Source organism: Pelophylax lessonae (genome assembly GCF_965119305.1).
Source record: "Pelophylax lessonae genome assembly, chromosome: 2".
Lineage (NCBI taxonomy): Eukaryota > Metazoa > Chordata > Amphibia > Anura > Ranidae > Pelophylax > Pelophylax lessonae.
This window is the reverse complement of record NC_138769.1, coordinates 328,133,438-328,205,526: the sequence shown is the minus strand read 5'-3', so window position 1 is coordinate 328,205,526 and position 72,089 is coordinate 328,133,438. Positions and strand designations below refer to the sequence as shown.

General features: G+C 43.9%; 1 protein-coding gene across 1 annotated transcript; it reads left to right on the top strand.

Moving 5' to 3' along the window:
* The first annotated feature begins 27,047 nt into the window (after positions 1-27,047).
* On the top strand, positions 27,048-67,161 carry SMPDL3B (sphingomyelin phosphodiesterase acid like 3B). The gene is made up of 8 exons (XM_082244383.1): positions 27,048-27,149; positions 27,272-27,485; positions 44,168-44,265; positions 48,056-48,199; positions 48,314-48,486; positions 49,936-50,116; positions 51,805-51,938; positions 66,772-67,161. The coding sequence occupies exons 1-8, from the start codon at positions 27,089-27,091 to the stop codon at positions 67,135-67,137; spliced, it is 1,371 nt and encodes a 456-aa protein (XP_082100509.1). The 5' UTR covers positions 27,048-27,088; the 3' UTR covers positions 67,138-67,161.
* The last annotated feature ends 4,928 nt before the right edge of the window (positions 67,162-72,089 follow it).

The window sequence follows — 72,089 nt, the reverse complement described above, 5'->3', positions numbered from 1 at the left end:
TGATCCTGACTAACCTGCTTATCTCCCTTCCCAATTTGCAGCTCATATTAGACCGACTTTCAGCCTTCTTTGGTTTTCAAATCAACCCCTTTAAAACCACGGCGCTGAACATCATCCTCCCTGCCGATGTAGTGGAGCGTCTTCAGGAGCATTTTCCATGCTGTTGGGCATCTCAATCGATTGAATAATCAGGCATCAAACTAAAGCCAACTACTACCCCTTGCTGCAAACATTGACCTCCCTCAGGCATTCCTGGCAATTTTCCACTCTTTCGTGGATAGCAAGGATCTCTGCAGTCAAAATGACGATCCTATCTAAAGCTCTCTATTACTTTCGCTGCCAGTTAGAGTACCCACTTTCTTTCTTCGGCTTCTGCAAAATCAGATTCTCTGATTTATCTGGGCACAGACATGTCCTAGAGTACATAGATCTATTCTTTAAACCCATAGGCTGCAAGTAGGTCTGGGGGTCCAAAAGGTACTTTGCAACGGCGCAGATCTCCCTGTTGACTATGCTTCATGTGGCTATGGATGCCCTCCTTTGGGTGTTACTTGAAATTGCCCAACTGGGACTCATCCTCACTACAAGCCCTGCTCTGGCTCCCTCGTAAATTACGTCCCCCTTCCCTGAGCCCCGTGCTGTTGCATGGCCTGTGGATGTGGATATGGGATTCAGTTTACTATTCTGGGAATCTGATGTCCTCCTTTTTGCCACTATTTCCTATCACTCACAATCCTCTTTTTCCCCCAGGCCTTGAGGAGCCTCAGGCATTCTCTTAGTGTCTCTCTCACGGCTATACATGGGTTCAAAACTTCCTTTCATTCCATTCTTTTCTATTCTGGAAGGCCAACCGGGAAACACACAATGCGCCTCTCAGGGAGCACTACTGCTTCCTTCAATTGAAACACTGGATTGTTGCCCTATGCCGCACGTCCGCTTACCCATTTCAAAAGACTTTAGTTGCACATGTATGTCAGCATGCCCCCAGGGCCCCCAGCCTCATTTCGGCTATTTATGCATCCTTGAATGGATGCTCCACATCAGCATCCCTCTCTTACATGGCCAAATGGGAAAGAGACTAGCGATGATCGAACTTTCGAAAAGTTTGGTTCAACCAGAACACCCGAACTTCCCAAAAGTTCGGCCCGGATTTCTGAACCCCATTGAAATCAATGGGACCCGAACTTCGGTAATCAAAAAACACAATTTTGAAGCCCTAAAACCCAATAAATGCCCCTAAAAAGTGCCTAGGGTACTGGGTCATGCCCCAGGGACTATTAATCACACAAAAAAAGTTCTTAAAAATTGTAATTTTTGATAAAGAGCCAATTATTGAAAAAATAAAAAAATAAAAAAAAAGAGGCAAAACATCTGAACTTCTGTATAGGGGTATATATACATACACACTTATATGTTTATATACCCATACACATATATAGGTGTGAAAGTAGCAGAACACTACTTGCGCTAATGAAATAATTAACACCAATATGGTTACGCTCCTATCACACCTATATATGTGTATGTGTAAAATACATATAAGTGTGTGTGTGTATATATACCCCTATACAGAAGTTCAGATGTTTTGCCTACCTCCAAAGACCCCCAAAAAATTCCCAAAAAAACGCCTGCTGCAAAAACACACCTGGGCATTTTTTTTTTGGCGCTGGCGTTTTTTTGGAGCATTTTTTGGGTTCTTTGGAGGCAGGCAAACATCTGAACTTCTGTATAGGGGTATATATATACACACACGTATATGTATTTTACACATACACATATATAGGTGTGATAGGAGCGTAACCATATTGGTGTTTATTATTTAATTAGCGCAAGTATAGTTTTCTGCTCCTTTCACACCTATATATGTGCAGGTGTATATATACAGACATGTGTGTGTATATATACCCCAATACACAAGTTTAGATGTCATGCCTGACTCCAAACTTGTCCTCAAAAAATCCCTATAAACGCCTGCAGCCAAAAAGCAGGCTGACCGGCGAGATGCCATATTAGTGCACTGAATGTGACCTAAGAGAAACAATGTTTTCTCTATAGCGGTCACCCTGATATGGAAGGGTTTGGTCACCCTGCCATAGCAGTCAGTGTCAGTTCACCCTACACTACATTACGGTCACCCTGGCACTTAACACTTTCCCTACAGAAACTAAATTTTTGCATCTAACTAAAGTGGAAAATAGCACCCTAACTACACTAGATATCCCTTTCCTCACACTAATAAATGCTAAATTACACTTTTAAAGTAAAATTAACAGAACTGCTTCAGCTCTCTTCCATGTCCCTGTATTACAATGCTAGGAATTTGGCGGGGGCTATCTTAATTTCAATATCTCTTTATTTTAATTTTTCACATAACAAAATAATATACAAACCACAAAAAAATAGTACAAAATCCAGTAGCAAAAACAAGAACAACATTGTTGCAGTAAATTTGTCAGTTATAACATTATACTACCAGAGGAAAAAGAAGAGAAAAAAAGAAAAAAAAAAGAAAAAAAGAAACAACCACTCCTCCCCTTCCTTCCAGTATAGTTTTGACCCCCACTAAGGGGGTTACCATATTTAGAATACCATTATTTCAAATCTCTCTCATTTAACATTAATTTTTATGGAGGGAGGTAAAGCAAGTCTAAAACTGCCTAACGATATTTATATTATCCCAGCTGCTTTAATCCTATTCCAATGTTACTATGCATCTTCTATTATTTAACCATGATTTCCAACTAACTTCAAACATTTTCTTTGTTGCACTTAAGATAGCCACAATTTTTTCCATCTGACATTGTTGATTTAATAATTCAACCGCGTCGGATGGAGTTGGTACCTCCTGAGAGTTCCATCTTCTAGTGATTAAAAGCTTTGCCGCTAATAAGAGATGCATAACTACTACTCGGAACTCCAGGGGAATCTCGTATATATTTAAGTGAAGGATCGCCATTTCAGAGTTTGGGACTATATTTTTTCCCACCAATACCAGGGAGAATATTCTGTACCAAAATTCTCTAATCGATCTGCAGTCCCAAATTATATGAAATAACGATCCTTGCTCACCGCATTCTCTCCAACATAATGCTGATGTTGAGGAATAGAATCTCGACAATTTCATAGGAGTTAAATACCAAAAATTCAAGATTTTTTGGTATAACTCCCAATGGTTGATACATTTGGATGAGATGTATGTAATATCAAAGGCTTTCAACCAGCTTATTTCGGGAAAAACTTTCCCCAATATTCTCTCCCATTTCAAAACAGTAGTGGATTTAGAGTAAATATTATGTTTATTCAATATATCGTAGATAATTGAAATACCATTAGAGGTAGTCATTGGTTCTTGATACAATTTATACATAGTAGTTGGTAATTTAAGATATAAAGTGAGATTGTTCTTCTGTAAAAACGAACGTATTTGATAATAGCTCATTAATGCTGATGGTGATATTTTGTACCGATCTGTCAAACTCTCAAATGAATAGATACCTGTGTCGCTATACAAATCTTTCAAACTATCAACACCACTTCTTAACCATAGGTTTATATCAAGGTTAGGGATAAAGCACGAAAGAACTGCCAGTGGAGTGGGGAATTCGCACATCATCCCATGTTCTAGTAGCTTTCCTACAATTTCTGCCCAGACTGTTAGGGCTGTTTTAACCACTATAGATTGTATAACAGGGACCTCGGCTCCTAATATTACAGCCAACATTGTGATTCTAAGGTTCTCCTGTTTACAGTCGTTCATCTCTATTCTCAGTCATCTTTTATGCTGCTCAGGAGACCACCAATACTTCAGTTGGTCAAGGACAGATGCTCTATAATATGCGAGAACTGAAGGGACCCCCATCCCTCCGTGCCTCCTATGTCTCCTCATAATAAGGGATGAGCATCGAGGTGGTTTCCCTTGCCATATAATTTGGTTAAATTGCTTTTGAACCGAAGTGCAATATTGAGATGGAAGGGTAATTGGCAATGTACGGAACAAGTAAAGTAATTTAGGCAAAATAATCATTTTTAACGTAGCCACTCTTCCTGCTATGGTCAAGTCTTGTATTTTTAAATCCCTAGCTTGTAATAATAGGTTATCCAAAAACGGTTTATAATTATGATCGTAAAGCTGGGAAGTATGTGGGGTTAGGATAATCCCCAAGAAAGGTATACATGGAGACCATGCGAATGAAAATTTCGCTTTTATCCGTTTTTGTGCCAAAGTGGTGATATTAATGCCCATAATTTGTGATTTTGTAATATTTAATTTATAAAATGACATTGCGCTAAATTCATTTATCATTCTCTCAACCTCTATCAAGGAAGAGAGTGGGTTTGTGATGATTAACATAACGTCATCAGCAAACAAGCTGATCTTATGTTCTATTTCAGCGACCCTCCAGCCAGTTATCCCCGCATTGTCCCTAATGCTCTGAGCAAAAGGCTCCATAAGCAACGCAAAGACAACTGGTGAGAGGGGACATCCCTGCCTCGTCCCATTGGTTATCCCAATGGTTTTAGATAACAATCCAGATAATGATACATTCGCTGTTGGCGCAGAATAAAGAGCCATTATATTCTTTTTCAGCCATCCCTCTATCCCAAACTTACCCAAAACTGCTTCTAAGTAGCCCCAATGGATCCTGTCGAACGCCTTCTCCTCATCCAAAGATAGGAGCAGTTAAGGCGTCCGACAGGATCCCATCCGCGCCAGCAGATTTACAATTCTTCTAGTTCCATCGGGGGCCTGTCTCCCTGGCACAAACCACACTTGGTCCGCGTGCACCAAGTGAGGTAAAAACTCCTGTAGTCTATTCGCGACCAATTTTGCAAAAATCTTTATGTCTGTATTTAGTAAGGCAATGGGTAGTTAAACTTGCGGCGCTTACATTAAAACAGCTCCTCTGCAACATAAATCATCTCCGCTCTTCCCCTGTCACTTCCCTCATCTCCGGTAATAAATATAAAAGCGGATCACGGCGCCGCGATCGCCGTCACATTTACATCTCATACACCCGCCGCCGCTTTTATATTTATTACCGGAGATGAGGGAAGTTACATCGATAGCAGAGGAGATGATTTATGTTGCAGCCGAAGTGTTTTTATGTACCCGCCGCAAGTATAACATTAGACACAGTGCCGTGATAATTTCATGCCCACCGAGCATGCGCACTTGTCAAATTCTTTCATGTTCATTTACGTATCCGGGGCTCTGAGCATGCGCACTGCTGCGCTGCTCAGCTGTTTCAGACCGGAAATGACGAGGGTATGGTTTCTTCACGGGATATGGTTTTTTAACGTTACACCGGCATTTTCTGCATCTTCTGTCCCCGCCCACCTCCTATCAGAACTGTAGTTAATGGTCTAGGGAAGTGCTGTACGTGGTGGGTGGGCCAGTGGGCGGGGATAGAAGCCGGCAGAAGATGAAGAAAATGTCGGGACTACATCCCTGGCACGCAGAGCTAAGAATACTAAAGCAATTCAGGTGGTGGGCGGGCTGACAGACGGGGACAGAAGCAGACAGAAGATGCCCAGATTAAACCCAAGAACACTGATGAATTATTACAGGTACAATGCAGTGATCTACTAATATTAAGAAGCCATGTTTCACTTAGGCACCGCATATCTTGTCTTCCAAAATTGTGCTGAAATGTATGAATTATACTATAGTGACATGGACTTTTAAATAATAGCAATCCTTATAAATAATTATTAAAGTGCATAAATGTAAAAAATTAATAAAATATACATAAAGTGCTCTGTGACATTCATGTAAACATCCGTACCCAAAAGAATATAACTGTGTGTATATAACACTGCAATCAATTAAAGTGATTAGTGCTCATGAAATACCCAATTAAATACAATTATATATATATACATATATAACACTTCAAACAAATAAAAGTGCTTTTGTGCTCAGTGCTACTATAATTTGATCACTCAAAGTTCAGTGCAAAAAAATTGTCCAATATTCTCCCAGTGAAGTATTCGCGGCCATGCAGGGGAACAGTGGTGGTGGGTATCTCCTATTCACCCGTGCAGTATTATCTGGGGTGTGCGCTTACCAGAGGGATATGATCCCTGTTATCTTATGGCAACCAGGATCCGCCTCACTGCAGAGTTTAGCTGAAACACACGCCGGATACCGGACTAGTAGCCGGGAAGGAGCGACGTGATTTGCACCTGAGGGCTTGCTATTCTCCGTGATCCGGTAATTAGTATATACAGCTATTCAGCATAATGCTACATAGGCATTAATTGATTTTATATTTTGTATGAGTTTTAACGAACCCGTAATAAAGGATACGATTATTGAACATACTACACCATGAGAAGTCCCTTGTCTCTCTCCTATTACTTACCCTGATCCCAAACACAGGAAAAGTGGACGAGAGGACCATTCAACGGCTAAATATTAGCTAAAAAGCGTTCAGGATCCTGGTTGCCATAAGATAACAGGGATCATATCCCTCTGGTAAGCGCACACCCCAGATAATACTGCACGGGTGAATAGGAGATACCCACCACCACTGATCCCCTGCATGGTCGCGAATACTTCACTGGGAGAATATTGGACAATTTTTTTGCACTGAACTTTGAGTGATCAAATTATAGTAGCACTGAGCACAAAAGCACTTTTATTTGTTTGAAGTGTTATATATATATGTATATATATATATAATTGTATTTAATTGGGTATTTCATGAGCACTAAGCGCTTTAATTGATTGCAGTGTTATATACACACAGTTATATTATTTTGGGTACGGATGTTTACATGAATGTCACAGAGCACTTTATGTATATTTTATTAATTTTTGACATTTATGCACTTTAATAATTATTTATAAGGATTGGTATTATTTAAAAGTCCATGTCACTATAGTATAATACATACATTTCAGCACAATTTTGGAAGACAAGATATGCGCTGCCTAATTGAAGCATGGCTTCTTAATATTAGTAGAGTACTCTTTCCCTATTGGTGATTGTAAGGTAGCTGCAGTCTTGTTCACCGCTATATATAATTTAATTAATTTAGTAATCATTTGGCGTGAATATCTATAGCACTTGCACAATGCAGTGATATTCTGCTCTTTTCAGCTGAGCACTGTGGATATGATTGATAAATAGGGGAGTACTCAGCAGAAATATTTTTTAAAGTGACTTTGTGCTATTACAGTAAAATATGTTGGAGGCACCTTGCTGTATGTATTTTCCTTTTAGGTGACTATTATATCAGGTTCACACTAATGCGTTTTCTGTGACTCACATTTGCGCAGGCACAGCAGCCGATTCATTTAAATGGGCTACTGTACCTGCAGGAAACACAGGAAAAAGGCCCCTGCACCTTTATGAAAACGCAGCCGCAGCAAAATCGCATGGTGCAAAAGTACCATGTAATTTCCTGCACCAAAAAATGTGCTGCATTTTCAGATGCGCGGGAGTGCCAAAAGGAATAAATGGCAGCCTTGCGCATCTGTAAAAGAGCAGGGAATTTTTCCTGCAGGTGGTTGTGGGAATAGATGCCATTTACACGCTGTCCCGCACATGCAACCACCTGTAACAGTGTGAACCTAGCCATGGGCTCATTTACACTTGCGGTTGGCGGGCAATAAAACATGTTGCTGAGCCTCATTTTACAGCTCCCTATCACTCCCGCCGTTTAAGCTGCAGAGGCAGCAGCTAGAGGTTTACAGATGCCACTGCTGCAAGGTGGGGGGGGGCAGTATAGGTGTCAGTGAAGGGGTCAGTGTAGGGGGGTCAGTGTAGGTGTCAGTGAAGGGGTCAGTGTAGGGGGGGTCAGTGTAGGTGTCAGTGAAGGGGACAGTGTAGGGGGGTCAGTCTAGGTGTCAGTGAAGGGGTCAATGTAGGGGGGTCAGTGTAAGGGTTCAGTGAAGGGAAGTGTCAGTGTAGGGGGGGTCAGTCTTTCCCTCTTTCTTTCCACCCCACCTACTTGCTCTCTCTCTCTCTCCTTCCCTCTTTCTTTCCACCCCTCTCTATCTCTCTCTCTCTCGCTCCCTGCCTCTCCTTCCCTCTTTATTTCACTCCTCCTTCTCTCTCTCTCACTGAATGAATTACAAGGCTGTAGAGAACAGTGCACCATTGCAAACTTATATTCAGAGGTTTTAATTACATTATTTTAATATAGGGAGTCGTGAACTAAAGTGGGCCAGTCTAAGGCATGAAACTCCAGGAAAATGAGTCCCACTCCGGCCCTGATGGCATCCCACTTGAGATAAGTGCAACTTGGGTCTTGTATAGATTTGAGGGGGGGGGGGGGGGTTCAATACATTTTGCAGTGCTAAAATTGACTCTGAGCATAAGTCACATGTCACAAGTCAGATCAGTTAAGATGCTGATCTGACTTGGATACGACTTCAATGATAGTCAATGGGCTGAAATCAGACCAAAGTAGTGCAGGAACCTTTTCCAAAGACAGACCGACACAAGTCGTACCAGTTAAGACGGCTCTCAAAGGGAATCATTGATTTTTACACATCATGCAACGTGCTCTTAGGCTAGATTCACACTGAATTCAGATAGGTTCACAGCAGAGGGTCCGGTACGTCACCGTGCACCGTTTCAGATCCGAATAAGGTCCGAATTTTTGACTGAATTCAGACTTGAAACAGACCAGAAGACGTACAGGACTTTTCTGCAAGCCGCTCCACAGCCGACATGGAGCTGTGTGAACCGGCACCATTGAGAGCTGAGTACAGTCTCCTGTCATGCGAATTGGATCCAGGGAAACCCGCATCCAATTCGCACTAGTGTAAACTCAGCCTAAAAGTCGGAGTGTATATCGCACCAGTGTGAACCGGGCCTTAACATGTGTTGTCAAGCTCACATGAACTACATGAAAACTAAGCCTTGCAGAAGTAGTAAAATGTAACCCTGGACCCTAGTTTACCTACTGCTGTTTGGTATCTGATTACGTTACCCCCTTAGCCTTATATCAAGCAGAGGTTCTGCAATGTAAAATGGTTTATATTTCTGTGTGTTGTAAACCGTAAATCAAGATACTGATGCAGTTGTTACATCTATAGCCATGTACTTAAATGAGCCCAGTTGCTTCATCTCATCACAGAGCTGAAATGCTGTGAATAGATCATGACTTCTGTTGATCTCCGGCCACCTGTTGTTTTCCTTCAGCTATCATTGACAATCCATAGCTCTGCTCCCAGACAGTGATTATACAGGGATCATCAAGTTAGTGAAGTCTATGCCATAGTGTTTATGCAAATCTGTGAACCCTGCTCCTGCAATCACGAGCAGACAACTGTGAAAGGTTTGCACAGGTCTGTGACAGAACTAGCTCTGTAGATGAAATAGATTTTCACTTAACCACTTCAGCCCCGGGAGGTTTTACCCTCTAATGACCAGGCCATTTTTTGCAATACGGCTCTACGTTACTTTAACTGACAATTGCATGGAAGTCAGGCACCCCAACCTACAAAAAAGAATTTCAGGTAGGTGGCAAACTCATTTCAGGGAGGTGGCACTACGTGCCGCTAACGCCACCGCCCCCCCCCCCCACAAACCACTGCGCTCTTTCCGTGCCGCCGCGCCCCCCCCCCCCCCCCGCACTAATTTAGCTCAACTAGAGGATGGTCGAATGAAATGGAATCAGTATACAGAGGTTTACCCCTTCTGTGAGATATTAAAGGAACACAAGAGATTGGTTTGACAAGAACGCCCATTTGTAAACCCGTGCTGATTACTGATAATGATGTTGTTGTCTTTAGCAAACTCTACGATATAGTCCCTTATCATCCCCTCCAGAAGTTTACATACTATCGATGTCAGACTGACAGGCCTATAATTTCCCGGGACATGCCTCTGCCCTTTTTTGAATATCGGTATCACGTTAGCTTTCCTCCAATCCCCAGGTACATTTCCTGTCATAATACTGTCAGCAAAGATCAGGAACAGTGATCTAGATATAGTTTTACTAAGTTCTTTGAGTATTCTCGGATGTACGCCATCCGGGCCTGGTGATTTATTTGTGTTAATTTTATCCAGCCTTTCCCTGATTTCACCCTCTGTTAGCCATAGCAGCAAGTCCTGTGTATTACTACTAACCATACAGTCATGGTCAGTGTACCCCTCCCTTTCCTGTGTAAAGACTGAGGAGAAAAAAGCTTTCAGCACGGGTGCTTTTTCAGTGTCCATCTGTAACCATCCTCCCATCATCGTTAATTATGTGTGCAATATGCTCTGCCCTTGTTTTTTTGCTGTTGATATATTTAAAGAATTTCTTTGGGTTCTTTTTTACTATCCTCCGCTATTTGTCTCTCAAAGTTGACTTTAGCTATTTTGATTTCGTATTTACTTTTCTTATTTGCCTCCTTGTATTGCTCGAAAGCCAATACTGTGCCCTCTGATTTATATTTCTTGAAGGCCATTTTTTTTACCCCTAATACGTTTTTTAACATTACGGTTTAGCCAGCCAGGTTTGGCTTTGTCTCTTCTAAATTTATTTCCCATAGGAATCCACTGCGAGATGCATTTGTTTAATATGTTCCTAAAGCATTCCCAGTTTTCCTCCGTGGTCAGTGTTCCTAGGGTTTGGTCCCAGTTTACCCTTTCCATCATTGAGCACAATTTGGGAAAGTTTGCACTTCTGAAGTTTAGGGATCTCATGTTCCCCTCTTGCCTTGTAATATTGTTATTTACTCTAAATGTGATCATCCTGTGATCACTAGAGCCCAGGTTGTCCTGGACTCCTACCTCCGAGATTAGGTCTGGGTCATTAGTGATCAATAGATCCAGCACTGCATTTTCTCTAGTAGGAGAATCCACCAACTGAGACATGTAGTTGTCCTGCAAGGTTTCCATGAAGAGACGGGCCTTCTGTGAGTGTGTAGTCCCCTCTTCCCAGTCAATGTCAGGATAATTGAAGTCCCCTAATATGATGACTGATCCCAGTTTTGCCACTTTACCCAACAGTGATATAAATTCCAGCTCTACCTCCTCCCTTTGGTTGGATGGCCTATAGCAAACCCCCACAATTACTTTTCCCTTTACTTCTTCCCTATGGAGTTCTACCCACACGGATTCTAACTCCATACTCATCCCTTCCATAATATCACTCCTTTCTATTACCCTTACATTATTCTTGACATAGAGACATACAGTGGGTACGGAAAGTATTCAGATGAGATGTATAAACTCCGCGCAAGAGGACTCTAATAGGATATGCCCAAAAAATTGTGCAAAGAAAATATGTCCCAGTGACAAGTGTGTGGAGTAAATACAATATATAGATAGTGTGTGTGAGTGTAGGCTGCAGCCTCCCTGAATATTAGTCCGGGGACTAAATATAAAATGAATAAAAGATAGGGTGTTGGCGCTGCCTATTTAAAAAACAATAAAAACGTACAAACTGTAAATACTATAAAGTGACAGTGACAAATAATTTAGCGTAAATATTGCATGCTAAAACATAACTCAATACAAATGAGTGCTAATCAAAATAAAAGTGCTTAGCAGATAAAGTGCTTATCAAATAAAGTGTTGTAGTGCACGTGCAAAGAATTCCCAACTGTATCATACAGTATATGGAAAGTGCTGTAAAGAGCTGGGGAAAGAACTAGTATACAAAGGATAAATATACAAATACCAGAAAAATGTAATAAAATGAAAACACAATCAGAATAGTGTTGGTGTACAAATAGAATATACTAAAAGGAAACACAATCCAAATAGTGCTGGTGTGCAACCAATCTGTGAATAGTCCCAACACAATCCAAATAGTGCTGGTGTGCAACCAATCTGTGAATAGTCCCAATGATGGAATTTTTGTAGTCCAGTGACTGAGTATATTGTGCAGGAAAAAATATATATATGAGTGGTAGGTGACAATCACTGTATTCAAAAGGGTGACCCCGTGCCGTGTGGTAGGGTGCTGCGTGGTCCTTTCTGGTGAAAAAGGCTCGCTTACCAGAAGCACCCACCCCACACAGGGGTATAAGGCGGGTGTATAAGAATCAAGGGTCTCGGTGTCTCCCCTCCTCCTGGGTCGATGGGTCCCTGAAGTGGTCCCTGAGGTCCTAACTGGAGGTATCCCTGGGGTATTAGTGGATCCTACTATTCTCCTATAGGCTGGGGATGATCCGAGAGGTCCGCCAGATATAGCTCATAGCCGTATACCAAGGGATGATAGATAGACAAGGCACATAGCGTAATACTGTCTAGGAGGTTTATTCAATATAAAACAGAGAGGTACTCACAATCAGAAGTAAGTAAACAAGCACAGGTACGAGTGTGGAGCGCGATGTGGTCCAAGCCTCGTTCTCTGTGTGCGGGAACCGGAAGTGACGCGACACGCCGTACGCGTTTCGTAATCCTCAGGCTGCTGAGGACGTATTGATTACGAAACGCGTACGGCGTGTCGCGTCACTTCCGGTTCCCGCACACAGAGAACGAGGCTTGGACCACATCGCGCTCCACACTCGTACCTGTGCTTGTTTACTTACTTCTGATTGTGAGTACCTCTCTGTTTTATATTGAATAAACCTCCTAGACAGTATTACGCTATGTGCCTTGTCTATCTATCATCCCTTGGTATACGGCTATGAGCTATATCTGGCGGACCTCTCGGATCATCCCCAGCCTATAGGAGAATAGTAGGATCCACTAATACCCCAGGGATACCTCCAGTTAGGACCTCAGGGACCACTTCAGGGACCCATCGACCCAGGAGGAGGGGAGACACCGAGACCCTTGATTCTTATACACCCGCCTTATACCCCTGTGTGGGGTGGGTGCTTCTGGTAAGCGAGCCTTTTTCACCAGAAAGGACCACGCAGCACCCTACCACACGGCACGGGGTCACCCTTTTGAATACAGTGATTGTCACCTACCACTCATATATATATTTTTTCCTGCACAATATACTCAGTCACTGGACTACAAAAATTCCATCATTGGGACTATTCACAGATTGGTTGCACACCAGCACTATTTGGATTGTGTTGGGACTATTCACAGATTGGTTGCACACCAGCACTATTTGGATTGTGTTTCCTTTTAGTATATTCTATTTGTACACCAACACTATTCTGATTGTGTTTTCATTTTATTACATTTTTCTGGTATTTGTATATTTATCCTTTGTATACTAGTTCTTTCCCCAGCTCTTTACAGCACTTTCCATATACTGTATGATACAGTTGGGAATTCTTTGCACGTGCACTACAACACTTTATTTGATAAGCACTTTATCTGCTAAGCACTTTTATTTTGATTAGCACTCATTTGTATTGAGTTATGTTTTAGCATGCAATATTTACGCTAAATTATTTGTCACTGTCACTTTATAGTATTTACAGTTTGTACGTTTTTATTGTTTTTTAAATAGGCAGCGCCAACACCCTATCTTTTATTCACGGAAAGTATTCAGACCCCCTTAAATTTTTCACTCTTTGTTATATTGCAGCCATTTGCTAAAATCATTTAAGTTCATTCTTCTTCCTCATGAATGTACACATAGCACACCATACTGACAGAAAAACACAGAATTGTTGACATTGTTGCAGATTTATTAAAAAAGAAAAACTGAAATATCACATGGTCCTAAGTATTCAGACCCTTTGCTGTGACACTCATATATTTAACTCAGGTGCTTTCCATTTCTTCTGATCATCCTTGAGATGGTTCTACACCTTCATTTGAGTCCAGCTGTGTTTGATTATACTGATTGGACTTGATTAGGAAAGCCACACACCTGTCTATATAAGACCTTCCAGATCACAATGCATGTCAGAGCAAATGAGAATCATGAGGTCAAAGGAACTGCCTGAAGAGCTCAGAGACAGAATTGTGGCAAGGCACAGATCTGGCCAAGGTTACAAAAAGATTTCTGCTGGGGGCGGAGCCGGCAGCCGGAGCGGATGGACGTGTAACACCGCCGCTCTGTACCAACGGGTCTTCCTAAGCCTTACACAGCCTTCACACAGCTCTTCCAACTGGCCGCTAGCCGCTTCTACACACCGGACCTCATGATGTCTGGCGCCGGGAAGCGAAAGCAGAGAGACCGGCCGAAGAAATTGAAGGAATTCTTCTCCTCTATACCGAGCCGCACTGTCCAAGATGGCGCCGGCGCCAGGTCCCGCTCTGCTGCCTCACAGAAACCTGCTCAGGATCAGCCAGCAATGGCACTAAGTGAGGTAGGAGACTCTCATAATGACCCATATCCCCAGTTAGCATTGCCATTTACCAGCCCAGTGAAACAGAAAAGAAGGCTGACATTGGACACAGAGGACAGGGAGCTGGATGACTCCGTTCATGAGGAGGGGGAGGAAATGGATCAGACTGTTACTTATGGTCAGCAGCTAGATGCATACCCCACTACTGGACAGCCGATTACTGACACGGCTATGAAAGATATGATGAGAACATTGAGGGGTGCTCTTCAGCAAGATATGTCTGCATTTATGAGATCCACAAACAGGAAAATTGCCACGCTGGGGGAGAGAGTGGATTATGCTGAGAATAAAATGGGAGAATTCACAGGGGCTCATAATGATTTGGTGGATGCTCATTTTGAACTTGAGGAAGAAGTAAAGCAACTCAGATTGAAAGTGGCAGACCTTGAGGACAGATCACGGAGGAACAATGTTAAATTTAGAGGGATCCCGGAATCGGTGAAGCCTGCGGATCTGTCCTCATACCTGCAGCAACTCATGCAAACGGTTCTCCCTACACTGACACCGACAGATCTCCTCATTGATAGAGCCCACAGGCTACCAAAGCCACAACATATACCTGAAGCAGTTCCTAGAGATGTCATCGCCCGCATACATTTCTTCCATGTGAAGGACCAACTCATGCGGTTTTCTAGACAACATCCAGCTCTCCCGGACACATATGCGGGTATATCTCTATTCACTGATCTCTCGCAAGCCACCCTAGCTGCCAGGCATAACTTGGTGCCCATAACCAAGATTCTCAGGAATCATAAGATCCTGTATAAATGGGGCTTTCCAGCCAAAATTACAGTGACAGTCAACAACACCTCTCACTCAATTTCCTCCCTGGCTAAAGGCCTAGAACTCCTCCGGCAGTGGGGTTATCTCCCTCATGATGAAGACCCGAGAGCTCGAGCCCACCAAGGCCCCGTGGGCCGGAATACCAACTCCCATGCTCCTGCTAAAGGATAGCTCCTCTTGGTCACTCTATACTCGGGGGTTCCTTTTGTTTCCCCTTGCTTCTCTAAAGTATGTACAAAATATTTAAGAGGCAAACCGGTCTCACTTTCCCTCAGTTACTCGCACCTAGGCTGGGGTGCAGCACACCCGTTGTGCGGTTCACATGACTTTGTTTCCCCCTACGATGCCTTGCGGGATGTCCTGCATCCTTTTTGGAACGTTTTTTTTTTCTTTTTTATATATTTTCCCGCTGACTTTGTTTTTTCTTCCAGGCATTTTTGGCCACTGCAGGCACACCTGCGGGTTAGTGCGCTGCATAGGGCCCAGTTCTGAAGTACCAGTCCTCAAGGTTTACTACACCCACCTCCCCCACCTTCCCTCTCACCACCAGGAACTATCCCGGCATATACCTCCACCGCCATGCCAATTATACTGATGTCCCTCAACGTTAGAGGCCTCAACAGCCCTTTTAAAAGAAGGAACCTTTGGAAAACTGCGATTGAACTTAAGAGCGACGTTGTCTGCGTCCAGGAAACGCACTTTGCGGGTACAAAAGCTCCATCTTGCACCCACAGGAAATTTCCACATGTTTTTACAGCCAGTCACACTGCCAAGAAGAATGGTGTTCTTATAGCTGTCAAAGACTCAGTGACTTTTAAGCTGTTAAGTAGGGCAGAGGAAGCTCTTGGTAGAGTACTTTTATTGATAGCAGAGATCAATGGTACCGTATATACTATTGTGAATATCTATGCTCCCAACAGACATCCTTTGAAGTTTCTGAGGAAATATATAGTATGGGCTAAGCGTCAAGCTAAGGGGCAATTGTTACTATGTGGGGATTTCAACGCGGTAATGAATGCTGATCTGGACTGCTCCTCGGTGGGGCGGAGACGTAGACCCTCTGTGTTGCGGAGGGCTTGTTTGACCCATGGCGATGTCTCCGAACCACCGAAAGGGACTATTCCTTCTTCTCGGCAGTTCATGGTAGCTACTCCAGGATAGACCTCTTCCTAACAGATAGATATCTGCTACAGAAGGTTCACAGGGCACACATCCACTCCATCACGTGGTCGGATCATGCTCCTATCACAATTGATGTTGTGGATGGCTTTAGTAGGCAGCACGCGCCGATCTGGCGTAACGACACATATGTACTAGCTCATCCGGAATACAGTGTGGAACTTAAGCGTAAGGTAGAGGAATACTTCGATATAAACTCGGGTGGCTCGACCGCACCTGCTACTGTTTGGTGCGCTCACAAGGCCGTGGCTAGAGGTTTGTTGATTCAGCAAACGGCTAGAGATCGGAGGAAAAAAGCGGCACATTTAACCCATCTTCAAACTCAAATAGCGCAATTGGAACAACAACATAAGACAGGAGGCCCCTTCTCGACGGATATACTGAGACAGCTTACTGACTTGAGGAATGACCTAAAGACTACTCTCCTAAGAGATTATGACACTTATTTTAAAAGACTGAAGGTGTCCTGGTACTCCCAAAGCAACAGAGCAGGTAAACTTTTAGCTTCCCAACTGAAACAAAAACGGCTAAAAGCCCATATCCCTTTCATTAAACATCACCGCACGGGTGAAGTTTTCAAAAACCCCAAAGATGTAGCCAACGTATTCAAAGATTATTACAGTTCTTTGTACAATTTGAAAGATGATCCCGCCACGTACACCCCGTCGGAGTCGGACATTGATAAATTCCTTCATTCGGTTAATCTACCTTCCCTAGATGAGGATTCCCTACAAAAATTGAACGAACCAATTTCCGTTGAGGAAGTTCTAGCAGTGATTAAAGCCCTCCCCCTAAATAAATCTCCAGGGACAGATGGGTTCTCTGCGGAATACTATAAATTAATGGCCCCCGTTATAACCCCTCATCTGGTCACAATATTCAACGCAGCACCTGCAATTAGCAAATTCCCACGCGAAATGCTTCAGGCTATGGTGGTGACCATACCCAAATCTGGTAAGTCAACTGATTCCCCTTTAAACTTTAGGCCTATCTCCCTACCAAACGTGGATCTGAAAATTTATGCTAAGGTCTTAGCTAATAGACTTCTTTATTGCACTTCCTTCCTCATAGGGCTGGATCAAGTCGGATTTGTAAAAGGCAGACAAGCCCCAGACGGCACTCGTCGCATGATTAACCTCTTGAAATTCGTCGAACATGCTCCGGCCCCTTCGGTCTTTTTGGCACTAGATGCCGAAAAGGCCTTTGATAGGGTGCATTGGGGGTATCTATCCAAGACTCTCCTAAAATTTGGTTTTAGCGGATTTATCCACTCCGCAATTATGGCCCTCTATTCTAACCCCTCAGCGAAAGTTCTTACCGACGGAATTTTGTCTGACACCTTTGATTTGACTAACGGAACTCGTCAGGGATGCCCTTTATCGCCAATAATCTTCTCTTTAGCAATTGAACCATTAGCAGAGGCTGTTAGATCTAATGGCGTCATTAAAAGGTATACAGACAGGTCACCTGGAACACAAACTAGGACTCTTTGCGGATGATATAATTTTGACGCTAACTGACCCACACTCATCTCTATGTGAGCTCCAATCCCTTATTCGCATATTCGGCCGTGTGTCATACTATAAAGTTAATACGAGTAAATGCTTTGCTCTTCCGATCTCTGTCCCGGCAGCTGAAGTGATTAAACTTAAATCCACTTTCCCTTGTAATTGGGAAGCCCCTTCAATCACTTACTTGGGTATTCAACTCACCTCCCGGTCTCTAAATTGTATCAGTGCAACATGGTACCTCTACTGACCAACATTGAGGAAGAATTTTCCCAAATAAGGAAAGTTCATCTCTCTTGGCTGGGAAGGATCGCTGCGTATAGAATGCAAATTCTCCCGAAACTTTTGTATTATTTCAGGACTCTACCAATTCCGATCCCACAAATATTTTTCAACAAGCTTGCTTGCCAGTTACGGAGGTTCATCTGGGATGGGAAGCCTCCTAGAATAGCGCTTTCCACACTGTATAAACCCTATAACTTGGGAGGGGTAGGCCTCCCGAATGCACAAGCCTATTACCGTGCAGCTATTTTATCTCAGGCCCGATATTGGTTTGTTGCTCAGGGAGATAATTTATGGAACCAGATTGAAAAGCAAGTCACCCCTGGTCAAGATATGTATGCTTTAACTTGTGCCGCTGCATTGCTGCATAACATCAAAGTCCCTGACTTCCCCACCATTCAGGCTACCCTCCAAGCTTGGACCTATCTTCTCCACACTAACTATCTAGAGGAGGAATGTGTAAGCCTCGCTACCCCCTTGGCGGCGTATGACATCCTGATTCCTGGGGTGTCGACCCGGCAGTGGGGGAGGCGGGGCTTCAACTTCTCCAGGAGCTCTGTCCATCTTGTATCTGCCCTTGATTTATTAACCAAGTACCAGATTGATGCCTTTGAACAAGCTAACAAACCCATAATCCCCCCTGTACCAAAGAAACTTTGGAATTTCCTTATAGATAAACAGGATCATCACGCCAGAGGCATTTCACTTTGTTATAGTTTTTGTAACTACCATCCACCACTACGTAAATCTCAGACAATTCTCAAATGGGAAGGCGAATTGCAACAGTCCTTCTCCATTTCTCAGTGGACTAACGCTTTCCAGGTAAATCGCTCTTCATCAGCTTGTGTGGATCATTGGGACAATTTCCAGAAAATTTTCCATAGATACTATATGACGCCTGTAAGGCTCCATTCTATAGACCCCAAATGTTCCCCATCATGCTGGCGTGAATGCCAAAGCACAGGTAATCTGTTACATGTCTTTTGGGGATGCCCAGTGATCCAGTCACTCTGGGGTGAGGTTTTTGACTGGATGTCTCAACGGGTGGCGGTGAGATGTGTGCCCTCGCCAGCCTTGGCCCTACTGAGCCTAGGATTGGAAGCTTACCCATCTGGAGTCAGGAGGGTGATTGCACATATCTTATTTGCTACCAGAATGGCGATTGCAGCTAACTGGCGTTCTTCGGTACCCCCGACGCTAACTGCTATTAAACATAGAGTAGCTAACCAATGTGAAATGGAAAAGCTCCTCGCTTTCGCCAAAAGGACAGTGGCTTCTTTCCAGTTTCATTGGCAGATTTGGTTAAAACAGTCCTCTAACGTGTAGGTTTCTTCATGTTACCCCTGACACTTATGCTAGTATTTCTATATAGTGTATTACCAAGGAATCTAGTGGTGAGGATTTCCCCCCCCCTCCCCCTCCCCCTCCATATACCCCTGGTACACCCTCCCCTCTTCTCTAGGCTATCTTCTGGATCTCAGAACAGGATCTGTTCTACAGGTAGTGGCGACACCTGTACTTTTAGTTTGCAACCGGTGGAATCCGATCCCTCACAGTAAGTACCCAGTTGGGGTGAGGGCTCGGAAGGCCACAAGCCATCGAAGTCCGACTTCTGAGAAAGGCTACCAGCTTTGTTTGGTGAATGCGCATTTGTAGTTATATTGCTCTATCTTTACGTGTAAGGTCAGCAACCTGAGGTTGAACTCTTATTAAGAATGTTAACATGGAACTTTACGTGTATTACTGTTTTGGATCTTCTTGCCTGTACTGTTGTCTTGTTTTCCCTTTTATTCAATAAAAATTTATTTACAAAAAGAAAAAAAAGATTTCTGCTGCACTTAAGGTTCCTAAGAGCACAGTGGCCTCCATAATCCTCAAATGGAAGACGTTTGGGACGACCAGAACCCTTCCTAGAGCTGGCCGTCTGGCCAAACTGAGCAATCGGGGGAGAAGAGCCTTGGTGAGAGAGGTAAAGAAGAACCCAAAGATCACTGTGGCTGAGCTCCAGAGATGCAGTCAGGAGATGGGAGAAAGTTGTAGAAAGTCAACCATCACTGCAGCCCTCCACCAGTCGGGGCTTTATGGCAGAGTGGCCCGACGGAAGCCTCTCCTCAGTGTAAGACACATGAAAGCCCGCATGGAGTTTGCTAAAAAACACCTGAAGGACTCCAAGATGGTGAGAAATAAGATTCTCTGGTCTGATGAGACCAAAATAGAACTTTTTGGCCTTAATTCTAAGCGGTATGTGTGGAGAAAACCAGGCACTGCTCATCACCTGTCCAATACAGTCCCAACAGTGAAGCATGGTGGTGGCAGCATCATGCTGTGGGGGTGTTTTTCAGCTGCAGGGACAGGACGACTGGTTGCAATCGAGGGAAAGATGAATGCGGCCAAGTACAGGGATATCCTGGACAAAAACCTTCTCCAGAGTGCTGTGGACCTCAGACTGGGCCGAAGGTTTGCCTTCCAACAAGACAATGACCCTAAGCACACAGCTAAAATAACGAAGGAGTGGCTTCACAACAACTCCGTGACTGTTCTTGAATGGCCCAGCCAGAGCCCTGACTTAAACCCAATTGAGCATCTCTGGAGAGACCTAAAAATGGCTGTCCACCAACGTTTACCATCCAACCTGACAGAACTGGAGAGCATCTGCAAGGAGGAATGGCAGAGGATCCCCAAATCCAGGTGTGAAAGACTTGTTGCATCTTTCCCAAAAAGACTCCTGGCTGTATAAGATCAAAAGGGGGCTTCTACTAAATACTGAGCAAAGGGTCTGAATACTTAGTACCATGTGATATTTCAGTTTTTCTTTTTTAATAAATCTGCAACAATGTCAACAATTCTGTGTTTTTCTGTCAGTATGGGGTGCTATGTGTACATTCATGAGGAAGAAGAATGAACTTAAATGATTTTAGCAAATGGCTGCAATATAACAAAGAGTGAAAAATTTAACCACTTGCCTTCTGTGCACTTAAACACCCTTCCCATCCAGGCCAATTTTCAGCTTTCAGCGCTCTAAAGCCCCGTACACACGTACCGATGGTCGGCATACAAATGTTCCTCTTTTCTCCCCGGGATGTCGGTGTCTGCTGAAAAGTGCAAAGACAGCACAAGGACAGCACAAGAATTTTGTCCGCCGACTGCAGAAGTGATGTCATGTAATGGTTAACTTTCCCTGTGTTTTCTATTTTCTGAGCATGCCCAGTCTTGCAAATCTGCGGTCTGTCGGCCGAATTGTGTACTGACAGGCGAACAATCGTCCGTTCTGGTGTCGGCATACAAAAATTTTCATGTTTGCAAGAAAGACTTTTGTCCGCGGATTGTGCGCAGACATCTGTCGGAGGCACCATACTAACACGCGTACAATCGGCAGATCCTTCGTCCACCGACGTTTGTATGCCGACGATCGGTACGTGTGTACGGGCCTTTACACTTTGAATGACAATTGCGCGGTCATGCTACACTGTACCCATATGACATTTTTATCATTTTTTTCACACAAATAGAGCTTTCTTTTGGTGGTATTTAATCATCTCTGGGTTTTTTATTTTTTACAAAAAAAAAGAAAAAAGACAGAAAATTTTGAAAAAAAAAAAAAAGTTTTTCTTATTTTCTGCGAGTAAATTTTGAAAATAAATTTTTCTCCCTCACTGATGTGCGCTGATGAGGCGGCACTGATGGGCACTGATAGGCTGCACTTATGGGCACTGATAGGCTGCACTTATGGGCACTGATGAGGTGGCACTTATGGGCACTGATGAGGTGGCACTTATGGGCACTGATGAGGAGGTACTAATATGCCGCACTGATGAGCACTGATAGGTGGCACTGATAGGCGGCACTGATAGGCGGCACTGATAGGCACTGAGAGGTGGCACTGCTGGGTACTGAGAGGTGGCACTGCTGGGCACTGAGAGGTGGCACTGACGGGTGGCACTGATGGGCACTGATAGGCGGCACTGATGGACACTAACGGGTGGCACTGATGGACACTGACGGGTGGCACTGATGAGCACTGATGGGCGGCACTGATGAGCACTGATGGGCAGCACCATCAGTGCCCACACTCAGTGCCCATAGTGCTGCCAGTCAGTGCTCATCAGTGCCTAGATGAGCAGGCACTGATGGGCACTGACTGGCAGCACTATGGGCACTGATTGTGGGCATTGATGGGGGCACTGATGGCGGGCACTGTGGGCACTGATGGGGGGGCAATGTGTGTGTTTTTTTTACCTTCAGTAATCAGGGCACTGGTGATCAGTGCCCTGATTACATGTCTCTGTGTCCCCAGCGGCTGTCGGCTCCCCCTCCTTCCTCACACTGCAGGCTCCGTGTGAGGAAGGAGCGCCGGCGGGTAATGCTGGCGGTTACTGCTGGCGGGTAATGCTGGTGGTACTGCTGGCGGTTACTATTGGCAGGTAGTGCTGGCGGTTACTGTTGACGGTTACTGCTGGTGGTTACTGCTGGTGGGTAATGCTGGCAATTACTGCTGGCAGTTACTGTTGGAGGGTAATGCTGGCGGTTACTGCTGGTGGGTAATGCTGGTGGGTAGTGTTGCTGGGTAATGCTGGCGGTTACTGCTGGTGGGTACTTCTGGCTGTTACTGCCGGTGGGTACTGCTGGTCATGGGGATACTGCTGGAGGAAGCAGTGGCTGCAGTAGAGAGCAGAGCTGCTGCTTCCTCTATGGCTCCTGTCACAGGCGGAGTGCATTTCATATCACTCCGTCTGTGACAGAGCCGGAACTATACAGGAAGCAGCGTTTCTGTCACTGACTGCAGACATCATAAGTCCCGCAGCAGCCGGGAGATTGCACGGCACTTGCGGGTGTCCGTGAGCCGCCGGCCAAAGGCGGGAGACTCCCGCAAGTCGCGGGAGACTTAGGATGTCTGGGACGTGTGACACTGTACCGAAATAAAATGTATGTTCTTTTTTTCCCCACAAATAGAGCTTTCCTTTGGTGGTATTTGGTCACGTCTGCGATTTTTATTTTCTGCGCTATAAACAAAAAAAGGCCAACAGTTTAAAAAAAAAAAAAAAGCAATATTTTTTAATTTTTTGCTATAAATTATACCCAATACAAAATGTAAAAAATCAAATGTATTCATCAATTTAGACCAGTGTTTTTCAACTCCGGTCCTCAGGACACACTAACAGGTCAGATTTTAAGTATTACCTTGGGGAGATGCAGACTAGAATACCGCAATCACTGAGCAGCAAATGATATCACCTGTGATGTATTTCAGTTTTCTTGTAAACCTGGCCTATTAGTGTGCCCTGAGGAGTTGAGAAACACTGATTTAGGCCAATATATATTCTTCCACATGGCGTGCCCCCAGACCCAGAGCATGAGCTGACGTACAAGTATGTCGGTTGGCGCAGGAGGGCTGCACTGCCGCAGTATATCTGCGTTGGGCAGTCCTTAAGTGGTTAAAAAAAAATCCATGCACAATTAAAGGCTAACTCCAAATCAAAGAAAAAAAATCCACCCTTGCAGTGGGGTCCTCTGCACTGCAAGGATTAACTGCTCATTATTATCTAGGGCAGAATTTCCCAACCTTTTTCCAGTCAGCGCGCCCTTGAAAAGTATTTTCAGTCTTGGATCACCCCGGTCCGCGGCTTGGTTCATGTTACCGTGTGGGGCAAAACACACGCAAAATCACGCTTGTTCCTGACATTTAGACAAATGCTCTATTCTTTAGGGGGGCCATTAATTCCTAATGGCACCCCACACATTGGAAAACAAAGGGTGTTTTTGATGCAGCGCAATTTAAAAAAAAAAAGGGTAGGGGAGGACTCTCCCTGCAGCAGCCCATGTAAATCAATGGGCTGCCCTACATGCAGCGCACAGCTGCACAGATGTGAGTCAAGGGCTTGTTCACATGTGAGGTTGGAGTTGTTTTAATCACCCCGGAATGCTCCTTAAGGTGGATAGGGCTGCACTGCAACCACCCCGCAACTCTGTGCATTGCACGGGGTTGCAATATGGTGATGCTGAATTTAAAACAAGTGGTGAGGAGGTGACATATTGCCTCTTTACCACCTCTGAATAGCGATCTGAGCATGGATTGCTTTTCAGAGGAGCGGCATTCCTTGCTAATATTATGAACAAGCCCTAAAAAAGCAATTCTGATAGTACAGGACTAGCTGATCAGGGTTAAAAGTAACATAAATGCATACACACACACATAATTAAAAAAAACAAACACACTAAGGCCCCTTTCATACTTGTGCCACTTGTCCTGCGACTTGGGACTGCGAAGTTGCATGACAAGTTGTACACCATGATTTCCAATGAGTACCATTCATATCTGTGCGACTTCAAGTTTTCAAGTCAAAGTAGTCCCTGCACTAGTTTGGTCTGACTTTGATGCGTTTTGAGGTCCATAGACCTCAAGATTACACAGTCATTGCTTCAAGTCCAGTCAAAATCACAGCAAAATCGCACAATTTTAGGTCGCACAAAGGTGAAAGGGGCCTTAATCACACACATACAAACACACACACACACATACAGACATATGCACACACACACACACACATACAGAAACATTTTGTATCCTGCTCCATGCATCTATATATCTACCCCATACACTTCTGCCAGCATTCAGTCTTCCTTTACTACCATGTCTTCCTCTTCTGTCAGCCATCTGCTCCTCTGGTGCTCGTTTACACTTGAATTGCCATTTGAAGAGCGATCCTCAGTGGAACGCTCTTCAGAGGCCATTTGACAGGCAGTGTAGAGTTGTCTCCTCATTGTCAGTTTTTACCCTACAAAATCCACACCACCATGGCACATCTGCTGTTATCTACAGTCTAGTGAATCCAGTGAACCAGCTATGCAAGGGACTTTCACCTGCTCTCTGTAGCTGCTCGCTAGTGTGAGTCAGGAAACGGCAACCAGAGAATCCTCTTCACTGAAACATCTCAACCTTTAGGCTGGGTTCACACTAATGCGATTGCAGACATAGCATGTGATTCACACCGCATGCCTGTGTACATAACATGCGTTGTCTGTGCAGTGCGATTTCAGCCATACAGTTTGTATGGCTGAAATCGCATTTGCACCAAAACCACAATTAGAAACACGCCCCTAGGTACACATTTAACCCCTTGTTCACTTACTGTGTTAACCCCTTCCCTGCCAGTGTCATTATTACAGTAACAGTGCATATTTTTAGCACTGATTACAGTAGTAATGTCATTAGTCCCCCAAAAGTGTCAAAAATGTCAGTCAGGGGTCTGATCTGGCTGCCGCAATGTCGCAGTCCCACAAAAAAATTGCAGATCACCGCCATTACTAGTAAAAAAAAAAAAAAACAATAAAAATCTTTCCCGTAGTTAGTAGATGTGATAACTTTTGCGCAAACCAATCAAAATACACTTATTGCGATTTTTTTTTTTACCAAAAATATGTAGCAGAAAACAAATTGGCCTAAAATGTTAAAAAATTATTTTTACATTTTTTTTTTGGGAATGTTATATAGCAGAATGTGAAAAATATTGTTTTTTTTTTTTTTTTAGAATTGTTGCTCCTTTTTTGTTTATAGCGCAAAAAATAAAAATCGCACAGGTGATCAAATACCACTAAAAGAAAGCTCTATTTGTGGGGAAAAAAAGGACATCAATTTAGTTGGGGTACAGCTTTGCACGACCGCGCAATTGTCAGTTAAAATAACACAGTGCCAAATCGCAAAATATGGCCTGGTCATTAACATCCCTGGCGGTATGATTCTTTTGGATTTTAGGTGCTGAAAGCGGTACCATTATTTTGCATGTAATTCTTGTGAATGAGCAGCCCAAACTAACTGTATACATTTATTATATATATATATATATATATATATATATATATGTATGTATGTATACATATATTATGTATACATATATATATGTATATATACGTATATATATATATATATATATATATATATATAATATGTATACAGTTGGTTTGGGCTGCTCATTCTCAAGAATTATGTATATATATATATATACACGTGTGTGTATGTATATATATATATATATATATATATATATATATATATATATATATATACGTATATATATATATACATATATATATATACGTATATATATATATATATATATATGTACATATATATATATATGTATATATATATATATACGTATATATATATATATATACGTATATATATATATGTGTACATATATATATATATACTGTATATATATATATATATATCTATATATGTATATATATAGATATATATATATACATATATTTACATAAAAAGTACAGTAAAACTGCAGGAAAGGGCACTGGGGGGCAATGTAATGTGATTTTTTTCTATTTTGAACGGTATCAGTGTGTTTGGTGTGTTTTACATTCGAATTTGCCACCGGTTCCACCCCCCGGCGGACGTCACGTCGCCGGAGACGGAAGCCGGGGCACACAGAGGATCGGGAGAGAGCTCCGTCGCCGCATATCGCTAGCAGTCTTCGCTGGATCCCGGAGAAAAGGTAAGTAAAACCTCCTCCAGCATCCAGCGATCTTCCTAGCGCTACCCCGAGTGTGACTCAGGGTTACCGCTTTTTGCTCTAAAATCTTACCCCGAGTCACACTCGGGAATACCGCTAGGAAGGTTAAGGGGGAAAATCTTCCGGTCCAAAAGTGGTTAATTACACAGGATCTGTGGCTGATTAAGGTGGTAGTTAAACTCACTTAGTGCCTTATGTGCATTATTTTAGCCTCAGAACCTGTGTATTTAATATGTGTCCTGGGTAAAAGGGATGAGGTGGCAACCCTACGTGTAGTTAGTACTGCACCTTGCTATCTGTGCAAAGCATGCTTGATATTGCCTCTGGGTCATACCATGGTATCATTTAGGATTTTTTTTTTTCCTTCAAGAATCCAAAGAATGAACCTGTCTTCAGCTAATTAAACTGTAAAACCGTTCACAAGACAAGTACTTTGACATTTGTGTGTAAATGTAATCCTTAGGCTATAAATCATCTGGATATGATAGAGCTGCCTAGAACTTCATATATAATGTTGCACACTTCCGGAAAACAGATGAGTCTAAAGGGAGGAGACTCACAGACAACCTAGGTTGGGGCACAAACTTCTCCTAACAATGAAATGTAGCATATTTTTAATTGTTGCAGTATGGATTGGTGTCAGCTCTTCACAGAGAGGTAAACCCACCAATTACAACGAATTGAGATAGATTCTTTTTTTTTTTTTTTTTTCCATAAGAGATAGATTCTAAAGATTTCTGACTGGTTAAATGTATTTTTGCTTTGACTTTTCTTACTAGGGTATTTTTGGCATCTTACGGACTTGCATTTGGAACCCAATTACACAGTGACCTCTGACCCTGCTAAAGTGTGTCCATCTGCGGGTGATCAGCCTGTAAGAAATCCTGGAAAATGGGGGAATTATCTGTGTGACTCTCCTGGCGTACTCATTAACTCGTCTCTTCATGCCATGAAAACAATCCTTCCAAATCCAGACTTCATACTCTGGACTGGGTGAGTACAAAGTGTGCATTTAACAACAGTCTAGCCTAGTCAGTGTTCTTTTTGTCAGCTGGCTTATGATCGATATGTTTTTTTTTTTCTGGTTAAGATGCCAGTGTCACTTGAATTAACTGGACTTGCTAGAAGGGATTTGAAAGAAGAATACATCTTTCGCACTGATCTTCCCTAATGCTTGAAAATGTCTCTCATTTATGATAATCTATTAAAGAAAAGTAGTATTTGGGAAACAGATCCAAATGTTTTCTTAAGTGGCGATAATTTAGTAGAGCAGGCATTTATGGGATTTTTGCTGTCTGCCTGTTTATGGTCAGCATACCACAATGTTTGCAAAAAGAAATATGCAGTATGACACCTAAAAAGTTTGATTTAATGTATATTCTCTTCTGTACATCCAGGCGAAACTGTAACCTAACATAGGGTGGGGTTCCTATTAAATATACCAACCCAGTCCATAAACCAGCCACCCAAATCAGCAATGTGTTAAAGAGAATGAAGAATAGATCCCATAGATCTTATGATGTCATCTGTATTGTACCATGTCTCTTCTTCATTTATAGATCCCATTAAGGGTTAAATGTTTTAAGAGAAAAGTTCTCAGTCCCAGAATTCCCCAAATCCAACAGCCCTGGCACTGATGATAATGGACTGTTAGAGTATTAATTGATGATCTGAAAATTTAAAGAGGAAGTAAACCATCCCCTGAAACTTTTACCTATAGGTAAGCCTATGATAAGGCTTACCTATAGGTAAAGTAAATATCTCCTAAACATGTACCGTTTAGGAGATATTTACCTTACATGCAGCCAGTGACGTCACTGGCCCATGCGCTCTGAAGGAACGGCCGCTGGTGCCGTTCCTGCAGAGCCCCGTGCCGTGACTGTCGGCTCCCACGCGCGTGTGCAGGAGTGACATCACCACGGCTCCGTCCAATCAGATGGCCGGATGCTGCGATCCCGGAAGACGGGCGACTGAACATGTCGCCCGTCATAGAGGTAAGTGGGCGGCACGCCGGGGGCTCGTTCTAAGGTAAGTATTTCATAATGAGCTAGTATGCGATGCATACTAGCTCATTATGTGTTTCTCTTTCAGGTTAAAAAAAAAAAATGTTTGGGTTTACAACCTCTTTAACAGCATATATATGCAGGGTTTGTTAATAGGGGATGCTGTGCACATGTCCCTTAAAATAAATTGGTAAATCTGGGCTTTTTTTAAATTAACAAAATAAATAATTAACCAGTGTTTGTGTGTTTCTATGAACAGGTGATGGCTCCAATGGATGAGCAGCCAACCCATAGAAAATGTAAATCTAGCATCCTCCCTGGGAAACTAGTGGTGGTAATAATTTGCCTGTTTACATTATGTTCGATCCACATATTTTACAGCCCCCCTCCTTCTTAAAGCAGTCATTAAATGCTGATAGTCTAATATCAGCATGGCATTAAGCCACACACACATATGCTCTCCAGGCATTGCACTAGTAATCTGTATCCCTGGTGTGCCAAATGATATCTTTATGGGTGTGGGAGCGGGACCATTATTTTTTTTTCTAATTAAATAATAGTATCTGTCAAAAAAGCCAAAGCTATGTGATATGTTTGTGTCTTTGCAAAGAATTCAGGTGACCAATATGAACCTGTAGTGTGCTTATGTAGCGCTACCCTCATGAGGACCTCTGGTAGAATCTGTACCCCGCTGGTTGCCCCGACCCTGCAAGTCCTCTGACACCCTGGGTTCAGTCATTATTACCAATCGGACAGGTAATCCGAGACACACACAAGTCTAGTGAAACAGTTAGTCTTTGTTTACTGGTGCAATAAAGACATTTAAAAGGTGAACAACATAAACTTGTACTTTATAGAAATACCTCAGATAAAGCGTTACTGAAGGTAAAAAGCAACGATAGCAGCAAATAATATCTGATGACAAAATATAAAGAACAATTAGATACAGACAAAACCTTGTTTAGGCATATGTAGCCTATGGGAACAGGCAGAAGGAAGGTAAAGCCCCGTACACATGAGTAGAAATTCGGCCGGGAAATTTCGTCCGACGACCGATCTGCCGATTTTCGGCTTGTTAGTATGGTGCTTCCGACAACCGACTCCGACTTTTCGGCCGAAAAAATCCTGGTGTGCAGGCTATATAATTTTTGTCAACCGTCAAAACACGTCCGATTTTCGTCTCATTAGTACAGATTTCGATGGGGAAAAATCTTATGAGCAAGACTAGGCATGCTCAGAGATGAAAGAACACATAGAAAGCAATCCAACACATGATATCACTTCTGAAGTAGAATTCTGTTGTACGGGAAAATTTGTGTGCAGTCTAGAGCACATTCCAACCAACAGACACCACTCTGCACAAAAGACGGACGACCGGTCCGCGGAAATTCGTTGCGGGTGTACGAGGCTTAAGAGAATTACTTTTAGCTATGTCCGACCACTCCCTCTTGTACCTCAACCCACAGGCACAAGAAATGTGAGAAATGGCATAACACTCTTCAAACTGTTTAACTTGTAGGATTTAACCTGCTTCTTTAAAGACAGTTCCAGGCAAAATCAAGGCTCTTTGTGCACAGTGAAAGAAATCCCTTATGAATAGGCGGGGAGGTTAGGTGTAGTTCCATTTTAAAAAGGTGAAGACTTTGGATCTTCAGCTAGCACTTAGGGGAGTTGTATTAGAAGAAATCCTGAATGGCAGAGCAAAGCAATTAAAAATGGTATATTCTAACAAGCAAGTGATGCAGAGTATGCCTATGATGCTCTGATGCCAAGTGAACACTGTGGCTGCTTACTTAGGTGTACCGTGTCATCAGTGCTGTATCCTGGCCTAGGCCAACAAGGTCCAGGCCTAGGGCGGCACTATGCAGGGGGGCAGCAAAAAAACTGCTCCCCGCATGAAAAAAAAACCAGCCTCCTTCTGGCTCCCGCACGAAAAGGGTCCCTGCCGGCTTGCGCTACACTTTTAGTATAGTGCCAGTTTTGTGGGTCGTGTTGGGCAGAGTTCAGGGTCCAGGAGGCAAATCAGACTGGCACCCCCATAAAGCAGTCACACTGCAACCTGTCGGTATGAAAATACCGGCGGGTGAGGACATGTTGACAGACCGCAGGCCGCTGACCACACTTAATACAACTGGGCCAATGGCCGCCAATGCTAATGAGTGTGGCACCACAGCCTAATGTACCCTCCTCCGCCCCAGGTATGGCAGGCATCATGTCAATAATATAATTTCATTTCTTTAAATATCCTTGTCCTTCAGCGAGCATATATAATTGCATCACATGCAAATAAAGACTTTTAATTGTATATGATGGCAATAATATTTTGGACCTGCTCACCTCATATGTGCTATCGCTATATGTCACTGGATTAGTAAGATTACTACTTTCTTTTAGGATATTTGGACTTGTGTTTGCTGCCACTGATTATTTCACTTATTTTTATAATGACTATGGACTTCCTAGTCATTATACAAATAAGTGAAATAATTCTAGATTGTAAGCTCTAACGAGAAGGGCCCTCTAGTTCCTCCTGTTTTGAATTGTATTGTATCTATATTGTCTTCCCTCACATTGTAAAGCGCTGTGCAAACTGTTGGCGCTATATAAATCCTGTATAATAATAATCCTATTCCAATCAGTGGCAGCAAACACAAGTCCAAATATCTTTAAAGAAAGGGGTAATCTTACTAATCCAATACATAACATAAGGCTGTACTAATGGGCACTGATAAGGCTGCACTGATGGCCACTAATGATGTGGCACTGATGGGGCTGCACTGATGAGGCAGGACTGATATGCTGCACTGATGGGCACTAATAGGCTGCACTGATGGGCACTAATGTGCTGCTCTGATGGCCACTGATGAGGCGGCAATGGTGGGTACTGATAAACTGCACTAATGAGGCAGCACTGATGAGGTAGCACTGATGGGCACAAGGCGGCACTGATAAACTTTACTGATGGGGCTGCACTGATGGGCACTAATAGGTTGCGCTGATGGCCACTGACGAGGTGGCACTGATAAGCTGCACTGATGGGGCTGCACTGATGGGCACTGAATGTGATGCACAGACTGAACTAATGGGCACTGATAGGCTGCATTGGTGGCCACTGATGGGGCTGTACTGATGGCCACTGATGAGGCCACACTGATATGTTGCACTGAGTAATGAGATGGCACTGATAAGACTGCACTGATGAGGCTGAACTTATGGGAACTGATGAGGCTACGCTGATGAGCACTAATAGACTGTGGTTGTGGTCTTTGGTTTACAGATGACAGGGCGGGTCATAAACAGGAAGGGGTGTGACCTTTACAGGAAGGGGTGGTCATATTTAAATTAGGGGGTGCAAAAGTTTAGTCAGGCCTAGGGCAGCACAAAACCTAAATACACCACTGCGTGTCATGGAGTTCTAGAGGCATAAGCAAGGTGAGAAGAGACAATGTTGTCTGCATGCAGTGTCAATCAGGAGTAGTTGGGCAAGTGCCCACTCACTGATACTGTAACTGATGATTATGAAAATGATGATAAAAAAGTTAAAAGCTTTACAGGGTCTCCCTCGGGATCCTGGCTCAGGGGATGGCATTTGACCTCAGTCGCACCGCGCCACAGCACAGCTAGATCTGGTGTGGGTGGAGCAGGAGCGGCCTTCAGGCTGCTGCCAACAGTATGGAGATGTGGGCAGCGGATGCCCCTTGGACACACACATGCAATGACTCTTCCTTGCACAGGAAGTGACTCGGCCACAGCACCCTAAGATAAGGAGTCCTTGCTTGCAGATCCAGGCTGGGATCCCAAGAAAGCTATCTAGCCTCTTTATAATCTCTCCCAGCAGTCTGTTCTTCTTTCCCAGCCAGCTGTTAGTTGAAGTTCAAAACAGTCCCAACTAGAAGTAAAACCCCAGCTTCCTGAACTACACATCCCAAGATGCTTTGATTTGCACTTAGAGCTCAGTCACTCTACATTCAGGAAGTGATGGCACAGAGTCCAGGCAAACACTAGGAGGAAACCGCACCACAGCAACGATGCTGCACAGTGTCCCCTGAATTGCAGGTAATAATAGCTGACTCTTGGTTACACTTAGATAATGAGTTGTACTCAAAAGTAATAGGATATGTTTTTTGTTACCCAAGGAAAAGTTGATGAAATACACTCCATCACATGCTATGTCTCATGGGAAAACAGAAACTATCAAAGAACATCAGAGAATATTAGAAGAGAGAAAAGGAAGTGTAAAAAGTAATGATACAATCTATGAGGTGCAAAAGAAAAACAAAGGGAGATATCTGTCTTCTTAGTAAGCCTCTTTTATCAAACAGTCTGAAATAAAAGCTGTTCATATTACAGTAATTGAATGCTATAACACATCACAGACAGTTATTTTCTTGATATGATAGAGAATAACTGAGACTGTTATATAATATTTCTCATCATATAAAGTAAAGTTGGTATTGTACAGGAAACCAGTAAAATATTTAAAAAAACTTGACACATTGGTATAACAGCTAGAAAATAGAGATGTCATGTTTCACATGCTTTGTAATATGCCTTTAAATGTTATATGTATTCTTCTGCCCCTGGTTCCTCCCCTCCCCTTAGCTCAGTTTATACTGTATAAATAGCTCCACCCCTTTGTACATTTTTCCCAGTAATGCATTTCAGCCTCATGTCTCATGGAATGGATCACATTATGATCTTTTGACCTATCCGATGTTCGTTGTTGTAAGATCCTCACAGTTTATGGATTCAACTTCACAAGATCTTCAAGGTGTCATCTGGATTGAGTCACTGTTTGTTAATTCAGCTAGGATTGAAGGTTATTGCTATCTCATCACAACTATAAGTTACAGAGATCACACTTTCAGTGCTTAGACTGGAGAGGCAGAAGAGGAGAGATACTAAAAAATGGCTACAGATAACTTTAGCACACTGCAGTGAGATGTAGAATAGACAAGCTTAATACCTTTGGATGAGTTCCTATTGTTTTGCATTGTGGTGTAGAATTTTAGCAAGGTATACAACCTATCGAATAAGAAATTAGTTTGGTGGAAAATAAAGCAATGGAAGTGGAACTAGGCATGACTTGACAAATCAGTGCCAAGCGGCATACAATTTATAGCATTAAAAGCAAGTACTTAATGCTTATGTTTCTGCTACCCACTGATCATTTTCTCATTACTTGGTAAATATTGTATATACTACGTCAAATTGTTCTAGTACAATCAAGTGCTCAGTGTAGCATTAGCTTCACTTCGCACCATTTCCTATTCACCATGAGTGCAGCACCTGAATGTATTTACACTACATTTCGATTCCTATATATATTGCTCCCTGTAAACGAAAGTGCTTCTGATGCAGGATCCAACATAAATCAGCACTGTGTTTGTTACAGGCACTTCTGTATCTAGCACCGGTGCGTAAGAGGCATGTGTGGTTTTTACAGGTAGAAAACCCTTCTGGCATTATTGCTTTGTTACTAAAAACAAGTTGTTTTTTTTTTTATTGTCAGCCAAATATGCGCTAAACCTCTGTGAATAATAGAGTATAGAAAGAGTAAAACATTTTCAGGCAAGATAAAAAAAAGTCTCAGCAATGTCAGAGAAGCTTTACAGGTAAGCTTCAGATAGGCCCAGATACAGTATTTTACAGAAGTGAGTACACCCCTTCACATTTTTGTAAATATATATATCTTTTAATGTGACAACACTGAAGAAATAACACTTTGCTACAATGCAAAGTAGTCAGTGTACAGCTTGTATAACAGTGTAAATTTGCTGTCCCCTCAGAATAACTCAGCACACAGCCATTAATGTCTAAACCGCTGGCAACAAAAGTGAGTACACATTTGTCCAAATTAGGCCCAATTAGCCATTTTCCCTCCCTGGTGTCATGTACCTCGTTAGTGTTACAAGGTCTCAGGTGTGAATGGGGAGCAGGTGTGTTAAATTTGGTGTTATCACTCTTTCGTACTGGTCAATGGAAGTTCAACATGGCACCTTTATGGCAAAGAACTCTCTGAGGATCTGAAAAAAAGAATTGTTGCTCTACATAAAGATGGCCAAGGTTGGAGGAAGATTGCCAAGACCCTGAAACTGAACTGCAACATGGTGGCCAAGACCCTACAACAGTTTAACAGGACAGGTTCCACTCAGAACAGACCTTGCCATGGTCGACCAAAGAAGTTGAGTGCATGTGCTCAGCATCATATCCAGAGGTTGTCTTTGGGAAATAGAGGTATGAGTGCTGCCAGCATTGCTGCAGAGGTTGAAGGGGTCAGCCTGTGAGTACTCCACACTCCGTCAAATTGGTCCGCATGGCTGTCGTCCCAAAAGGAAGCCTCTTCTAAAGATGATGTACAAGAAAGCCCGCAAACAGTTTGCTGAAGACAAGCAGACTAAGGACATGGATTACTGGAACCATGTCCTGTGGTCTGATGAGACCAAGATAAACGTATTTGGTTCCGATGGTGTCAAGCATGTATGGCGGCAAACAGGCGAGGAGTACAAAGACAAGTGTATCTTGCCTACAAGCATGGTGGTGGGAGTGCCATGGTCTGGGGCTGCATGAGTACTCCTGGCACTGGGAGGCTACAATTCATTGAGGGAACCATGAATGCCAACATGTACTGTGACATACTGAAGCAGAGCATGATCCCCCTCCCTTCAGAGACTGGGTTGCAGGGCACTATTCCAACATAACGACCCCAAGCACACCTCCAAGATGACCACTGCCTTGCTAAAGAAGCTGAGGGTAAAGGTGATGGACTGTCCAAGCATGGGTCCAGACCTAAATCCTATTGAGTATCTGTGGGGCATCTTCAAACGGAAGGTGGAGGAGCGCAAGGTCTCTAAAATCCACCGGCTCTGTGATGTCATCATGGAGGAGTGGGAAGAGGACTCCAGTGGCAACCTGTGAGGCTCTGGTGAACTCCATGCCCAAGAGGGTTAAGGCAGTGCTGGAAAATATTGGTGGCCACACAAAATATTGACACTTTGGGCCCAGTTTGGACATTTTTACTAAGGGGTGTACTCACTTTTGTTGCCAGATAAAAAGATACACCCAGATGTCTTAAAAAAGGATTTGTCATGTCCATATTGTATACTACAAAACATTAGAAACAAACATAGTTTGCCTCATGCGCCCCTCAAGGACTGATTGACAAATACCAATGTGAAATAGTATAACTTTTATTGAGTAGATATATATACAAATAAAAAATAATAGTACAACGCATGTCATATCGTATTTGTGGACATGTGTAATTGTATACATACACCAACATGTACGTTATAAAATTGCCTGAAACCAATGGAATAGGTGTATCCAATGGGATAAGTTGTCTAACAAAAAGAGTGACACTTGACATGTTTCGAACTTGTGTGTATATATATTGTCCTTCTTTAGAGGTGACGACAAAGTTTGACAATGAATCTAGACATAAATGTAGATATTAGTGCATACAATGAGTAAGTATATCAAAGTAATACATATATACCTATACTGTACTGCTGATACTAGATAACACAGCACAGTACTTACATGCCAAATAGGGATTAGTTCAGTAGTCCAATCATAGTTCTCAAAAACAAAAAAGATGATGGATGCTGAAGCTTGTTGGTAAGGAGCTCAACAAAAAAAGGCCATAACAGGCAAGAGGTTCTGCTGATGGACCAATAATAGTACACAGGTCTCAAGGATCCCGGGTTGCTAAGTATTGCCTAATGCCCTATAGAGATCAGCTGCTGTATAAAAAAAAAAATGAAAAATTTGGTAATATTGACAATGTGTATAATTGGGTGCAAAATAAGTGTCATAAATTGAAAAGCTGTATGGAATGTATACTTATACAAACAAGTGACTGCAACCAATTAGGACAGTCCCTATAGTACAAGCTGTTTGCTAGTTGAATAGTTACTGAAACATATTGAGCTTGTATATGCATCATACAAATCATTCAATATGGCAATGTTAGCCAATGTCTAAATTGGAATGAGTAATGAGAAAGGAATTTACCCAAAACATATTGCTAATAGCAGTAATAAATGCATACCTCATCCAAGTGGAAAGAATGCAAAAAATATATATGCTACTGACTCACTGATCAGCTAGTGCTGGTATGTGTGGCAGCTGGATAATAGAAGTATGCAAAGAAAAAAGGATATAGCCCTGGGACTTTAAATGAGGTGTACACAAATGGTCAATTGTAATGGGATAAATATAGTGGCAAATTTTAAGAAGTATAAAAAACATCAACATATGTGCAAATGCATGTGCCAATACAGGCAAAATTACATTACATGATAAAGGACATGATGGTTGGTATACATGCGTGCGCATAGCAGTAATAACATTCAATGGTGAACTATCTTTCTAACTCAACGCGTTTCGTGAGACAATCGCTTACTCTTCAGGAGTGGATGCATACAAGAAAATCTAAAAAATGGATATTAGTTTTTAATTGCATGAAAAATAATTACCAATAAATAATGGAAACTTGTGGAGAGCCCTATGTTGGGATAAAACCATACTTACAAATTGGCTGAGCCAGTGTACAAGAGGACAAAGCCAACGTCTGGTGGCGACCAAGTAGTCTGACATGGGAGCTGAACGAAGTGGGGCCGAACACTCTCCAACAGGGGACACATGAGGGGGCAGGTGTAACTGATGTGTGAATGAATGTAACCCTTGACAAACCATATCCCTTGCTGGAACAAGATATATAATGTATGATTAATGTAGAGTAGAAAGGACTGCATCACATAGTAGTGATAGCAGCAAGTAAAATGTATCCATATATACAGTGGGTACGGAAAGTATTCAGACCCCCTTAAATTTTTCACTCTTTGTTATATTGCAGGCATTTGCTAAAATCATTTAAGTTCATTCTTCTTCCTCATGAATGTACACATAGCACCCCATACTGACAGAAAAACACAGAATTGTTGACATTGTTGCAGATTTATTAAAAAAGAAAAAGTGAAATATCACATGGTCCTAAGTATTCAGACCCTTTGCTGTGACACTCATATATTTAACTCGGGTGCTTTCCATTTCTTCTGATCATCCTTGAGATGGTTCTACACCTTCATTTGAGTCCAGCTGTGTTTGATTATACTGATTGGACTTGATTAGGAAAGCCACACACCTGTCTATATAAGACCTTCCAGATCACAATGCATGTCAGAGCAAATGAGAATCATGAGGTCAAAGGAACTGCCTGAAGAGCTCAGAGACAGAATTGTGGCAAGGCACAGATCTGGCCAAGGTTACAAAAAGATTTCTGCGGCACTTAAGGTTCCTAAGAGCACAGTGGCCTCCATAATCCTCAAATGGAAGACGTTTGGGACAACCAGAACCCTTCCTAGAGCTGGCCTTCCGGCCAAACTGAGCTATCGGGGGAGAAGAGCCTTGGTGAGAGAGGTAAAGAAGAACCCAAAGATCACTGTGGCTGAGCTCCAGAGATGCAGTCAGGAGATGGGAGAAAGTTGTAGAAAGTCAACCATCACTGCAGCCCTCCACCAGTCAGGGCTTTATGGCAGAGTGGCCCGACGGAAGCCTCTCCTCAGTGTAAGACACATGAAAGCCCGCATGGAGTTTGCTAAAAAACACCTGAAGGACTCCAAGATGGTGAGAAATAAGATTCTCTGGTCTGATGAGACCAAAATAGAACTTTTTGGCCTTAATTCTAAGCGGTATGTGTGGAGAAAACCAGGCACTGCTCATCACCTGTCCAATACAGTCCCAACAGTGAAGCATGGTGGTGGCAGCATCATGCTGTGGGGGTGTTTTTCAGCTGCAGGGACAGGACGACTGGTTGCAATCGAGGGAAAGATGAATGCGGCCAAGTACAGGGATATCCTGGACAAAAACCTTCTCCAGAGTGCTCTGGACTTCAGACTGGGCCGAAGGTTTACCTTCCAACAAGACAATGACCCTAAGCACACAGCTAAAATAACGAAGGAGTGGCTTCACAACAACTCCGTGACTGTTCTTGAATGGCCCAGCCAGAGCCCTGACTTAAACCCAATTGAGCATCTCTGGAGAGACCTAAAAATGGCTGTCCACCAACGTTTACCATCCAACCTGACAGAACTGGAGAGGATCTGCAAGGAGGAATGGCAGAGGATCCCCCAAATCCAGGTGTGAAAGACTTGTTGCATCTTTCCCAAAAAGACTCCTGGCTGTATTAGATCAAAAGGGGGCTTCTACTAAATACTGAGCAAAGGGTCTGAATACTTAGGACCATGTGATATTTCAGTTTTTCTTTTTTAATAAATCTGCAACAATGTCAACAATTCTGTGTTTTTCTGTCAGTATGGGGTGCTATGTGTACATTCATGAGGAAGAAGAATGAACTTAAATGATTTTAGCAAATGGCTGCAATATAACAAAGAGTGAAAAATTTTAGGGGGTCTGAATACTTTCCGTACCCACTGTATGTATATAATGTTGCAGTATAGCAAAGACAAAATGGGAAGACAAGGGGAAGATCAAGCCCACATGTGAGAGAGAGTAAAAAGTAAAAAAAAAAAAAGGGGGGGGGGGAATAGTGCAGCCCAATATATGTAGGAGAAAGGAAACTGTGAAAGAGACTACCCACCTTAAGGGGGGGGGGGGGGAGGGTCACAATTGTGGAGGTGACGCATTGAATTATACTTTTGGACATTTCAGCACTGGTGATTGGGATCTGTTTCTCAAACAGATCACAATTATCAACTATTCAATCACGGTTACTATCGATTCAGTAAGGACTTATTTCATTGTGTGATTACTAATTGCATTTGGATACTATTAATAGAATCACACATTGTATTGATTGAAAGTCATCTTCATGTGAAATAAGGATACTTTTGATTTACTGTGTATGCATGTAAGGTGGATTTATCATTGTACTTTTGCACAGCACTTTATTTATCTATGTTGAATTTGATAGTCAATTTTAAGTGATATAAGGATATTATCAAATGAGTGTGTTTTATACACATAGTGGATTTAGTATCCACAGTGCATATTTGCACAGCACTTTATCTATTCATTTATTTTACTTATACACACATGTATTGTTTACATTTTTGCAGTTTGTGAACTCAACAGTTCACATTTGCGCAGCACTTTATATATTTCTAAATCTTCTGTACAATGCCCACAGCCCCTGCATTTCCTGTACCATGCCCGCAGCCCCTGCATCTCCTGTATCATATCCGCAACCCCTGCATCTCCTGTACCATGCCCGCAGCATCTGACCTCTCCTGGAGCATGCCCGCAGCCTCTGCATCTCCTGTACCATGCCCGCAGCCTCTGCATCTCCTGTACCGTGTCCGCAGCATCTGACATCTCCTGTACCGTGTCCGCAGCCTCTGAAACGTCCTCCTGTACCGTGTCCGCAGCCTCTGAAACGTCCTCCTGTACCGTGTCCGCAGCCTCTGAAACGTCCTCCTGTACCGTGTCCGCAGCCTCTGACACGTCCTCCTGTACCGTGTCCGTAGCCCCTGACACGTCCTCCTGTACTATGTCTGCGTAGCCCCTGACACGTCCTCCTGTACTATGTCTGCAGCCTCTGACCACCTCCTGTACCATGTTTGCACTTTTACCATTTTTAACCAGCATTTGCTCTTATAAAGCCCGATATGCTTTCATATCTGTCTTATCTAATACACTCTTCAAATGGGCTTTAACCACTTAAGCCCCGGAAGATTTTACCCCCTTCCTGACCAGGCCCTATTTTGCGATTTGGCACTGCGTGACTTTAACGGACAATTGCGCGGTCGTGCGACACTGTACCCAAATGAAATTGACGTCCTTTTTTTCCACAAACGGAGCTTTCTATTGGTGATATTTGATCACCTGTGCGATTTTTTTTTTTCTTTTGATTATGCGCTATAAAGAAAAAAAAACGACAATTTTGCAAAAATAACAATATTTTCAAATTTTTCTATATGAAATTCCCCAAAAAAAATGTAAAAATCTAAATGTTTTAACATTTTAGGCCAATTTGTTTTCTGCTACATATGTTTGGTAAAAAAAATGTCAATAAGCGTATTTTGATTGGTTTGCACAAAAGTTATTGTGTTTACTAACTAAGGGAAAGATTTTTTTTATTTTTGTTTTGACGAGTAATGGCGGCGATCTGCGATTTTTTATTTTTTTTTTTTTTTTTTTTTTTTTTTTCCGTGGGACTGCGACATTGAGGCGGACAGATCGGACCCCTGACTGACATTTTTTACACTTTTGGGGGTACCAGTGACATTACTACAGTAATCAATTCTATACATATGAACTGTTACTGTAAAAATTACACTGGCAGGGAAGGGGTTAACTTTATTGGAGAAGGAGGGGTTAAGTGTGTTCCTAGGGGCGTGATTCTAACTGTAAAGGGATGTGGCTGTTTGTGTAACTACAGAGATATACGATCCTACATAGCAGGACTGTATGATCTCTGCACTTACACAGGGGAGAATGACAGGCGGCTTTGTTTACATTAGCCCCCTGCCATTCTCCCTCTGTACCGAACGATCGCAAGTGACCAGCGGACATCGGGTCCGCCGGTCACACGTGCCGACATGTTAGGGAGCGAGCGGGGGCGGGAGCGCGCATCCGGCGGCACGCGCTCGCCCCCTAGAGGCTCACAGGCTAGCGACGTAGCCCTACGTCACTTTGCCTGTGAGGGGCTGACTGCCGCAGTAAATAGTCGTGCGGCAGTCGGCAAGTGGTTAAAATGCATGGTTTTCTCTTTTATGAACAAGGAAAATAATGACGTTATGCTGTTGGGCTGGTATAATAATGCTATTGGGCTGGTATGAAATTATTTCCAGGGCTGGTTTTTATTCCCAGTCTGGCCCTGTCTGAGTCCAGGCAGGAGGAGGACAAAGGAATGACCTTTACTTTTATGTCAAATCTCTCCCCTGTAGCGACTAGAGTCCTGGGTGTAGCTAGGGCCCTTCTGTCTTTAGATGGCTTTGTGTTAATGCACTTGATGTCCTTTTTAGTAAAACAAGGTGTATTCAGAGAAGACTTGGTAGACAAGGGTAATTAAAATTGTGCTGGCAGTATCCAGATAAGCCAGGCAGGTACTATCACTGCCAAGCAGAGTGCAAGAGCAACACAGCTTCTCCTAATTAAGTGAGGCAGAGAAACAACAGCAGTTCAGTGTTCTGGCTTAGGGAGGATTGGGCAAGCGCCCTCTCACCAATCCTCTGCCAGGAGGCCCAAAGGGGAAGATATCCTGGGACAGATCCTTCAGGTTGCCTGACTGGTTATCTCCTCACACACTTCCAATGATGAAGCCTGTAGGTGCACCCGGGGTCCTCTCTCTAGTGGATGTCTGTCAGTAACCTTTGAGCTGTGGGAGAAACAGTCACACCAACTCAGGATTGCAGCACCCTTCTCCAGCATCCAGTCTTCTCCCTTGCCTTGTGGTCTTTCCCTCCTCCCAGGCAGCCTGTAAGTGTAAGATTCCTCCTCTGTGTCTGTGGGCTGCAGGGGGGTATGTAGTGTTTTCCCTAGGGATTACAGTGGGGCAGCCTGTGTTGGACTACATGTCCCAGAGCTCCTTGCTGCTTCTGCAGTCCTCCCTGGATTGGCCATCTCCTCCTGCCAATGGAGAAACAGGAGAGGGAACAAGGTGGGCGGCCGTGTCTGTGAGTGCCTCACTCAATGCACAGTGAGAGAAGGAGAGGGAGGGGGGGAAGTCCCCTGCAACTGCTAACAGGCTGTGTGTCCCTGTTAGCCTGTGTGTGTGTTTTGTATGTGTTGGGCTGCAGCAGGAGATACAGGGCTGTGGGCGGGCTGAATATTGCACAAAATATTGCACAATAATTCTCGACAAGTAGTATGTACGTATACCAGCCTGGGAGAAAAACAGGCCTGTAGATTTTCTCCTAGGCCGGGCACCACTTAATGGCGGCCCGGGGTCCGTTTCCAGCCCGAGCTACTGTTCTATCTGGACCGCCACGACCGCGCCATTTAGCTGATGATTTTGTCCCCGAGCCCCTGCCGCTGTCATTACAGACCAGAGCGAACGGCGGGAGTTGGGACAATTCTGAACTGGTGGCGGGACCAGCACTGTCTGGAGAGAAGCAGCTGCCTGAATTATTTTTTCACATTAACCAGGAGGTGATTGGCAGCTAGGAGTTGGTCCTAGCAACCAATCACCAGCTTGCTAATATGAAAGGTTAACCCGGCAGCTCCCACTCCTCATCCAGTGCTGCTGTGTCTCTGCCTTCAGTTCAGGATTGTCCTGCCTCCTCCTCTCCGCTCTATGTAAGGTAGGAGATTGAAGGGAAGAAAGGACATGGCTGTGAACTTGTGAAGGATGGGGAGCAGGGTCATGTAAAGGAGGCAGAGCTGTGTGGGAGGAGGGGGGTCATGTAAAGGGGCAGTGCTGGGGGGGTATACAGGGGCAGTGCTGTGGAGGGATGTGGAGGGGCAATGCTGTGGGGGGATGTGATGAGGGCAGTGCTGTGGGGGGGGGGGGGGGGGGTGTGAAAGGGGCAGTGCTGTGGGGGTGACATGTGAAGGGGGACAGTGATGTGAAGGGAGACAGTGCTGTGGGGGGATGTGAAAGGGGCATTGCTCTGGGGGTGACATGTGAAGGGGGACAGTGTTTTGGGGGGTATGTGAAAAGGGTAGTGCTTTGGGGGTGATATGTAAGGGGGGAAAGCATTGTGGGGGGGGTGTGAAGGGGGCAGTGCTGTGGGTGGGGGGTGTGAAGGGCGCAGTGCTGTGGGGGGGGAAGGATGTGAAGGGGGCAGTGCTGCGTAGATGATGTGTGAAGGGAGACAGTGCTGTGTGTGTGTGGGGGGGGGGGTGGTGATGTAAAGGGGGACAGTGCTGTGCAGGTGAAGTAAAAGGGGCAGTGCTGTGGGGATGATATGTGAAGGGAGGTAGTGCTGTAGTGAGGAAGATGTGAAGGGGGACAAGCAGCTGCACAAAAAAATGAGGTGCTGCACGGAAAATGTGCAGGGGTACCACTGGCTCTTAAACGCACTGAAATACAAGGTGCGGTTTCCCGCACATGGATATTGCATTCAGATGAATGGGCTGTCGTGCCTACACACCTGGGCGATGATGTAAAGAATCTGAGTCATAGCACAAAAATGTGATTTGGACCTCTGCTGGAAAAATGTTTTATTATTCGGACCTCCATGAATTTTAATTCAATACCCCTGTCCTAGGCTATTACACATGCTACTTTTAAAAGTTACATAGTTAGTGAGGCTGAAAAAAAGACACAAGTCCATCCAGTTCAACCTATGATGTGTGTGTGTGTTTGCTTTTAACCATACATTGTATACCCCTGTATGTTGTGGTCTTTAAGGGGTCCATCCAATAGTTTTTTGAAACTATCAATGCTCCCCGCTGATACGACTGCTTGTGGAAGAGAATTCCACATCCTTACCGCTCTTACAGTGAAGAACCCCTTACGCACTTTAAGGTTAAACCGCCTTTCCTCAAGTTTTAGTGAGTGGCCACGTGTCTTATTGTATCTCCTTTCTCTGAATAGTTTGTTCCTTATGCTAGGGTCATTATAGTTCATTATAAGTGCAATATTTTTTCAACACCTTTTGAATTATTTGCATTTGTAATTCACAAGGTCTTTGTGCCCTGCGAATAAAAGAGAACTGATATGATACTAGAATTTATTAAGTACATTATTGTGCTGGGTTTTAGAGATGACACGCCCCACGTACCCAATGAACAACTTGGTGAGAAGGCTGTCCTGGATATTGTGGAATGGATAACAGATCTAATCATTGAAGTGTTTCCAAGTAAGTAGTAAACAATCAATTACAAAATGAACTGTTATCACTGTTGCCTTTCTTTAAGTTAGAACTATGATCTCTTTTATCTAATATGCTCTAGTCATGCTTGGTGACTAGGTTCCTGCAGTGAGAAACTTATTTTTTTTTTTTTTTAATCCAGACTAGCTATCTAAGAGACCAGAAGATCTTGCAGATATGATCCATATTTTTTAAAAGCAGACCTCCGCCCCCTGGATGCACTGGGAATTATTGTTCCTCCTCCCCCCCCCCCCCCCACACAAATCTAAATGGCATTTTTTTTTTTTTGCCACCACTCTCGCCTCCTCCCCTCTTTGGACATCTTCTGTGTGCTGAGGCCTTCTGGGATTTTTTTTTTTTGTAGTTGTTTGTAATGGATTTGATGTGCCTAGGTGACTTCATTAACTCCTCACTTCTACATTCACCCCCTTCTCCCAATCAACACCCGACACCCCCTCCCCTGATCAGCATCAGTCTTCTCCATTCACCCACCCTCCCCTTCATTAGCACCTGACTCTATTTAAGGCTCCCCAGGATAGTACTCTATTCCTCCATTCACCCTCCGACCCTTATCAACACTAGGGATGATGGAACTTTTGAAAAGTTCGCTTCAACCAGAACACCCGAACTTCCTGAAGTTCGGCCCGGATTTCAGAACCCCATTGAAATCAATGGGACCCGAACTTCGGTAATCAAAAAACAAACTTTTGAAGCCCTAAAACCCAATAAATGCCCCTAAAAAGTGCCTAGGGTTCTGGGTCATGCCCCAGGGACTATTAATCACACAAAAAAAGTTCTTAAAATTTGTCATTTTTGATAGAGAGCCAATTATTGAAAAAATTATTGAAAAAAAAAAGAGATTTCTTTGGATTTAGTGCCTGGGGGGTCTAAAAAGTGTACCTGTGAAGTTCCAGCTCTGTAGCATGTCCAGAACCAGAAAAAAAAAGTTTGTATTAGAATTGCAGTAGAGCAGGATAGTGGCTTCGCTATTTTCACACCTGGCTTTTTGTTGCAGGCGTTTATAGGGCTTTTTTTATGGACTTGTTTGGAGGCAGGAATGACATCTGAACTTCTGTGTAGGGGTATATATACACACACACACATGTATGTATGCATGTATGTATGTATGTAGTTATACACATACACATATATAGGTGTGAAAGTAGCAGAACCCTATTCCTGCGCTAATGAAATAATTAGCAGGCATAGGACTTCGCTCCTATCACACCTATATGTGTATAAATACATATAAGTGTGTGTGTATATATACCCCTATACAGAAGTTCAGATGTTATGCCTGCCTCCAAAGACGCCCAAAAAAACGCCTGCAACAAAAACGCCCAGGTGTGTTGTTGCAGGCGTTTTTTTAGGCGTCTTTGGAGGCAGGCATAACATCTGAACTTCTGTATAGGGGTATATATATACACACACACTTATATGTATTTATACACATACACACATATAGGTGTGATAGGAGCGAAGCCCTATGCCTGCTAATTATTAGCGCAGGAATAGGGTTCTGCTACTTTCACACCTATATATGTGTATGTGTATATATACATACGTGTGTGTGTGTGTATATATACCCCTACACAGAAGTTCAGATGTCATGCCTGCCTCCAAACACGTCCACAAAAAAGCCCTATTAATGCCTGCTACAAAAACGGCCAGGTGTGAAATTAGCGAAGCCACTATCCTGCTCTATTGCAATTCTAATGGAAACAATCTTTTTTCTATGGCTTTCTATGGCGGTCACCCTGACATGGAAGGGTTTGGTCACCCTGCCATAGCAATCAGAGTCAGTTAACCCTACACTACACTACAGTCACCCTGACACTTGACACTTTCCCTACAGAAACTAGATTATTAAATCTAACTATAGTGGAAAATAGTACCCTAACTACACTAGATATCCCTTTCCTCACACTAATAATTGCTAAATGACACTTTGAAGCAGGAGTAACAGAACTGCTTCCACTCTCTTCCACGTCCCTGTATTACAATGCTAGAGATTTGGCAGGGCTATGTTATATACTGGGGGGCGTATTCACTACTGATTGGCCTCTGGACCCCCTAGTCACTCCAATCACATTCCTAGCATCCTCCTGCCCCCTCAATTGGCTTTTACTGATGATTCTGGTCCAATTACGGGCTTTTAAAGCCCAGTTCCTGTCCCATTGCATTTTGGTCGGTTCTGGTTGCCGAATTCCGAACTTTTTCAGCAAAAAGTTTGAAATTCGGCCGAATTTCGAACAGTCAATGTTCGGGTCAAACCGATGGTCGACCCGAACCGTTCGATCATCCCTAATCAACACCTGACTCCTCCATTCACCCCCATCTCCTACAATCAGCACCTAACTCCTTCATTCACCCCTCTACCCCAATATGCACCCAACTTTTCTATTAACCCCCTTCCCCAATCACTTCCCAGCTCTTCCATTTACCCCCTCTCATTGCAGAGTGGTGCCAATCACCACAGACCTGTGTCTGCAATTGCCGCCTGCTGATCCCCTTTCCTATCCCCCTGTACCATTTTCACCATTTACAGAGCATCTACCCCCCCCCCCCACCCCCATTGCCATTTAAAACTCCACACCTATTCCCAGTCCACTGCAGCAGTCGGTTTATTGCCTCCTCAGCTGGCATGGGCTGGACACACAGATGTCCTTGGCGCTGTCTCAGAGCTCTGCTTCTGACAAGCAACTTTGATCACTGCAGACCTGTGCTTCCTATGCCTCCCAGTGCCTTCTGTTCATCTCTCCTCCTGTCACTTTGTACCCCACTTAGCCTTTGCAAATCATGTCCAGTTCCTGCCAAACAGACCTCTTTCATGTCACACTTAAGCCTCTTCAGTAAACCTCTCTTTACTATCCCTCTGCAACCCTGTTTCTCTTCCTGTCACCCTGCACATCCCTTTCTTCTAACACCCTGGACACACTTCTCTTAAACCTAATTCTTAACACTACATCATATAAATGGCTTTGTTTACCTCTACATTCATTCATTCATACACAATGAATAGGTATGAAGGTAAACTGAGTTGTACAAATCAAATTGAGCAGGTCAAGTGAGGACACAGATGAATTACCAATGAACTTCCTCTACATTTTAATAAATGGATTTGTTTAAGGTTACAAAAGTTAGAAATAACTAAAAAAAAAAGTAAATTAATGCAAGTTTTTCCAAGGTGTTTCTTTTTTTCTGTAGACTTTTTTTTTTTTTTCCATGTCACTTGAAACACTGAAATAGGAAAAGAAACGCTAACACAAACATGAGCCCAGTGTTAAAATTCCAAAAGTTGCTATTTTTGGTTTTGAGTTTTTCTCATCTGTTAAATATTTTTACTAACGAAAACATACACCAAAATACATAAACAAAAAACTTGGCAAAAAATATTGCTAAAAATGTTTTGATCTTTTTTGGAGAGGCTTTTTTTTATATGTTAAAGAAAGCTTTGCCATTCCTCTTGATATCCTATCCTAACACCCGATCTGTATAGAGGCTGTTGTAAGTGTTTTATTGGTCCCTCTCTCTCATGGCACAGCGTTGTAGCCATCTGTACATGGCACATATGAAAACTTTGCATCTGTTGTATTGCATTTGGCAGCCCATTCAAATGGCTGTATAGTCCATCAATGTACTTAAATGTACTTCTATATATATTGTTAGTGTGTATGCTCCATAGTATGACTCTTCACTGGGTTCAAAACATGACAAGACAATTTAGAACCTTATTGTTGTATTTATCTGATCACTGTTTTATTCTGCTTCTACCCAGCAACCAAAGTTTATGCTGCTTTAGGAAATCATGATTTCCATCCTAAAAATCAACTTCCAGTGCAGAACAATTCTATTTATTATCGGATATCAGAATTTTGGAGGCCATGGCTAAAATCAGAATCATTGTCTACTTTTCAAAAAGGTACAATAATGGATAAGCAAAGAAGAATTGATGGCTGTGTTTATGAATGATTCATTTTTTTTTTTACAAAAATATAGAATATCAACGCAGCCTTATTTTGCCTTTTCTATCCAGGAGCATATTACAGTGAGCAGTTGGTAAGCCCAGGAGCTTCAGGCCGTATCATCATCCTAAATACCAATTTGTATTATGATTCCAACAGTGTAACAGCCAATATGGAGGATCCTGGGGACCAGTTTTCTTGGTTAGAAAATCAATTAACTGATGCTTCCCAGAAAGGGGAAAAGGTAAAATTCTTACTGTTAAAGAATTGGTAATTAGTAAGCAGATATAGCATTGGAGTAATTCAAACTGATGAACAACTACCCACATCTTAGGCATTGAAATTCTCACCAGAAAGAATGTTGATGCCTCCTACACAGTGTTGTCCCTAGTAGTGGTAGACCATGATGTTGGCCAAGACCAGATATCATTTTTGCAGTCTGAAGGTGGATGTATGATCCTACATGGAAGAATAAAGATGGTTGAAAACTTGAAATCTATTTTTCTGAGTTTGGCATCATGTCTCACTAAAGGTTTGCAAATTATTTTTTAATCTGCTTTAAAGTTTCTTAGCTGGATATCCTGCAAATACTAGCACTTTCTGTTGTAGGCGTAATGCGTTTGACAACTGTCTCGCAATTAGCAGAAGGGTTGCACCTTCAGTTGGCCATTGAGCTGCCGATCAGGTCTGTGCATGCTTCCTGCAGACATGATAGTTAGCCCAGTGGCCAAATGTAGAAAAGCTCACAGTATGACAATGCTCCTGCTTACTGCAAGGCGGTGGCTTAGCGTTATCAGCTTGCAACAAAAAGTAATCTCCAGGTAAGAAACCTAGCAAAAGATTAAAAAAATGTATTAATTAAAAACTGTTTACAGTGAGGCATGCTAAAATAGATTTTGGGTTTACACACACCTTAAAATCAGGGAATTTTAAATCAACTTTATTGATAATCATAGATTTGCTAACCCATAAATGTTTTAGAGCGTAAGCTTTTTGACCCTGTAGGCAGTGGTGTATTTAGGTTTTGTGCTGCCCTAGGCCTGACTAAACTTGCGCATCCCCTAATTTAAATATGACGCACCCCTTCCTGTAATGACCACACCTCTTCCTGTTTATGACCCGCCCTGTCATCTGTAAACCACAGACCACAACCACAGTCTATCAGTGCCCATCAGTGTAGCCTCATCAATTCCCATAAGGTCAGCCTCAGCAGTGCCCATCATCATACCATCATATCATACCAGGAGGTAGCAGTGTGACCGCTGTTATGGGGATGCTAGACTGATTTGCCTCCTGGACCCTGCCCTCCAGCCCAATTTGCCCTTTAAGACTGGCACTATACTAAAAGTGTGTAGCGCAAGCCGGCAGGGACACTTTTTAGTGGGGGAGGCGGGAGGAGGCTGTTTTTTCTTGTACGTGGTGCAGCTTTTTTGCTGCCCCCCTGCAAAGTGCTGCCCTAGGCCTGGGCCTTGTTGGCCTAGGCCAAAATACAACACTGCCTGTAGGAAGAACATGCATTTTCTTAAGCCTTTCACTATATGGATATCAATAAATATACTTAACCTCAGATTGTATACAACATCCATAAAAGGGGTCACACCAGTGCACCTAGTTCTGAAAACGTTTTTAGAAAGAAATTGTGGTGATTTTCAGAATGGAATACAACTCGCTTATGTTCTCTGATATATTGCAGGTTTATATAGTGGCACATGTGCCCCCAGGTTATTTTGAAAAGAAACGCGGAAAACCTTGGTTCAGGGAGAACTTTAACAAGCGTTACGTGGAGATCATCCAGAAACATCACAATGTGATACAAGGGCAGTTCTTTGGACATCATCACACAGATTCATTTAGGATGTTCTACAGCAACTCAGGTAATGTTTTTGATGAAACATGTTTATTAAAATAAATGCAGCGTAGATCATGAACAAATGAATCAAGCCATACATGCGCATATTAAATGTCATATGTTGTCAGTTGCTGTGCTTCCCTAAATCTATCGAGTGCAGTTCCTCTAGACACGGAAAAGATGTAAAGCGGAATAAGACAGCATTTCTACAATTCTCTCTATAACTACAATAAACAATAGACCTTCATCCAGTACCTGTGATTTGAAAAATCCAGAAGATAATTGGGCTGTCTCTAGGATAGCTAGGAGATTTTTTTTTGTTTTTTTGTTTTTTTTTTTTTGCAGGAAAATTAATATTCAGTTTTGAATTTTTTAGAAACAGTTTATTGTCCTTAAGGTATACACTCCCCAGTCAATTTATTAAGTACGCCTGTTCAATTGCTTGGTAGCACAAATTGCTAATCAGCCAATCACATGGCAGCAACTCAATCCATTTAGTCATCTAGATGTGGTGAAGACGACGTGCTTAAGTTCAAACCGAGCATCAGAATGGGGAAGAAAGGGGATTTAAGTGACTTTAAAATGTGGCATGGTTGTTGGTGCCAGATGGGCTGGGCTGAGTATTTCAAAAAGTGTTGATCTACTGGAATTTTCATGCACAACCATCTCTCGGGTTTAGAGAGAATGGTCTGAAAAAAAGAAAATATCCAGTTGTGTGAAGGAAAATGCCTTGTTTATGTCAGAGGAGAATGGGTAGACTGGTTTGAGATGATAGAAAGGCTTTAGTAACGAAAATAACCACTGGGTACAACCTAGGTATGCAGAACACCATCTCCGAATGCACAACACATCGAACCTTAAAGCAGATGAGCTACAGCAGCAGCAGACCACACCAGGTGCCACTCCTGTCAGCTAAGAACAGGAAACTGAGGCTACAATTCACACAGGCAGGTTTATCAAATTTGGAAAAAATGGAAGATTGGAAAAATGTTGCTTGGTCTGACGAATCTCAATTTTAGCTGCAACATTCAGATGTTAGTGTCAGAATGTTGTGTAAACAACATGAAAGCATGAATGCCTTGTATCAATAGTTTAGGCTGGCGGTTTAATGGTGTAGGGGATATTTTCTTGGCACATTTTGGGCCCCTTAGTACCAACTGAGCATCGGTTAAACATCACAGCCTACCTGAGTATTATGACTACAGTGTACCCATTTTTTAATTGCTACTTCCAGCAGGATAATGCACCATGTCACAAAGCTCAAATCATCTCATTATTGGTTTCTTGAACATGACAATGAGGTCAATGTACTCCAATGGCCTCCACAGTCACCAGATCTCAATCCAATAAAGCACCTTTGGAATGGGAGATTGGCATCATGGATGTGCAGCCGACAAATCTGCAGCAACTGCGTGATGCTATCATGTCAATATGGACCAAAATCTCTGAGGAATGTTTCCAACAATTTGTTGAATCCATGCCACGAAGAATGAAGGCAGTTCTAAAGGCAAAAGGGGGTCCAACCCGATACTAGCAAGGTCTACTTCATAAAGTGGCCGGTGAGAGTATGTGGGGCTTTGAACGTCGGTGGATACTGCAGATTTGAAGATTAGTAGGACTTGCCTGGCCATTTATACGCAACTGTTGAGGGAAAGAAAGGCAGTCAGCTGTTATACGTCCACATTCTAATGTATTGTTTTACTGTCATTCCAGGTGATCCCATTAGTACTATGTTTATTGCTCCTGGAATATCTCCATGGAAGACCACATTGCCAGGTGTAAATAATGGAGCCAACAATCCTGGAATAAGAGTATTTGAATATGACCGTAAAACCCTTAATATTCTGGTATGTGTTAAGGATAAATGTATTTTTACGCTGAATTCCAAGAGTTCATACCCATAGCTTATTCTCATTGGGTAACAAAATGAAATTTATAGACACGTGTAGCATGAGTAGGAAACTAACCAAATACAATGTGCCAGTAAATGAAAAGGGGTTTTAGCAAGCAGGATAAAATGAAGCATTAGTAACAGCCAAGGTTAGGATCAAATGTGTCTCACACATGGGGTATTGCTTTGTTCGGGAGGAGTAGCAGAATGTGTTTAGGAGTGTAATTGTAAGCATGCATATACTGTGTGTTAGAAATCTCTTATTAATTGACAACTTTGTGTAAAAATAATAATAATGAATAATAATTTCACATTTTTCAAAAACTTGTGGCAAGAAAATGAAGTCTTCAAAATGCTTTTCAGAAAATACCTTGGTGTGGCCATTTTGTGGGTGTTTCTGCTGCCCTGGTGCTTCAGGGACTCAGGAAATGTTATCGGTAGTCAAAAAATGTAATACATAACTTCTGCTCCCTTAAAGCCCAAAGGTGCTCTTTGAATTTTGGGTCCCTCTGTGTTCTGACAGGGCAAGGTGACGGTTCTGGAAGAGACCGTCAGGCTGTAAGTGCAGATGCAACACAGCCCTTATGACATACTTAACCGTAGCTCAGTGTTTCCTTTAGGAGACAGGTGTGTGCTCCATTCAAGGGACAGGTTTACTCCTGTCAGGGGACAGGTATGGGCTTCCATTAGGAGAGGTGCTCCACTCGAGAGACAGTATGTATGTATGTAGTGCTCACCCCCAAAGGGGCTGATGGAAGTGACCCAGGTCTCCCTTATCTGTTCAGAGGCTGCCAAGCCCAGATATCAGTTCTAATTCCACAAATGCAGGCTCAGTCTAGGGGAAGTCTTTTTGTAGATTTATTGAAGCAATACAACATGAGAGAGGGATGAGAGTTCAGGATACTCTAAGAATGCCAGCAAGTACAAGAGGAAAGATTTTCAAGCATAAATCCTTTAGCAGCAGCTTTTACTGGAGGTAGGAAGGATAGCCAGGCAATTTGAGGCTCTGCTTGAGCGCTCCCAGTCCTTAAGGCAGCCACTGGCATTAACCCCCAAAGCACATGCACACCTGTAAATCTGGGCAAAGCTCCTACTCACATTATTCAAGGACAGTGGTTGCCAACCAGCTTCCATGCAAAACTCTGCAGTGGTAAAGGAGGCCTTCTCCAGCCCAGTTCCCTGAGGTAATATCCTCCAGCAAAGGTCTTTCAGTCCAAGTTCTTCTAGGCCCTCAGCTAAGCATATGCTGAAGCCTAGCAACAGCCTCAGTACATAGTACACAGGCTGCCTCCCAGGGGCAGCAGCCCCAGGGGAAACCCTCTGAACAAGCCCCCTAAACATTTATCTTCTCCCCAGCCACCTTCTGCACACCCCCTCCCATGGATTGGCCGAGGTCATATAAATATTCATAACTCAGTGACTAACTCCTAATTCTGTTTCTGGAAGCTTCTTCCAGAGACACAGGAGTAATCAACCACTAAGCTTAAGGAAACCTGGCCAGACTCAGAAAATAGAATAGAATGTTGTTCCACAGAGCCAAAAACTAAATTTAGCTTGACTAGGGCAGGGTGCTATATGTATTTCATCTTTTCATCTGAAATTCAGTATAAAGAAGGTCCGAAAAATAAAGCGGACCTTGCACTAAAATTTTAAAAAGGCTCCCCCAACTCCATCACAAAAGACTGGGAAAAAAAACCCATGTGGGGGATAGAGTTGATACTAAACATTAGTTATCCCTATCTCTGCCTGTAGCACCTAGACAAGGGTGACATCAGCATTCTTCAGGCAATATTCGGGTGAATGCTGAAATAATTTGAGAAGACACTACAGTACTGTGCTGTAGTGTCATCTTGCAAGCTTTGCTTGTGGGCGGGCTCACTTTTCCCAGCTCTTCTCCTCTTGTGTACACGTTAATAAATGCCTGGGACCAGATAGGGCCGTGTTCATGTTAAATTCAACATGGCAGAACCCTTGCTTAGAGAAGAGCCATACGCTGTGTGCAGCTTTGTGAAATACAAAGTTCCTCTGTGAAATGTACTGTTCCGTGTTACTACACAACTTCCTCAATGTATGTTGCATTTAGTGGAACACTGCTGAGCCCGTGCCCTCTCCACCAGTCCAGCATCATTTTGCCACCTCACTCCCACTGGCAGAATGGGGTCCTGCCATGCATGGACCTCACGCATGGACAAAAATTAACACCTTCTACTCTCCCATACAATGGGGGCAGGTACATGGGGTTTCCATACCACGGGTTCGGTACCAGATACCTTGGGGGAACCAACCACTAGGGAGGCTGCCAGAGCACCAACCCCCTCACTACCAGAGCACCTGTAACATTTGCCAGGTACCACGCTCTTCTGACCAGCTGCCATATATTCCCACCAGTTCATGATTGCCCGTGGTAACTACTCTCCTGCCGAGTTAACCCTTTGTGGTGGCTTTCCTCCTGTACCCCGTGTGTATGCTTAACAGGCCCTGTTTCCCCTTTTAATTCTTTCCGACCAGGCATGAAACCAATAATGAAACTATACTGAGCATTCAGCAGGACAGTTTAAGAGCACACTGTAAATAAAACAGAGTCCAGCCCTAATTAACTAATCCAGGATCATACAGTCCATATAGCTCAAGTCCATTTCTGGTGGAGTCTGTGTTCCAGGGAGAATCCCAGCAGGGTGACCCGGGAGGGGGCCATGTGCTCCAGTAGGACTACATGATGCAGCGGTCCTTTCTCTGAAATCCCATGAGGAGGAGAGTCACTTACAACAGGGGGCAGGACCCAATAACCCGAAGAAGAAGTCGTTGTCTAGACACAGTTAACCCTTTTCCATCCTGGGTAGCCTGAACTAACTAGATAGCTGCACAGTGCAATTAACACAATGCAGAAATACATTCAATGATGCCCCACAAGAACCTGCTTACATGCTGTTCTCAGCATTTACCAGGATATCTCTCAGAGGATACTGACCTTACAGCTTGCAAACCGGGAAAAGCATTTTAATTCCCCCCCCCCCCCCCCCCCACAGGTTGCGTTTTTTTTTTTTTTGTTTTTTTTTAGCAGCAGCTTATCATTTGGGAGAAGATGCCCTGATTATTTAGGCAGACCGTGCATAGAATGCAATATCCAGTTTAACCACTTCCCATCCGTGCTATAGCCGAAAAACGGCTACAGCGGGTACCTTAATTGCTGGGAGGGTGTCCATGTACGTACTCCTGTGCATGAGCTGCCTGTACGCTCCCTGCGCGTGGCTCGCTCTGTGATCAGCGAGTCCATGAGACTCTGCTGATCACAGATCGGAGTAAGGGGCCGATCCCGGCTCCTTACCATGTGATCAGCTGTCAGCCAATGACAGCTGGTCACGTGATGTGAACAGCAGCCAGAGATCAGCTTTTTTTTTTTCTCCTCACACTGTCATCGTGAGGAGAATAAAAGCAGATCGCCCACTGCTGTTAGAGGGATATTGGTCCCAAAGAGGAGTGGATAGTCTGTGCCCCAGTGTCACCTACCAGTGCTCACTGGTGCCACCTATCAGTGGCCACCAGTGCCACCTATCAGTGCCCCATCATCAGTGCTAAATCAGTGTGCCCATCAATGCCACCTATTAGTGTCCATCAGGGCCCATGAGTGCCCACCTATCAGTGCCACCTTCTAGTGCCATTCAGTGTTGCCTACCAGTGCCCATCAGTGTCCTATCATCAGTGCTGAATCAGTGTCACCTACCAGTGCCTATGATTGCCCATTAGTGCCCATCAGGGCCCATGAGTGCCACCTATCAGTGCCACCTACCAGTGCCCATTAGTGCCACCCATCAGTGTTACCTATCAGTGCCCACCATTGCCGCTTTATCAGTGCCACCTTATCAGTGCAGCCCATCAGTGCTGCTTAATCAGCGCACATCAATGAAGGAGAAAAATTACCTTTTTGCAAAATTTTATAACAAACTATAAAAGCCCCCCTTGAGAATTATTCCCACTCCAGAGGAAGACCACTGATGTACCATACCAGATAGAGGGATTTCTAAGAATATCCACAGGAACCACTTACCTACGCTAGACTCCAAGGGTCATCTGGTAAGTGGGCTGTATTTACGGTGAAGAATCATTTTCACACCAGATTCCCCACTGGAGCCTTCCATTAAGCACAATCAGCACCTTAAGGAATATTGGCACTGTGATATCACTTTATTGGACTTTATATATTTTTGATATTTTGCACAAAGTATCGTAGTAAATTTTTCCACACAAAGTATCTAACCTTGCACAATAATTAATGTTTACACCCACATTGTACACAGTCACTTTTATAATATATCTTACTGAAGCACAATTGGTGTTTTATATATAGAATGTATTGTTTGTGCACAGTCACTTTATCAGTTTAAGGGCTCTTTCACACAGTCCGCTCCGTAGGCGGATCCGTGTTGCTCAGTGGGGATCGATCCGCGATGCCCGCTGAGCCGGGCGGATGACAGCTCCGTCTCCGCTTGCAGAGCGGAGAGGGAGGTGTCTCAGCCCCCGCTGCCCTCTATGGGGGATCGGATGAGAGCGGACCGCTTGTCCGCTCTCATCAGATCCGATCCGATCTGATTACTGAACGGATGGAAAAATAGGGTTTCCATCCATCCGGATTTCAAGCACAGGATCGGATGCGGATGGCAGCGGGTGTCAGCGGAGGTGTCTCCGCTGACACCCTCTGCCCCATAGAGCTGCATGGAGGATCCGATCAGATCCGCCTAAAAAACTGACAGGCGGATCTGATCGGATCGCCCGTGTGAAAGAGCCCTAAGCATAATTGGTGTTTATTTATTTATTGAATTTTATCTGAATTTCTATACCTATTATTTACATATAAGGGAACTATTTTATCACATTTATGAGCGCGGTCTAATATTGCTTTTAAAAAAATCTTCAGCTGTATGTTATCTAGACCAGCATCCCAAAGGAGTATTCATTTATTCATTTACTTATTCATAATTTATATTTCCCCACTTTTTCACCAGAGATCTCAGGTAGATCATGGGCTCAACTACCTGAGTGAATTATCACTCAAAAAAAAAAAATGTTTTTTCCTAAACTATAAAAACTGTTTTGTTTTTTTTTCAAAATGTCAGTAGTGATTAAATACCACCAAAAGAAAGCTCTATTTGTTTGAAAAAAAAAATGATAAACATTTCCTTTGAGTACAGTGTTGCATGACCGCGCAATTGTCATTCAAAGTGCGCCAGCGCTGAAAGCTGAAAATTGGCCTGGGCAGGAAGGGGGTTTAAGTGCCCAGTAGGCAAGTGGTTAACCAAAGTGACATAGGGGGTAAGTCGCTCGCCCACGAGCCTGTAGGGGACGAGTGTGCGCTGCTGCGCTCCCACCCCCGCTCATTCCCTGCCTAGCCAGCACGTGTGATCGGCGGCTCCGATGTCCGCCGGCCACTCGCGATCTCCCACAGGAGAGGGAGAAAGACAGACGGCTGATGTAAATACAGCCGTCTGTCATTCTCCCTGAAGTAATGAAAGAGGCTATGCGATCCTGCTATGTAGGATTGTATGTCTCTGTGATTACTTCACTAGCCACGCCCCCTAACAGTTAGAATCACGCCCCTAGGGACACACTTAACCCCTTGATCACCATTAAAGTTAACCCCTTCCCCGCCAGTGTCATTTTTACAGTAACAGTGCATATTTATAGCACTGATTACTGTAGTAATGTCACTGGTACCCTCAAAAGTGACAGCGTCAGGGGTCCAATCTGTCCATCGCAATGTCGCAGTCCCGCAAAAAAATTGCAGATCACCACCATTACTAGTTAAAAAAAAAAACAATAAAAATGACATAAATCTTTCCTGTAGTTAGAAAGAGCAATAACTTTTGTGCAAACCAATCAAAATACGCTTATTGCGATTTTTTTTTTTTTTTTTTTTTTTTACCAAAAATATGGAGCAGAAAAGAAATTGGCCTAAAATGTTAAACAATTTTGATTTTTACATTTTTTTTTTTTGAGAATTTCATATAAAAAAAATGTGAAAAATATTGTTATTTTTTCAAAATTGTCGCCCTTTTTTGTTTATAGCGCAAAAAATAGAATTTGCACAGGTGATCAAATACCACCAAAAGAAAGCTCTGTTTGTGGGAAAAATAGGACATCGAGACATCAATTTTATTTGGGTACTGCGTCGCATGACCGCGCAATTGTCCGTTAAAGTCACGCAGTGCAGAATCGCAAAATAGGGCTTAGTCTTTGAGCAGCCAAATCCTCCGGGGCTTAAGTTGTTAACTTGCACCCTATTATCTTCCCCTGTATATTTTGCAAATATTTATTGCAAACCTGAAATTCCTCAGTGATTAACCAGCCTCATTCCTTCCTCTGATAGCTTCTCCAATTTCAGATTAGGCACTAAGGGGGTGCTGGGTAATGGCACTGCAGACCTTATCGATAAGAATTATGTCCTAAATAGTGTTTAACAAATGGAAATATCACCACCATTCCCCTAAATTGTCATACAAAGAAAATGGGCATCATAAGGTTTATTGCTTAATAACTTGGCTTAACTATGCTGGGGTCCTCAGTCTTCATTCCCATAATGCTCTGTACCACATAGAGAGCTCTAGTAACTTACGTGCAATGTTTAAGATAGCAGAAGACGGAGGTGAAACATTTTCCAGACTTTGCTTCGCTGATTAGGTTTATTTGAAATAGTTCACATTCTCAGGTGTTGTGTTGATAATACCTTACGGTCATGGGTGTGCACAGCCTAAGGCATTAGGGTGTGCACCTCAAAGCTCAAACACATATGCATGAATATATACTGACAGTGTTAGTAGAGCAATGGAAGGTGCCTGTAGGGCAGTGGACAGTGTCAGTAGGGCAGTGGGATAGTTTTTTATTTTTATTTTATTTTTAAAATGTTCTTATTATATATTTTTTTTTTTTTACAATTTAGGAGCCTTGTTAGGGGGCTTTGGTGAAATATCAGGGGTCTAAACAGATAGAATTTGTGCCACACAGGGTGATTAGGGTGTGTCCTGGCACACCTTGTGGGCACACCTATGCTTACGGTATTTGTAGACCAAGCCATCTGCTCTATGAGGCAGTTACTGAAAAACTTGGTGATTTGTATTCATCTTTGTTAGTCCCCTTTTTTTGATTCCTTCTCTTAGGGCTTGCTTGCACTAGTGATGTCCTCCAAAGAGCGATCTGTGGTGGATTGGTATAGAGTGCAGTTAACAAGAAGTGAGGAGGTGTTATGTGTTTTAACCCTTAAAAACCCACGGCATCAATCGGCATCCACATGCATTGGACGCAGTTATAGGGCAGCTGTACTGTTATTTGTCAGGTGGTACTGCAGCAGCATGCGAATAGGGGAAAGGTTTTGCTGCAATGCATGTGTACACCCTCGTATGTAAATATGTAAATAAATGTAACCAATATAATCTGTGCTCCGGCAGCTCTCTATTGCAGAAGAGACACGCTGTCTCTCTTCTTTAATAACAAACATTTACCTGCCTGCTCAAAGTCTTCTATTGAATGCACACTAAGCTGTGCATGCACATCTCAGCATGCATTCAGGGCACACGTGCCAGGAATGATTGACTCCAATGCGCAAACCCGAGATGACACCAATTATCTACTGGCCAAAAACCCAGCACATAGAAGAAGCTGAGAAGCAGAGGAGAGCAGCTAGCAAGGGATTCAACTGCTGCATCGCTGGAATTAGAAGGTGACTATTTCTGGGAGTTTAGTTCAGCAAATTCGCACTGCATCAAACTCGCAAACTGATTGCGAAGTGTATGTTAAGTTAACGACACTCCGCAAACAGTTTGAAAAACCCAGCGCAATGTGAACAATCATGCGATCCGATTCCAGTGCAGACAAAGAAAAGGGTCCTGCACGAGTTTGGTCCAAATGCGATGCAAATTCAGCCATACAGTTTGTATGGCTGAATTTGCATCGCACAGACATTGCATGTGATCTGCACAGCAATGCGGTGCGAATCACTTGTGATGTCTGGCATTGCACTAGTGTGAACCAGCCCTTAAAGGAGTTGTAAAGGCAGAAGGTTTTTTTTTATCCTAATGCAGTCTATGCAGGCGGCTGCTTCCAGGAACACTCTAATTGGCTATTTCCTGGGCGGCCTTTCACCCACCACTTTTCTAAACAAAAGCTTTCCATGCCAGCTATTGTACATCCTAACCCATACACATTGTACATTATCTGCCATCAGCGTTTTTGCTGACTGACTCCATCATCACCGTTATCCCATTGTGGACCTGTAAAATTTCTTGGCTAATTTCCAGGTCTAGGTCTTAGCCTGAACATCACCTGCTTTTTGGTAAAGAGCTAAAAATCTGACATAACTGCACTGATATAACCAGTTGAAGCTCTTTTAATTTCCTTCCCCTCTTGAGCCAATACAGGTGACTCAAAAAAACATTGGTTATACTCAGTGGCGGTTGGTGCTCAAAATTTTTTTTGGGGGGGGGGGGGGGGGACGCAAAAAGAAAAATGTAAAAGGTATTGCTTCGCGGCAAAAAAACGCGGTAAAAAATTGCGTGACTTTGAGGTCATGGTACAGGCATGGCACAGGTGATGGTACAGGCATGGTACAGGTGATGGTACAGGCATGGCACAGGTCATGGTACAGGCATGGCACAGGTGATGGTATAGGCATGGCACAGGTGATGGTATAGGCATGACATAGGCATGGCACAGGTGATGGTATAGGCATGGCACAGGCATGACACAGGTGATGGTATAGGCATGGCACAGGTGATGGTATAGGCATGGCACAGGCATGGCACAGGTGATGGTATAGGAATGGCACAGGTGATGGCACAGGCATGGCACAGGTGATGGTATAGGCATGGCACAGGCATGGAACAGGTGATGGTATAGGCATGGCACAGGTGATGGTATAGGCATGGCACAGGCATGGCACAGGTGATGGCATAGGCATGGCACAGGTGATGGCATAGGCATGGCACAGGTGATGGTATAGGCATGGCACAGGCAATGCACAGGTGATAGTATAGGCAATGCACAGGTGATGGTATAGGCATGGTACAGGTGATGGTATAGGCATGGCACAGGCATGGCACAGGTGATGGTATAGGCATGGCACAGGTGATGGTATAGGCATGGCACAGGCATGGCACAGGTGATGGCATAGGCATGGCACAGGTGATGGCATAGGCATGGCACAGGTGATGGTATAGGCAATGCACAGGTGATGGTATAGGCATGGTACAGGTGATGGTATAGGCATGGCACAGGTGAGGTCACAGGTCGGCTTCAATCACTTACCTGCTCTCCTCCTGGGCTGCCTGCAAGACGTCCACGGCACTGCTCCTCTCCTCGAGTCCTCTTCTTCTGACGGCGGCGGGATTCCGGGAACCGTCCACAGCGCTGCTCGTCTCGTCCTCTTCAGTCTTCTGGTCTTCCGATCGGTCCGGGCGGCGGGAAGGAGATCGGGCGGTGGCGGTGCATGACTGACACACGCACCGGCACCGCCCCCATTGCGACGTCAGCGGGGTCAGCAATCGGATGTCCTGGATGATGATTGGTCCAGGCTGGAGACTGGACCAATCACAGCCAGGATATCACGAAAGTGGGGGTGTCCTAGCGCTATGACCTGTGCCCAGGTTACGTCCCAGAAGGCAGCCAATCGGCGCCTCTTCTGGGTCGTAAACCCCACCCATAGCCACCACATAGGCCGGCGAACGCGATTTTTTTCTTTTTTTTTTAAACTTTATTGTTCTTTTTGTAATCTTTTTTTTTTTTTTTCCTTTCCTTTTTTTTAGGGGGGGGCGGCGCCCTGGTGCCCCCTATGCACAGGCCGCCACTGGTTATACTGTGCTATGTGCTTAATTACTTCCTACTCAGGCCAATTCTAACATTTCTCTCCTACATGTAAAAATCTGTATTTCTTTTTGCTATAAAATTACTCAGAACCCCCAAACATTATTTATGTTTATTTTTATGTATTTATTTTTTTTAGCAGAGACCCTAGAGAATAAAATGTTTTTTGTTGCAATTTGTTATGTCACACGGTATTTTTGTTTTAATTTTTTGGACAAAATGCACTTTCATGAATTTCAATGCAAAAACACACAATATCTAACCCAATTTTTTAGTACAATATAAAATGTGATGTTATGCTGAGTAAATAGATACATAACATGTCAGGCTTTACCATTGTGCACACTCGTGGGATGGCGCCACACTACGGTACCTAAAAAATCTCTATAGATGAAGCTTTAAAAATGTTTACAGGTTACCAGTTTAGAATTACAGAAGAGGTCTGGTGCTAAAATTATTGCTCTCACTATAACGTTTGCAGTGATACCTCACATGAGTGCTGCAAACACCTACCTTTAAACTCCCACTGCCTGTAAAAGCATTCCAGTGGCTAACCAGCCGCTAGAATGGCTTTTACATTGTAGGTAGGGTTGAGCGAACCCGGACTGTATTGTTCGGGATCGTACTGGACTTTTGGGTATTCAGTCCCCGGACCCGAACATTTCACTGTATATTCGGGTACTGTCCGTTGTTCGGTAATGTTATTTGATGTTTTGGCGCGGTTTTAATGGCGCGGTTTCAACAGGTGCAAGGCAGCCAATCAGCAAGCGTTTAACTAGTGTGCCCTTAGAAGCCATCACAGCCATGCCTACTAATGGCATGGCTGTGATTGGCCAGTGCAGCATGTGACCCAGAGTCTATATAAGCTGGAGTCACATAGCGCCGCGCGTCACTCTGCTCAAACTATACTAGGGAGAGGTTCCTGCTGCTGCTGAGGGAGAGATGGGGAGATTATTGTAGGGTCAGGCTGGAGATTGCTTTGAGGGAAAGAATAGAAAGAATCTTCTTTAATCAGATAGCGATCTACATTGATTGTATTGTGTGGGGGTGCAGTACACGATCTTTATGCCCTGACCTGAGCCCAGTGAGGAGGAGAAAGGAGAAAAAAAAACTTTTTTCCATCATATTTTACTGTGACTTACAGCGTTTAGACACTGCATTTCAAATCTGCTATTCAACAAGCACCAATTAAGGGGACAATTATTTTTCAGATTTTCATTCATACGTTCCATTTCGATACACCCATTGCATACTGTTGTTGTATTCCGCTTTGCAATAAAAACCCATTTAGGGGAAAAAAAGCTAATTGCAGCCTAGTCTGCATATGGTACAGTGAGATACACCCATTGCATACTGTTGTATTCCGCTTTGCAGTAAAAACCCATTTAGGGGATAAATAGCCAATTGCGGCCTAGTCTGCATATGGTACACTGAGATACACCCAATGCATACTGTTGTATTCCGCTTTGCAATAAAAACCCATTTAGGGGATAAAAAGCTAATTGCGGCCTAGTCTGCATATGTTACAGTGAGATACACCCATTGGATACTGTTGTATTCCGCTTTGCAAAAAAAAAACATTTAGGGGAAACAAAATAAATTGCGGTCTAGACTGCATATTTTACTTTGAGATACACCCTTTGTATATTGTTGTTCTATTCCGCTATTCAATAAACACCCATTTAGGGAAAAAATATTAAATTGCGGCCTAGTCTGCATATGTTACAGCGTGACAAGGCACACAGGTCTCGCATGGAGGCCCAGTTATTGGTGGTGAAGTGGTGCTGTTCCGCAGAGCGACTCATCTGTGCGTACTGCAGCTGAAACACCACTATGGCCTGCTGCTGATCACACAGTCTGGCCAGCATGTGCAAGGTGGAGTTCCACCTTGTGGGCACGTCACATATGAGGCGGTGAGCGGGAAGGCCGAAGTTACGCTGCAGCGCTGACAGGCGAGCAGCAGCAGGGTAAGAACGCCGAAAGTGCGCACAGACGGCCCGCACTTTCTGCAGCAGCTTTGAAATATCGGGGTAATTTCTAAGGAACCTCTGCACCACCAAATTCAGCACATGCGCCAGGCAAGGGATGTGTGTCAAACAGGCTAGGCCCAGAGCTGCTACGAGATTTCGCCCATTATCGCACACCACCAGGCCGGGCTTGAGGCTCACTGGCACCAACCACTCATCGGTCTGCTGTTCAATGCCCCTCCACAACTCCTGCGCGGTGTGTGGTCTTTTCCCCCAAACAGGCAAGTTTTAAAACTGCCTGCTGTCGTTTACCCCTGGCTGTGCTGAAGTTGGTGGTGAAGGTGTTACGCTGACCAGATGAGGAGGCGGTAGAGGATGAGGAAGCGGAGTAGGAGGAGTTAGGAACAGGAGGCAAACTGAAGCGCACTGCAATCCTCGGTGGTGGAAGCACATGCGCCAAACTGCTATCCGCGTCAGGCCCAGCCGCCACTGCATTTACCCAGTGTGCTGTTAGGGAGATATGATGTCCCTGACCATGCTTACTGGTCCACGTATCCGTAGTTGGGTGGACCTTGCCACACATGGCATTGTGCAGTGCACACCTGATTTTGTCACCCACTTGGTTGTGCAGGGAAGGGATGGCTTGCCTGGAAAAGAAGTGGCGGCTGGGCACGATGTACTGTGGGACAGTCACTGCCATAAGGCTTTTAAAACTCTGCATCTCCACCAGACGGAATGACAGCATTTCAAAGGCCAGGAATTTTGAAATGCTGGCATTCAGGGCAGCTGGGGTAAAGAAACTTGCCTGCTCTAGTCTATAGCTGGTGGTGTGCTGCTGGCAGACATGCTGTTAGAACCTGTGACACCCTTCGCTATACTATCATCCCTGTCAGTGGAGGCTGCTGAGAGGTCATGATATATAGCAGGGGGTAGACCTGAAAGCTGAGAAATTAGGAGAAACAGAGTTGCATCCCTTTTGTGTGGCTTTCAGGTGCTCTTGCCACCAGGCTGAATGGTGGGAGGTAAATGCCTTGTCAAGCATGAAGTACCCAAATGGCTGGTGTTCTTGCTACGCTTTATCTGCTTGAGGCAAAGTTTGCAAATTGCAACAGTGCAATCGGCTGCACACGTGATAGCATCTCCAGGAGATAGCATCTCCACAATGTGATTAAATTGGTCGGCTGCTCTCTGCTATTCCATGATGGCTGCCTCGTTGGGGTTGTGCCTTACCCTCACGTCCCTCTTCTGCTCTATCTGGCACCCAAGTTGTGTCAGTGACCTCATCATCATCACCTACTCCATCCTCATCATAATCACTGGCGCCAGCCTGGCAATATGCTGCGGCTGGGGGAGCATGACTGCCAATTTGATTACCGGTGTTTTCCCCTCTCTCTAGGCTCATGTTCCTACCTTCCTCAACCTCAGAACCAACAGAATCAAGTAATGGCTGTGACTAGTCAAGGAGCAAGTGGCTGACACTGTTCAAATAACTCAGCTGACTCCTCCATGCATGATGCTGGGGCTTTGGCAGGAGTAGCTGTGAAAAAGGATGCAGAATAAGACGCTCTGGCAGCTGCGGTGGAGTGCTAGTGTCTGCTTGGGTGATACAGGATGAGCAGGAGCCAGTCCACCACCTCATCTGCATGCTGTGACTAGATAGCATAGGCAACATCACTAAACAGAGGAAATGGTGCCCTGCCTGAGGACAGACCACATCAACCTTTGCCTGTGGACACATACGCTGCTGGCCACCTCACAGTGCCATGGGAACATCTGCCTCTCCTTGTTGGCCTCCCAGACATGATGGTGGGTCGGGTGGCTTATTACTGAAATGTAATAGAGACATGGAAATGTGTACTTGGATGCGCTTTAATCAATGGAAAGTGGTGTTTAGTGCGCTTTAACTTGAATACTCACTACACAGACATACTCCACTGACACACTACAATATACTGCAGTAAACCTGCACTCATGCAATTCAATATACTGCAGTAAAGCTGCACTAAGGCACTTCAATATACTGCCGTAAAGTGCACTAATGCACTTCAATATACTATGGAAAAAGTGCACTAACGCAATTCAATATACTGCAATAAAAATACCCTGACGCACTTCAATATACTGTGGTAAAAGTGCATTAATGCACTTCAATCTACTGCAGTATATGTGCATTAACGCACTTCGATATACCGCAGTAAAACTGCCCTGACGCACTACAATATACTGCAGTAAAACTGCCCTAACACTCTTCACTGACACACTTCAATATACCAAAGTTAACCTGCTCTGACACACTAAACTGACACTACACTAAAAATGAATGGTCGCACTACACTCACGCTGCACTAACATATTTACACTACACTGATACTTTAAACTCACAATAGAATCACAATAGCACACTAACTCACTAGTAGCAATAAACAAAACCCTGTTCTATCTCCACTCCAATATCACACTGCAAATGGCTGCTAAGGGAAGGAACCTTTTATAGTGTGGGGTGGGGCTATGAGCAATGAGCCATGATTGGACAGAGTCATCATGACTGTATCCAATCATGGCTCTGACAATGCTATGTGCCCCGATAGGCCACAGCCTTTATTGCTTCAGCAATCAGGGTTTCCAATGCACTGTGTGACAATTCGGGTGTTCGCTGAACAGGAAAACTCATGCTCGGGCCGAACCGTTTGCCCAACACTAATTAAGACCATGTTTTGCTTACATAGTGGTATTGTTTACTTATAGTAGCATTTTGTACTGCTAATGTCTTGATGGTGCTGTACGCAATGATAAATCCCTGTGCAACATGAAACCAGTGATGTCTATGTTCCATTTTGTGTAACCTTTAATTTTCAAAAAGAAATGCAACAAGAACACTCATTAGGGGCGTGTAATTCATGTTAAAACAAATGGAGTTCTATGTTTCATTTTAGTTTTTACTTCCAAAAATGTAATTACCACATATTACTTTTTCAGGACATGGTCACTTACTACTTGAACCTTACATATGCCAATAAAGAGTCACCTAGGTGGGAGAAGGAATACCGCCTTACAGAATCATTTCTGGTGCCAGATGGATCTCCACAGTCTATGCACGATGTACTGAAGAAAATATCTACTGAAACTTGCTTTCTACAGAAGTACTATGAGTATAACTCAGTCAGCTATGATCTAGAAAATTGTGATGACTACTGTAAAATTGATCATGTATGTGCTATCCGTGAAGTGGACTTTACAAAATATGCTACATGTTTAAAGAATGGAAATGTAGCTTTTAAGCCTGCTTATCATATGACTGTGATGTTGACTATGTTGCTTATGTATGTTTTGAATTATAAATAGTTGCATAAAATACTTTATTGAGCAATTCCTTTCAGAATCATTTGTATCAAAATTGGCAAGAAAACATAGCCAAAATATTATTTTATAATAACTAAAACCTATTCTGTAAAAGCATAATTATGGTTTATGTCCCTATGCCACAATTTGCCAGGTGCAAGGCCTAGTTCACATACAGCCTTTGTACACATTCATTTCAATGGGCTGCCCTACTAGAGATGGGCCAAACGACCCCCTGTTTGGTTCACAGTAGAACTTTTCAACATCGCAAAGGTTTGGAACCGAATGACGAACCCCATTGAAGTCTATGGGACCCGAACTAGAAAAATCAAACATGCCCATTTTGAAGGCTTATATGTAAGTAATTGGGCATACAATGGTTATAGGGGTCAGGATACTGCCCTGGGGGACATGTATCAATGAAAAAAAAGGTTGTAAAAAAAACATCATTTTTAAATGAGCAGTGATTTACTGATGCTTAAAGTAAGACCAAACAATTGGAAATAAGAAAAATAAAAGTTCCTTTAAATATAGTGCCTGGGGGGGGTGGGTCCCCTTAGTCTGCCTGTAAAGTGGCACATCTGTAATGTGTATAGAACCTGCTGCAGCAATAATGACATTTATAAAGCCCAAAAAAAAGACATTTTTCATTCAAGCTTTCTTTATTTCATAAACAATGGCTTGGGAGCCACCCTGTATGATGAGGCCACAATCTAGTGCACTCAGAACAAGATTAGAGATGTTTTGGATAAACTCTGGTGTCTCTTTCGCAGATTTTGGATAGAAGTAACTGTGGAAAAATTGGGCTTTGTGTGTGGGTGGTGCCTTCACACCGCAACCCTATATAGGTACTCTTGATGAAATAAAGAATTGGCCTTGCTGTCAAAAATTGCAATGATATATACCTGTCAAACAGGTGCAGAATTATTGGTCTTTGGGTGTCTGTGGTGCTTTCACACCATAACCCTATAGAGGTACTCTTGATGAAAGCAGGAACGGGCAATGCTGTCAAAAATTGCAATGATATACACCTGTCAAACAGGTGTGGAAAACTTGGTCCTTGGGTGTTAGTTGTGCCCATGAAACCTACACCAAAAGATATTTTCAAGATGAAATCAACACCCACAAAGCTTGGCAACCTAGACAGTCTTTCAGAGACTTAAGTCCAAAAAGCAATTGTTCAGTGACATCAGAATCAGGGGCTCGATTGCTGCTAAAGCAGAACTGATTCATTTTGATGTCCGCTGGTCCACAGAGTCTGTGGACAGACGTGCTCTCATCTGTCACAAAACCTCCGGCAGCAATGAATGCCCGTTCAGAAAGCATGCTGGATGCAGGGAAGCCCAGCAGTTTAATTTCATACTGGGCAAGTTCTGGCCAGTGGTCTATTCTCATGACCCAGTGGATTATCAACTGGAAAGCTCTTCATGTCTGTTTTCGCCCCTAGATAATATCCCACCATATGATGCAGACCCTGCCAATTGGATGTGGAAGCCGACAGCCCTGGGCGCCCAGGACTAAAAAAATCTTGAAATGCATTTCTGAGAGGGCCCCCTTCTCCACTGCTCCTCTTTTGACCAACAGAGGCCTCAAAACTATGTCTTCCACCAGACTGTAACCCACCAGAGTCGGGAAAGGCGTTACATAAACTCAACTTTTAAGGTGTCCTCAAGATATTTCATCTTCTGCTCCCTCTTTGGAGACGGGATGAGTTCTGAGAGTTTCCCCTTGTAACGGAGATCAAGGAGGATTTCCAACCAATAGTAATCCTTTTTCTTGATGCCACGTATTCTCGGGTCCTTTCGCAGGCTTTGAGGAAGAAGGGAACCCATGCACTGCAAATTTGCAGAGGCATGAGAAACAGACTTCTATGGGTCACTGGGGATTACGGTATCTGGAACTGCCTCGTCCCAGCCACCAGGGCCGGACTGACCATCGGGCGGACCGGGCATAATCCCGGTGGGCCGCGGCGCCCGCTCTCACTTAGTCCGACTCCTCACAGTAGAATGTAAAGAGGCCAGACTGTCATTTTCCCTCACTGCGGCGGCCGCGGCCGGTGTTCTTGCCAGCTACACCGGCTCCGCGGCCAATCAGCCTTCTGCTGTGAGTCACACCCCCTGAGCAGGAGGCTGATTGGCTAGGGAGCCGGAAGTGAAGAGAAGTTCGTATGTGTGTTCCTTCCCGCCGCAGCCGGTGTCCTGCCCGGCGCGGCCAGCAGCACAGCCCGCACTCGCAGGATCGGCCATGGAAGCAATCAGCTGCAGATGGCAGCTCCTTCACTCTGACTCCGGGCTGCTCGCGGGGGCGGCGACGGGCCGGAGAGAGAAGGTAAGTGCGGCTCCTCACGACGCCAGTGTCTTCAGTGCTGTGCAGCCCTGGTGTCACCGGCCGTGTGTACTGTCTGCTACTGAATAGGAGGGGGATGGGGCGGCTTCATATAGAGGATTTGATGTTTCCCTCTTCCTCCTCCTGCTGCCGCTGGATGGATGCCTGATTCTCCTCCTCCCTTCTGCAGGCATTCTGCGGCTGCAGGAGAAATATCAATTTCTCTATATGCAGCTGAGCTGTCCCATCCCCCTCCTATTCAACTTATTTTACTGCCCCCCCCAGTGATCTTAACCCTCCCCTCCTGCTCTTAGCCCCCCCTTGTGCTCTTCAGACCCCCCCCCTGCTCTTCAGCCCCCCCCCTGCTCTTCAGCCCCCCCCTGCTCTTCAGCCCCCCCCTGCTCTTCAGCCCCCCCCTGCTCTTCAGCCCCCCCCCTGCTCTTCAGCCCCCCCCCCTGCTCTTCAAGTCCCCACAGTGCTTTTCATCTCCCCCTATGCTTTCTGGCTCCCCTAGTGCTCTCCACCCCCCTGTGCTCCCTGGCCAAGTGATTTCCAGTTCCCCCCCCCCCTCAGTGCTCTCCAGTCCCCCTACCCTGTGCTCTCCATCCCCCTTGTTTTCCCTGCCCCCCCCAGTGCTATCCACACCCTGCGCCTTCCTTACTTCTCTCCAGTCCCCCCCCCCCTTGCCCTTCAGCTCCTCCAGTGCTATCTGCTTTCCCTGTGCTCTCCGGCCCCCCTAGTGTCCTATCTTCTATCATGTCTGCAGTCTCTGACCTTCTCTTGTATCACATCTGCAGTCTCTCAGGTATCATGTCCGCAGTCTCTGACCATCTCCTGTATCATGTCCGCAGTCTCTGACCATCTCCTGTATCATGTCCGCAGTCTCTGACCATCTCCTGTATCATGTCCGCAGTCTCTGACCATCTCCTGTATCATGTCCGCAGTCTCTGACCATCTCCTGTATCATGTCCGCAGTCTCTGACCATCTCCTGTATCATGTCCGCAGTCTCTGACCATCTCCTGTATCATGTCCGCAGTCTCTGACCATCTCTTGTATCATGTCCGCAGTCTCTGACCATCTCCTGTATCATGTCCGCAGTCTCTGACCATCTCTTGTATCATGTCCGCAGTCTCTGGCCATCTCCTGTATCACGTCCTCAGTCTCTGGCCATCTCCTGTATCATGTCGGCAGTCTCTGGCCATCTCCTGTATCTTGTCGGCAGTCTCTGACCATCTCCTGTATCGTGTCGGCAGTCTCTGACCATCTCCTGTATCGTGTCGGCAGTCTCTGACCATCTCCTGTATCGTGTCGGCAGTCTCTGACCATCTCCTGTATCGTGTCGGCAGTCTCTGGCCATCTCCTGTATCGTGTCGGCAGTCTCTGGCCATCTCCTGTATCCTGTCGGCAGTCTCTGACCATCTCCTGTATCATGTCGGCAGTCTCTGGCCATCTCCTGTATCATGTCGGCAGTCTCTGACCATCTCCTGTATCATGTCGGCAGTCTCTGACCATCTCCTGTATCATGTCCTCAGTCTCTGACCATCTCCTGTATCATGTCCTCAGTCTCTGACCATCTCCTGTATCATGTCCTCAGTCTCTGACCATCTCCTCTATCATGTCCTCAGTCTCTGACCATCTCCTCTATCATGTCCTCAGTCTTTGACCATCTCCTCTATCATGTCCTCAGTCTCTGACCATCTCCTCTATCATGTCCTCAGTCTCTGACCATCTCCTCTATCATGTCCTCAGTCTCTGACCATCTCCTCTATCATGTCCTCAGTCTCTGACCAACTCCTCTATCATGTCCTCAGTCTCTGACCATCTCCTCTATCATGTCCTCAGTCTCTGACCATCTCCTCTATCATGTCCTCAGTCTCTGACCATCTCCTCTATCATGTCCTCAGTCTCTGACCATCTCCTCTATCATGTCCTCAGTCTCTGACCATCTCCTCTATCATGTCCTCAGTCTCTGACCATCTCCTCTATCATGTCCTCAGTCTCTGACCATCTCCTCTATCATGTCCTCAGTCTCTGACCATCTCCTCTATCATGTCCTCAGTCTCTGACCATCTCCTCTATCATGTCCTCAGTCTCTGACCATCTCCTCTATCATGTCCTCAGTCTCTGACCATCTCCTCTATCATGTCCTCAGTCTCTGACCATCTCCTCTATCATGTCCTCAGTCTCTGACCATCTCATGTATCATGTCCTCAGTCTCTGACCATCTCATGTATCATGTCCTCAGTCTCTGACCATCTCATGTATCATGTCCTCAGTCTCTGACCATCTCATGTATCATGTCCTCAGTCTCTGACCATCTCATGTATCATGTCCTCAGTCTCTGACCATCTCATGTATCATGTCCTCAGTCTCTGGCCATCTCCTGTATCATGTCCTCAGTCTCTGGCCATCTCCTGTATCATGTCCTCAGTCTCTGACCATCTCTTGTATCATGTTTGCAGTCTCTGACCATCTCCTGTACTATGTCCAGCGGGAACACTCTGCAGCCACACCGCACAGCACACCTAAGGTAAGTGGAGGACTGGAGAGAGGAGTGACTTCTACTTAGGGATTTCTTTTGCAGATAGGCTGGACTGGCACTGGCAGCAACAATTTTATTCAAATAAAT

Bases quoted from the DNA above. Each gene is read 5' to 3' on its own strand.
- SMPDL3B (XM_082244383.1), top strand. From the start codon at position 27,089: ATGAAATGTAGCATATTTTTAATTGTTGCAGTATGGATTGGTGTCAGC. The intron at 44,266-48,055 runs GTAAGTAGTAAA...GCTTCTACCCAG, and splicing joins AATCATTGAAGTGTTTCCAA to CAACCAAAGTTTATGCTGCT. The intron at 48,200-48,313 runs GTACAATAATGG...TTTTCTATCCAG, and splicing joins ATTGTCTACTTTTCAAAAAG to GAGCATATTACAGTGAGCAG.